This window comes from Gossypium hirsutum, chromosome A01, assembly GCF_007990345.1.
Source record: "Gossypium hirsutum isolate 1008001.06 chromosome A01, Gossypium_hirsutum_v2.1, whole genome shotgun sequence".
Lineage (NCBI taxonomy): Eukaryota > Viridiplantae > Streptophyta > Magnoliopsida > Malvales > Malvaceae > Gossypium > Gossypium hirsutum.
The window spans coordinates 12,759,608-12,818,459 of NC_053424.1; the positions used below are offsets into that span (position 1 = coordinate 12,759,608).

Genomic DNA, 58,852 nt, shown 5'->3' on the forward strand with positions numbered 1-58,852 from the left:
CTCTTTCTTTTCTTCCTGACTCATCATGTTGACAAAATATGCTTCCCATAGAATTCCCGGATACTGCCAAGTACAATATCAGCGGCTTATCTGGACTAGGTGGCATTATTGCTGGTATTGGACATGTAATGTTTAACCTTGTCAAAAGTTTTCTGGCACTCCTCATCCCATACACCAGGATTGTGTTTCTGAAGGAGACGGAATATGGGATCACATTTCTCCTTTAGTTCTGAAATGAAACGAGCGATGTAATTTAACCTTCCTAAGAAACCTCGAACTTCTTTTTAGGTACGTGGCAGAGGTAGCTCCTGTATAGTCTTGACTTTATCCAGGTCGATCTCAATCCCCTTTTCACTGACCACGAATCCTAATAATTTTTCCGATTTATCCCCAAACGTACATTTTGTTGGATTGAACTTTAGCTGAAATTTTATCAACCTTAAGAACAATTTCCTTAAGACTTGCACATGCTTCTTTTGGATTTTGCAATCATGTTGTCGACATAAACTTCAATTTCTTTGCGCATTGTGTTATGAAACAAGGTTACCATGGCTCTTTGATACGTTGCTCCCATATTTTTCAGTCCAAATGGCATAACGTTATAGTAAAATGTTCCCCACATGGTCACAAATGTGGTTTTCTCCATGTCTTCAAGCTGTATGTTTACCTGGTTGTATCTCGAGAAACCATCCATGAAGGAAAACAGTAAGTAACCTACCGTGTTGTCCACTAATGTTTCAATATGCGGCAACGGGAAATTATCTTTCAGGATGGCTTTGTTTAAATCTCTGTAGTCCAAAAACATTCGTACTTTCCCATCTTTTTTTAGGACGGGAACAATATTGGCTACCTATTCTGAGTATTTAACCACTTGTAAGAAACCAGCATCGAATTTCTTTTTAACCTCTTCTTTTATTTTCAGCAAAACATCAGGCCTCATCCTTTGAAGCTTCTATTGAACTGGCTTACACTCCTCTTTTATGGGGAGCCGATGTACCACAATATCAGTACTTATCCTGGGCATGTCTTGATATGACTATGTGAAGACATCCTTGAATTCTTGGTGTAACTCAATGAGATCTCGCTCTGTCTCTACGGCAATGCAAAATCCAATCTTCACCTCTCTTTCATCTCCTAAGCTCACAATTTTCACTACCTCTTTGTAAGGCAGGATTTGTTCCTCATCTTGTTTTACCATCCTCAACAAATCAGGAGATAGGTTACAGTTTCGATAATATTAAAAATCCTGAGAATCCTCCATACTCATATCTTACTCAATAAGAGACTCTGAGTCAAATATCATTGATATATAGAGACCTATTATAGGGATGAAGGAAGATCTAAAAAACAAAAGAATCTAAGAATAATTATCTGTATGGTATGGTTATGAATGAAATGGAATGATTAAAAGAATATTTGCTCGAGATGATACCTAAAAATGCATTTTATTGAAATAAAGATGTTTGGACATAAGCCTATTTTACAAAAGGATTCTTATTGCTCCTAGGTTTAGAGCAATAAGCGTGTTTTGAACATTACTCTAAATTAGCTCTAAAAACTACAGAAATCTCTTCTGCGATCCAATTGTTCAAAACACTTCTAAGTACATAGGGGCAGATGCTTGATAAATTTTCTCCCCCAATTTCTTCTTCGGATATGGCGTTGATGTTCAGATTTCCTAACATTTCTTCTGCAGTTTCTTTTCTTGACATCTTTCATTTAGAGTGACTAGTTCCTCTTGACACGAAAGTTCTGGATATATAGGGAAAAGCTATCGGTTCCCATTTGACTTCTTCCCCACTTAATCGCATTCTTCTCTTTTCTTGCTTCTTTTTCAACTCTTTCTTCCTTTGCTTCACATCTTCCTTATATCCCAAGCCAAAGTAATCTCGTTTGTCCATCAGAATTGGTACCTCGACTCTCCCTTGGAGGTATTTCCCGAGTCCCCTTCCAGGCAAGGCACCTTTTTCCAACCGTCAGTTGTAGGCCTATCCTCGTAGTTTTGGATATTTTGTGTAACACTGCTAACCCGTATTCATCGTTGGAACAAGGTTTCAGATCATTACCAAAACTTTCAAAACATTTGACAAATAATTTATGTAAATTACTATTCATTTATCGAGATAATTCAAAATTTCCTTTAGTTGAACCAATACGAGCATTAGAATCGAATCGAGACTTAATCGGGAACTTTAAGAATTTTTCGTAAAATTACAAAAATTTTCCAAGGTGCAGGGCTCACACGCCTATGTGGTCCAAGGGACACGCCCTTGCTAGAAACCGTGTTCAACCCTGTGTAACTCTCTGACTTGTGCACACGGCTATGCCACACGCCCGTGTTCTAGGACGTGTAGCACACACAGCTGAGACACATGCCCGTGTGTTAAATTCTGAGCATTCTGTTTCTCAAAATTTAGGTGCAGGGGACACACGGCCTAACTACATGCCCATGTTACCGTGTGTCACACACGGTCTAGTCACACGCTGGTGTGGACAAAACGAAGCCATTTCTAGCTTCATTTCTCACCCAAAATTTCACCCAACGCCTGCACTTGAGACACACAACCAATACCAACCATTCCAAGCATTCAAATTTAACAAACTTCATCATTCAATAAGGTACATCATTACATGTATACATGTTTAAAATCTTACATTGGATTAACTAGGCATTAACATCAGTTAATCACATGTACTTAACATAACACATATGAATATATATATCATAATAACCTACTTAATCATACCAAAATAAGCCATTCCTAGCCATTCCAATGGCTAGGTTACAAAACATCATTATCAAGCTACTAATGGTCAAGTTGTACTATACATGCCATTGTACTAAAATGATTTTACTAAGTATACCCAAAATGACTAGTTGATAGTGTGATGATGCTCTAGTGATCTCCAACCTTCGTGAGCTTCCGAGCACTATAAAACAAGGGAAAAATAAATGGAGTAAGCATTGCATGCTTAGTAAGTTCATATAACGGAAACTAAACTTACCAATCCTATTTATTAAATCTAAGCATACAATATCATGTTTTCCATCTATTTGGCTAAATTTTCTAAACACATACATTCAATCAAACATGTTAGTCACCAAAAATCTTCATATTAATTAAGTAAACATAGATGAGTTCATCATACAATAGTCCTTCAAGTCATTATCATTTCATTTCATAATTTTCATGCCATGTCAAGAGTTTTGTGTTCGTCGAATCATTAAAATTCCGATGGATACTCAAGTAGTACATTTGAGGTGTACAATTCCATAATCCCTCAATTTTTATTCAAGAGTACCCATTAGGACACTTAATCAAGGAACACACTCTCGAGCCACATATCGTACAACAGGATTACCAATCCAGGCTAAATCCTTTATATAACGAATGCTCAAAGAGTTCAATTAGGGTTACCAATCTAGTCAAAACCCTAATCATAACATATACTCGAGAGGTATTATATCAGGATTACCCGTCCGGGCTAAATCCTTTCTATAACAATGTCAATAGGGTTACTCGTCCGAGCTAAATCCCATCCGTAACAAATGCAAGACCTTATTCGTTTCGGGAAAGCGCATATATTCATTGGAATTCAATATTCAATCGAAACTTAACCCATTTTCACCATATCAAGCATCTATTAAATTTCTCATTATAGCACTCAAATAATGTACATCAATATAAGTCACATTCCATACAACAAAACATTCAATTAAACATGTTTACATGCCCGATTAAGTTACATGAACTTACCTCGATACTTGTTCGTGTATATAATCTGTTAATCCGAAATCTTTTTTTTTCTTCGGTCTAACCTCAAATTAGTGTTGTCCGGATCTACATAAATGAATTTAACCATCAATTTCACACATTTCATATTTAAATGGACTCAATTTACATCCTAAGCAGAATAACCATTTTATCCCTAACTTTTCCATAAATTTTAATTTCGTCCCTAGGCTTGGAAAATAAAACTTGTGCAATTTACTCCCTATTCCAAGCCTAACCAAAATCCCATTACAAATTTTACAGCACATGTATTCATAAAAATTAAGAATTTTTCATAAATTTCACAAGTTTACATTTTAGTCCCTAAATCATGTTTTCATCAAAAATCACTTTGTAAAAGTTGTTTATCTATCAACAACCTTCCATTTTCTACCATAAATTTCTAATTTTCAGCATATACATCCTTGACCCATTTTTCATACTTTGATAACTTTTCAAATTAATCTCTCAAATAGAGAGATTAAGCTATCCCAATTAAGCCTTGAAAGTTTCCTTTCTCTCTCCTAGGGTTTCCATAGAATTTTAGGTTGAAGATGATAAAAATAAGATGATATTTTCTTTTCATCTTTTAATTAATTAAGCATTTTATAATTTTCAATTTAGTCCTTGCCCGTTTTCTATATTTCCATGGATGAGTTATCAAAAAAAATCCATATACTTTTCTTTAATGTTTATAAGGACCTCTAGTTTTGAATTCCATAGCTATTTGATCCTTATAGCTAATAGAATACAACTTTTGCATTTTATGCGATTTACTCTTTCTCGTAATTAAACACTTAATCGATAAAATTTTCATATCAACATTTTTACACGAAATGCCTATTATAATACGGACCATCTCATAAAATAAAAGTAAATTTATTTCTGAGTCGGATTTGTGGTCCCGAAACCACTGTTCTGATTTCACTGAAAAATGGGTTGTTACATTTTGGGCACTAGTTTTTTGTTTCCTTCAACAATGAATGTTGCATTCATAAATTCAAGCGATCAAAAGAAACATTCTATTGCCTCATCATCCGCTCCTATGTATGGTGCATCACTGGTTACGGATGCAATAATAGCTTCTCCCGCGTTTATTGTAAACAGTGGACCCTCTATCACCAACTTTAGCTTTTGGTGTAGTGACGACGGCACTACAAAGCTGAGTGAATCCAAGGCCTCTCTAATAATCAGTTATAAGAGGGCTTGATATCCATCACCAAGAAGTCTACCTCGTATGTGTTCGGACCAATTAAAAGAGGTATCTCAATCCTTCCAATCCCTCTCATTTCTGTACCATCGAATGCTCTCACTATGTTTTGGCATGTCTTCATATGAGAGCTATCCATAAGATACCTATTCAGTGTGGATAAAGGCAAGACATTCAGTGCTAATCCATTGTCAATTAACACCCCTAGCAATGTATATCCATCGCAGCGGGTGGTGATGTGTAGAGCCTTTTTAGATCGCATGCCCCTTGGCAGTATTTCATCGTCATTAAAAAAGATGAAATTATCAGTACTTATGTTATTAACCAGACAATCTAGCTTGTTTACAGAGATATCATCAGCGACATAAGTTTCATTTAACACTTTTATCAATACAGTATGATGTATCTTTGAGCTTAAGAGTAAAGCTAGCACTGATATGCGAGCTGGTTGTTTGCGTAGCTGTTCTACAACACTATACTTACTATGCTTTAAGAATTTAAAGAGTTCTTTAGCCTCTTTCTCAGCTACCGGCTCATTAACAGGTGATTCAAGTTTGGTTGTCTTTCCTTTCTTTTGTTCAACCATCAAGGCTTTTTCATTTACGGGCTCAGATCTTACATTTGATGGATCATAGCGCCTCCCACTACTCGTGTAAAAACCTACATTCTAGCCCTCTTCTGAAGTGTTAGCCGGGTTTTTTTCTCCCGCGATCGTCGCATTACAGTTATAATTCCATCAAACCCTTTTGTTGTCTTTGTAGGGAAAAGCTACAGCTTTCTGAATTATGACCTTTAGTGCCATTTGTACTCCCACTTCATTACTTCTTGGTCGTGAAATAATCACCACCGGGTGCCTTGTGGACTTTCTCCATTGATTCTTCTTCTGAAGCATAAAAATCTTCTCCTTCTAAACCCTTGACATTCTCATAAAATTCAATTTCCTTATTATCTATCAGATTTTGCACCAAGGCCCTGAACTCAATGCACTCTTGGATCTCACATTCTTCATCATGGAACTCACAGTAGTTCCTCACTTCTCTGAGTCTCTCCTCTAAATCTTGCACGATTAATCCTCCCTCTACCATCTTTTTTCAAACCCATCTTAGTGGGGTTTTTATTTCCATCATATCAATCTTGGTTCTCTTACCTCCACTCTTAATTATCTCGTTTACCCCTTAATCTGAATGACTGGGTAACGGATTTCCTGCCACATTAGGTCCCTATGGGTTATCAAACCTTACAATTCCCATCTTAATGTACCTTTCAATTAATTTTTTTAAATGCGGTGTAGTTCTCAATTGAGTGCCTCACTATCCCCGCATAGTACTCGCATTGAGCATTCTCGTCATACCATTTGGAAACGGAAGTTGCATGGGTTTTAAGTTGAATGGAGATACCACATATGCATTGAAAAAACTCAGATATAGCTCCCTATATATCATCGAGATAGGCGTGAATTGGAGTCTTTCTGTGTTTGGCCTTGGGTTGGATTCTTGCATTAGGGGCCCCTGATGGTTGGTAGTTACGGCTCTTGGCTGGCTTACAGTGATCGATTTGGAATACCCTTTATTATATTAGCTCGCGTTATTCACTCTGTTTCTTCTTCCTTAGGGCTGATCTTTTGGCGTTTTCCCCTACATCTATCTTCCCACTTCTCACTGCATTTTCAATCATTTTACCGGACATTACTATATCTAAGAAGCTCTTGGCAGCGCTTCCTAACATATGGTTAATGAACGGGGCTTTTAGAGTATTGATGAGTTGTTTCTTTCTCTAAAAGAGGTGGCTGGACTTGCGTTGCCAACTCTCTCTATCTTTGGGCATACTGCCTGAAGCTTTCACTTTGTTTTTTTTCCTTATTCTACAGTGTAATTCTATCAGGTGTCATATCTGTTACATGGATGTATTGCTTTAGGAAAGCTTATGTCAAGTCTTTCCATGAGCTGATTTTCGCACGGCTCAACTGGTTGTACCACTTAGCAGCTGACCCAATTAGACTATCCTGGAAGCAATGGATTAATAATTGGTCATTATTGACGTATCCCGTCATCCTTCGACAGAACATTGTGATATGAGCTGCAGGACAACTAGTCCCATTATACTTTTCAAACTTTGGAGTCTTGAATTTTGGTGGGAGTACTAGATCTGGGACCAAACTCAAATCTTTAGCATCAATCTCGCAATGGTAATCAGCATTTTCCATTGCTCTAAATTTTTCTTCCAACCACCTGCACCGATCTTCTAGTTGTTTTGGCAGTTCTACCTTTACTTTATCCATTTTTGTCATATCGACTAAATCCGGAACAATCAGGTTGGTTGGGTTATCCCTTGGATTGGAACCCGGACCTGTTGGGTAGCTTATCAGTGCTGAGGTACCAGCTTGATACTGTTGGAGTCTGATGGTGACGGGTACCCTTCGTGGGTACGCATCCGGTTGGGCCTGGGCATTTATCAGGGTAAAACTTAGGGGATAGGCAGAGTCTTCATTGTCATCCCCTGAGTTGACCACAGTGCTCTTTCCTTTTTCAATTCCTCCAGCCAGTAACTGCGTCAATTGGCTTAACATACTTCTTTGAGATCCCTGTATTTGATCTCTCATGTCCTGTTGTACTTTCGCTAACTGTTCTTGCAGTTGTGTTTGCAACTGATCTTGCATGTCTTTTTGAATTTGTTCTAGCCTTTCTAATATTTGATCCATTGCTTTGGTTTTGCCACGAGTACTGTAACGATGTTCAGTTGGTAGATTCTTGTTGATTTCTAGAGTAACTGTCATAATTTTGATTAATTAGGGTCTTTTTATGAAACCTAATACATATGATGAAATATAATGTAGATGAATGCATGATAAACAGTAAATTATACATATTTTTACCCCATGTTAATGCATTTTATAGATGATTTCTCATTAGAATTGGTGAATTCGATGCTCCTAATGCTTTAATTTCATTTTTGTACTCAGGAGAGCACCAAGAGTCAAAAGGAGCCAAAAACGAGCCAAAAAGGGACAAAACAGACCAAATCGAGCAGATGACAAGGCTTAAGCCTTGCCATACGGGCAGCTCACACGCCCGTGTCTTTCGAGGGTGTTGACCAAAGCTTTCACGATTCACACGGCCTGGCCATTGACCCACACGGCCGTGTGCAATTTAACGGATCGAACACGGCCTGGCAATCATGTCACACGATCGTGTCACATGGGCGTGTCCCTATTGAGCCCAAGTTAAGTCCAATTCGGAAAAGGCCACTTTGGAGGGTTTCTAGGCATTCCAAAGCCTATAAATACGTACTAGAAGAGGAGAAAATGAGAGACGGAGAAGGGGGGAAAGAATTACCCCAAGGAAGCCGATTGATCCATCTCAGAAGCCGGATTCATTATCAAGACTGAAGATCTCTCCTTAATTTCCCTTCAGGAGTTTTTGGTTTTCTTTATGTTTTGTATTCTGTATTCTTCTGAGATGTTTTCTTATTTAGTTATGAACTAAATCCCCTAAATACCTAAGGGGAATGAAACCTAAGACGAATCTTGTTATTATTTTCTGAATCATATGATAAATATTTAACTTTTTCTTAATTATGTGTTCTTAATTCTTGTTTTGATATCCCAGGATACTGATTCAAGGCACGCTCTTATTCAGAGGAGGAATAGACCCTGTCTAAGAGTTCATTTGCCATAATTAAGCGGAGTTGATTGCGCGCCTAGAAATAGGGTGACAAGATTTTGCCGGATTAGGGTGAAACCTAATAAGAGGATCCATATATCGAGTTAATGCAACCCTAGAGCGTTAATTAGAGAAAAGTTTGGTGTAGAGTAGCATCAATGTTGTCAAATCATTGAAAACACTGCTGCTCGAATCGGGTGAGGCGCTCAGAGATGTCAGCATATGAAGCTACCACATGAACTGGACGAGAGGGTGATGGTGGCTGAGTCGGTGGGTCCTCGTGCTATGAGGGACATCATCTATAGATCCTTATTTATTATTTTATGTTTTAAATTTTTATTGAAAGTATTTTTTATTTTTATTAGATTTTAGAAAGTTTATTTTTATTTTATTATTAATTTCGGTTATTTCTTTTTAAGTAATTATTCTTCCTAATATCCTCTAAAAAGTTTCTGATTTTATCACAGTTATATAAAGCTTTTAAGCTCATCATCACATGGGAACTAAAACTCTATCGGAAAAGGTTCTCCACGACTGCTATGTCCTACTCAACCACGACCATAGCCACCACTAGATATAATATTCTTTTGGCGCAGGACTTATGGCCTAATGAACCTCTACGACTGTCAGAGTAACCTCATCTATTCTCAAACCAATCACTCTCCAAAACTCTAAGTTCGAGGAATTCATCATACAGGAAGTTTCACTTCTCTCCCTATCTTATTTTTATTATCTAACATCTATCTTCGTACATTGAGGGCAATAACATCTATCTTTGTACATTGACGGCAATGTACATATTAAGTGTGGGGGTATTTATTTCACTATCAGAAAAAAATCCCTGAATAGTCACCTTGTTCTCATGAAAAACTCTCATATCATATTTAGGATAAATTTTAATTGATTTATGATTTTGATTGATATATCTTGAATTAAAACATAGGGATTTGTGCATTGGTTATTCAAACTTTAAGACATTAGAGAATCAAGCATGATAAGTTAATTTTTAAGAAATTAAAATTATAGGCTGTTTCCCCAAGTCTAGGTATTACTTTGAATTAGAATTCACGAGTCTAAACATCAAAAAGCCATAATTTTTGTGAGATTTTTGAGCCTTTTGAGCATCTATTCATCCTTTTATGCTCACTTTTATTATTGCTTTGAGTACGTCAGTATTGAACTCTTATTCTAGAACTTGCTTGATTATGCATGTGGAGACCACACCATTTGATTTGATATGTCAAAATGATTAAGGCACTTAGGATTAACCCACTCATGCCATGAAAAGCCTACCTCCACGATTAACCCCTAGTAAACCCCCTTAAGCCTAACAAGCCATTCCTTGTATTACCCTTAATATTAACCATTAACCTATTATTATTGAAATCCGCCAAATTAATTTGATCCCTATTTTTGTCGAGATCTGAGTTGGAAAAGTTGCTTAGCTATGTTTTTCTTCTTTATTTAACTTGTTCTTTAAAAAAAAACTATGTATACATATTAGTAATTCCATATTCTGAGAAGAAGCTCTGTTGTACGCAAGTGAAGGTTAACTCTTTTTCTAGTTAGGAAATTTTTCAATTCAATATCGATTCTAACCCTTTCTTTCAGCTTGTGACCACACCCCCTAACCAAGCCTCATTGCAACCTCTAAAAACCTTTTGATTGATGTATCATCTTAAATTATAATGGTGGAGATTTGATTTTCATGCAAGCTTATGGTAATGACTTTTCATTATTGACTATTGAGTGCTTCATTTATTATCCTTAAACACCCCGAGTGATTTGAGTAAATCTTTAGTGAGGATGTGAAACTCTGTGATATTCTGAATTAAATGTAATCACTTAAATGGGAGGAGACAGCCACGTTTGCATGAATAAAATACTCAACTTGGAATGTATGAACCTTTCATGTTCTTTTAATTAAATTCTCAATGTACGATTACCTATGGATTAATTTGAGATATTATTGATAGAAATTATAAGTTGAGAAGGATTTATTCTGACTATGAGTTGAGAATTTTGCTTGAGGTCAAGCAAATGCTTAAGTGTGGGGGTATTTGATAAACCATAAATTATACATATTTTTACCCCATGTTTAATGCATTTTATAGATGATTTCTCATTATAATTGGTGAATTTGATGCTCCTAATGCTTTAATTTCATGTTGTGTACTCAGGAGAGCACCAAGAGTCAAAACGAGTCAAAACTGAGCTAAAAAGGGACAAAACGGACCAAATCGAAAAGATGACATAGCTTAAACCTTGCCACACGGGTAGCTCACACGCCCGTGTCTTTTGAGGGTGTCAACCAAGGTTTTCATGATTCACACGGCCTGGCCATTGACCCACACGACCGTGTGCAATTTAACGGATCGAACACGGTCTGGCAATCTCGTCACACGGTCTTGTCACACGGGCGTGTCCCTATTGAGCCCAAGTTAAGTCCAATTCGAAAATGGCCGCTTTGGAGGGTTTCTAGGCATTCCAAAGCCTATAAATACTACTAGAAGAGGAGAAAATAAGAGACGGAGAAGGGGGTAAGGAATTACCCCAATGAAGTCGATTGATCCATCTCAGAAGCCGGATTTATCATCAAGACTAAAGATCTCTCCTCAATTTCCCTTCAGGAGTTTTGGGTTTTCTTTATGTTTTGTATTATGTATTCTTCTGAGATGTTTTCTTATTTAGTTATGAACTAAATCCCCTAAATACCTAAGGGGAATGAAACCTAAGACAAATCTTGTTATTATTTTTTGAATCGTATGATAAATATTTAACTTGTTCTTAATTATGTGTTCTTAATTCTTGTTTTGATATCCCAGGATACTGATTCAAGACACGCTCTTATTCAGAGGAGGAATAGACCCTATTTAAGAGTACATTTGCCATAATTAAGCGGAGTTGATTGCGCGCCTAGAAATAGGGTGACAAGATTTTGCCAGATTAAGGTGAAACCTAATAAGGGGATCCATAGATCAAGTTAATGCAACACTAGAGCGTTAATTAGAAAAAAGTCTCGATTATTCAATCTAGGGATTAGACGTTATTAGTCTTGAATAGGGATAATAACATAATTTAGGGATCTCTACGAAACAAGTTGAATGAATAAATTATCCGATTTGGAGTCAGAATAACAAGTAAAGTCTAGGTGGATTTTTTCTTAGGTATTGTCTCAAGTCAATCGATTTTTTAAAAAGCAATTCCCCAATTCTTTTCTCTGTGCGTTCTTAGTTTAAATAATTAGTTAATTAAAACAAAACCCCTTTATTCTTAGGCTAGATAATAAAAAGATAGTTAATACTAGTACTTTTGGTTCCCTTAGGTCTGATATCCCGGTCTTGCCGTTACTATACTATTGTTCGATAGGTACGCTTTCCTTTTCGTCGTGATAATAGTTAGTCTAGGTCTGATCTTCATTATAAATATTTATTACTTGTTACGAATCACGCGATCAATGCAAAAAGAGACATTGATTCTGATTCAATTCTATTAGAACAACTTTACTAGAAAACAAATTTCTTTACATAAAATGAATTACATATATGACTTTGCCCTAATACTCAAAACCTTAACTTTCTTAAGAAGCCAAGCTAATTCTCGGCCCCGGTCTAATTTTGATTCGTATATTCAACTCAAAAGGTTGGCTTGAACTGCTAGGGTTTGCAAATGATCGGCCATCTCTTGTATTTGAGTCACGGCTTCACCCATGATGGGATCTCTATCCCTAACCTGACTTTGAGAATGGTGGAGTTTCTATTTCCAGTGTTCATTATTTACTTTAATAAACTCAACTCGAAGTTCATAATTTTACAATGCGGTCTCGAGCTCTCCTATCTTTCCCATCAGTTCCTCGATTTTACTAAAGCTTGCTTTCAACTTAATTACAGAGTTGCAACTACGATATTGGGGCAGCGACCTCTTTAATTATGCTACCTGAGCTCTTAATCCTGCCTTTTCATTTCGGCTTTCCAATAGGTTTCTTTCTAGAGCATTTTTTCAAACTTGACCATCTTGGAATTTTTTTCCCATTGATCGGCTCTACTCTTTTCTTCTTTGATTTCTTGTCACCATTGTTTTGATTTTTTTTCCAACCTGACAGTCCTCATCGACAAGTGCAACTTCTTATAATTCGTTTTTACACTGTCCAAGTCTTTCTCAGCCTTATTCTTACCTTTTCTCAATTTATTGGCCTCTAGCTTTTGGACATCGGCGTCTAATCCTAGTTGCATCTTTTCCTTCTCCAATTGTTCTATCTTCTTTTCTAGCTCCAAATTCCTCTTTTTAAAATCTTGCTTGATGATCTCTAGCTCAGATGAGATCACTTGTAGGTGTTCTTCCATCGGTTGAGTGTTTTCTTGACTTGGCACAAGGATGTTGTCATTGACTCTCTTATTCCTCCACCAATCATATTCAGGGGTTATCAAGGGACTTGCAGTAAATCTTTTCATTCTGTGGGTTTAATTCCAAGCGTTCGATATTTCACGAACCTTTTTCTTGTAGTTATCACCCTTGTGTGCAAACTCACACTGAGTCAATTCTTGTGTTATCGGTATGAACTACCTCGATCAATATTGTATCAATATGAGTAGAGGTTCATATCCAATAGCTCCCCATATCCCAAGTAGAGGAACCCAGTCAAATTCCCCACATCGATACAAAATCTCATCAAGGATTATCTAAGTTGACGTCTTCGTTTTAGAGATTCTACAGAATCGCCATCCATTTTTCTTCTGAAATATTGTCTTGCCTTAGTGTAGCCACTAATTCTTTTAATGGAGAGTAGTTCTCGGAGAATACTTGATAAGAAACTTTTTCTGCCTTCCAAAAGTGGCTATGAAACCATGCTAATAAGAGTTGCGCACACCCAATGAAACTTCATTCACCTGCTCTTTGATATGCACTCAAAGATCTAAAGGTTTCAGCCAAGATTGCCGGTACAGGTGTGACCCTTTTGTCAAGCCGGTCAAATAAATTTGAAACTACTTTATCTAAGTGCCCTAGTGCTTTGAAGAAGATTACTAACTCGTAGATACTCAAGGCGAAGACATCGACCATTTTCTTTGTGTCTAGATGTGCCAAAATCAAATCTCGCAAACTTCTCCAATGGATATATTTACTATATCATTTTTGCTTGATCTGGGCCGTGACCCATTGATCACTCATCCCTGTGATACTCATTAGCTTCTTTAAGAAAGTTGAGACATTGACGACTCTAGAGTGAATTTTGTCGGCTTAAATCCTCGGGCATCAAAGTAAAGTTGCACACTCCTCCACAGTAGGTATCAAATCTACCTTTCCAAAGGTGAAGCAGCAATATGCGAGATTCCAATACTGGGCAAGTGCTCGAAACAAATACTTATCCACCTTAACATCGAGTAAATAAGGCGGATCACGATAATTACAGTAAACTACCTGCTTGATCTCATCATCCCATTGGTTCCATATCTCTTTCAACTCTTGAAGATTATTCTAAGTCACATTGATGCGAATGAAATCTCACAATTCTGAGACATACTCTTTTGTCAGACTATCACATTTCTCTAGTTGCATTTTCTCGGACCATATTCGGACAACCACATTATCTTCCACTTTATCAAGAAATCTATTTTCCATGGCAAGCTCTCTATTTAGTAACTGAACGTGAATCAATGCCTTTTTTATGATGAAAATGTCATGCAATCACAGTTAAAATAAAGCAAGTCAATACATTTCATACCAAGCTAAAATTCAAAGCAAACAAGAAATAATAAATAGAGAACCTATTCGGGTGACGACTAGGGTTCGATGTAGTTCTACCTAGGGTAGGCTTTTAGGGCTCATTATATGTGGTTCGGTTCTAAAGTAAGGGTACCTGAACCGATAGATTCCTCAATCCTCACCCATTATAGGCTCATACGAGCCGAGTTCAGTTCAAGGAAATACATTTCCCTATAGCTATAGGGAGATGAAAATCTCACGAAGACATAGGTACGAATGTATCCCGAAAGCGATCCACTATCCTATATAGAGGTGAAAACCTCACGAAGGAATAGTTTCTCACTCCACTTAAAAGGGTATAATTGACTGGTTATGTAATGCAATATGCGAAAATATATCCAAAAACTCGAACCAATAAAGCAAACATATCAAAATGATGAAGACCATAAAAATGAAATACAATGAAAGGATCGTAAATTTAAACCAAATTATCAATTTTTGACAAAAAGATAAGAAGTAATCAACTTGTGGCTTGACTCTCTTATTTTGTCCCCGGCGGAGTCGCCAAACTGTCGAAACCTTTTTTTTTTGGAAATCATTTTTTTAGTTGAAAAAAAAATGAAAATGAAAATAAAAATGGGAGTCGCCACCAATCATTTTTATGAGGTGTGATCGGGTCACCTCATAATTTGATCGTTTTAATAAACAGTTTTGATTTACTAAAACAACAATTTTGGTCTAAAAAATTCAGGAAAATGGGTTCGGGAGTCGGTTACGTACGAGGAAGGACTAGCACCTTCGTAATGCCCAAAATTGGTACCTAATTGATTAATTAATGTCTTAGTGTCGAAAGTTGAAAACTTGGGAAGAGTTTAAAATATGATCCCTCTTTGTATTAATGTTAATTTTACTAAAAAAAATTCATGAATAAATCGAAACGAATATTAAAGACCCTCTAGTCTCAAGATAACAAAATGTCACATCCCGTAAGTTAGGACGCGACACCTTGAGTCATTGAGAATAAGCTTGTCTTTTATTTTTTATTTAAATCTCATGTATTTTAATTTTAAAAGGATATTCGGTCATTTAGGTTCAACGAGAAAAATCGAAACCCCGTAAGTTAGGGTACGACTTCTAGAATCTCAAAATACGGAACATTGCCTTATTTTGAATTTTTTTTGAATAATAACAAGTGTAATATTTAAAAGATATGTATTTCTCTTATTCAAGGTATATTATAAAACGATCTATTATGGATAAATATGTTTAAACACGATTTTTGGCGTGATTTTAACGAAATGAGATAAAATGGTGATGTAGAAAATGGAACGATGATATACGAATGAAATGTCGCGTCAATAAATGACAATAATATAAATTACTAATAGAACATTTCATAATGCACATAATATATACTATTTTAATACTAATATGAACAATCAAAGAAAAAAATAAATAATAAATTAAATAATAATAATGATAAAATATGCACATGAAATGACAATACCATTTTTAAATATAATAAAGACAAATAAATAAATAAATACATAAATGAATATTGAGGAAAATAGTTTATAAAATATTGAAAATAAAGGACCAAATTAAAATGTAAATGAAATTTGGAGTGCAATTTGTAATAAGGTACATAAATATATAATAATGGATGGCAAAACAAAATAAACAAATAGATACCCGAAAAAAAAAATAAGAGAACTGTTTTAAATAATAATAATAATAATAATAGGCTAACAAGTAAATACATAGGGAATTAAAATGAATAAAGGACCCAATTGTCACTCAAATCAAATTAACAGGATAAATTAAGATAAAATAAATAAATGGCGGACTAAAATGAAAAGTGCGAAAACTAGCGAGGACTAAATGGGCAAATAACCCGATCCTTCGGACATACGTCCCTTCTCCAGGAGATCAGCGAACCAAGGACCAAATTGAAACGCATAGAAAGCATGTGGTAAAATTTCTAAAAATTAAAAGAAAAGGATTTGGACCCAATTGTAAACCATTCGAAAAGTGAAAGGACTAGGGTTGAAATTATACCCTAGTCCAAAAACACGCGAACATTGAGGCTTTGGGTGGAGTCAGATGCGGGTTGGCCAAAATGACGCCGTTTGGGCCTATTGTAGCCAGCCCTAAACGACGTCATTTAATGGGGCCTATAAAAGCTAATTTAAAAAAAATCATTCTCTTCCCATTTAAAAAAAAAAAGCTGAGAAACTCTCTCAGTTTCTCTCAAAACCCCCTAGGCTGCTGTCCACGGTGGTCGAAAAATAATTAAAAAATTTCTTTTTTAGCTCTTCGTCTTCCCGAACCTAGATTTGGGAGAATATTCCCCAAAAGTCCCTCAAAAATAAAAAAGAAAACCCAAAACTCTTGGTTTTTTGGGTTTCAAAAACCCTAAAAAAATCACCAAATCCTCCATCCGCGGTAGTGAAGTACAAACGTCCGATGAGTTTTTTAAAATCTCTCTCTTTTCCTTTTTGTACTTTTATAAAATGAAAATAAAATGAGTATTAAAATCGCCTTTCTTGAAGTTTTTGTTTTTTGTTTTTATTGCTTTTCAGTGTATTTTTTCTTTTTAAAAAAATGAATAACAGATAAAAAAAAGAAGCAAAATCACCTTTGAAATTTTATTTTCTGTTTTTTGATTCTCTAGTGCGTGTAAAAAAAATACATGGTCTGTTATGGCATCTTTTATAGCCGAAGTTACAAGATTCCTTTTGTTTTTTGGCTTTTGTTTGCTACTGCTCTTTTGTTTTTTTCTTTGTTTTTCTCTACTTCCTTGTGTGTTTGTTCTTTTTTGCAAGTGACAGTGGCAGAAGGCGAGGTCAACAGTGGTTGTAGAAGGGCGTCAGAGGCACGACTGCCGACGTGGCACGATGAGCAGCGCTAAAGGACCTTTAGGGTTTCAAGGTTTCTAAATTAGTTTAGGTTATGGGCTTTAGACTTTGGGTTAGGGCTTTTTTGTTTTGAGCTGTTTAGGCTTGATATTTTTTTTAAATGGATCCTTTTTAATTTGGACTTTAAAATCCTTATTTTATTATTTGGTTTATTTTTATCTGGGCCGAATAAAATTGGCCCATTACACTAACATTATTAGATTATTCTATAAAGAGTTACTGCAAAAATTCTTTGTAGAAATTGAGTTTCTTGTTATTCATTGCTCAGTGCTTAGTAGACTATTCTCGTCAATGCAAAATGCAAATAGTCATTGGCTTTATTGTATCCTCGAGCTTAATTTGATTGAAACTTTTTTGCACACTGAAGATAGGTGGGGGCGAATATAACTTTAAAGATAGTGGTTTGATACACGCCTTTGAGCCTTGTCTTATTTTTTTTTTTGTTCGTTCGAGATTTTTCTTATCGGAGATTTGTACTAACAATAGATTATAATAAAATATGTAGTATTACATAATATTATAATATTTAATTATTAATGCATATATATAAACTATTAATATATTATATATGATATGATATAATATAGCATTATATAATATAGTAAGAGGATTAATTTTCAAATGTACGGAGAGAATAGTTATTTAGAACATATTTCAACCAATATAATAATAAACAACAATATATAATAATTAATATATTATACATTACTTTTATACTATGTGATATAATATTATATAATGTAATAATATATCTTAAAACTATTAATACATATATATGACTACTAATTGGTCCAAAATCAAAACTGAATTTACCATCTGATTTACTTGAATTAGCTCAATGTGATTGATTAAGTCGGTTTTAACAACTAACTATAATAGATGATATACTATTATTATATTATAGATTATACTTAAAGATATAGTATCAATAGTTATTTGTAATTTGCTATATTATAATACATGTCTATAAATAGTAATATATAAATTATTATTAAAAAAATTAACATTTTAATAAAATATTATTTTTATCAAATTAGATTTTGAATTGGGTTTTAACTTTTATAAATTGTATTTGAGTATTGAGTTTAATTTCATTTCATTTTGTACTTGAGATTTGCGGTATAAATAATTTATTTTTTTCTTTGGATAATAATAAATATATTGTTTGAGTTTGGGCTTAGTATAATATATTTAAGTTTTAGAATAAATATTTTAGAATATAAGTATTAAGTTTATAAATTTAATAAAAAAAGTTATCCAATTAATCAATATAATATTTCTTTTTTGTATAATTAAGGTTTCCTCTACGTCCATTTTACGGTCCATAAAGATTAACCCTTTCGAAGATATGTGGTTGTACCTTCCAAAAATATAGCTTCCAAGATTCAAACTTTGCAATGTGTCTTACCACTTCATACAACATTTGTTGGTGTCAATATAATATAATAATAAATAATAAAAGATATCTTAGTCAAATCAAATACGTATCATATAATAATAAATTTTACATCCAATTAACAATTTAATTATTTTATATAAAAGAATTCTATTATATATATATATATTATGTTTTTTAAGGCAAATATGAATTGAGTTGTTATCATATAAAAACAAAATGAATTATTAAATTTAAATTTAAAATATTTATAATTTTTAGGTTTCATCAGTTTTTTTTTTTTAAACTCGGATCAGGTTCTAAGATTTAAATTCTTTTGAGTTGGAAATTTTTGTAAGTTTAAATTTTTTTTAGATTAGTAAAATTTAAAATAGTGAGTAGAGTATAAATGAAATAATAACATCATCATCGTCATGTAATCATAAAGCATCATAGCGAAACATGCTGTCATTATTTAGGTGTTTAGAAAATCTATTGTTAGAAAGTCTTACACGTTGTTATGCTGGCTTACAGACAATTTACTTGTTAAACTTTACAACTATAATTAACTTCTTCCTTGTATTAAGGTTCTGACTTGACTTTTCATTTCTTTTTTTAATTTCTCTACTTATCCAATTTATAATAATATCAATAATAAACCCAAATTCTGTCATGCTTTTGTGTTAATGATGTCATTACACTTTTGAACCTATGACTAAAAAGTCCAAAAACAATATGTATAATGATTTTCCTTGTCCTCCAGCTTTACAAAAAAATTCATTTTAGCCCTTCATTCAATTTTCTCCCTTTAAACTTACGTTCTTTTGTCAAATCACCCAAAAATAGATGAAAAATTTAACATTTGTTAATTTTGCTAACGTGACATATATGTGGATGGCTATACGGATAACATATTATCATTTAATTAATTTTTTTAAATTTTTAAAATTTTTTAAAATTTTAATAATTCTAATTTTTTTTTGAATTTTTTAAATTTAACGATTGTATCCATATCAAAAAAGTTAAAAATATTAACTTTTAAATCTATTTTTTAAATGATTTAATAATAAACAAATAAAATTAAAAAGATAAAAAGATAAAAAAATTAGATAAAAATTAAAATAATATTTTTATAAAATTAGAGAATATTCTGCCAAAATAAAAATCCCACCTTCCAAACTGTAAGCTCCACAAAGTACCAAAATCCTATTGGACCCTCTCCCACCACGTCCATGGTTCACCACTATGAGAACAATTATCATTAAATATCAACTTAAATTTCATGGTTCATCATGATCATACAACTATTTTAGCATTTAATTTGAATTTTTTGGGGGTAGGGCAGTGAAATCTAAAATAACCCAAAAAGAAATATATATTTTTTTCGTTTTATCTAATAAAATCAACTAAAATTATACAACTTAATTTTGGTCCCAAAAAATTATAAATAAAAAATTATTAAAATGATGAAATTATAATTTAATTCTTATAAAATCATAAAACTTAATTTCAGTCCCGAAAAAAATTTTCTAACTTTATCATTGGGAATCAAACCCTTAACCACATAATTAATAGATAAGATAAGAAACCACCACACAACACTTTATAATTAAAATAAATATTTCATATATAAATTAAATTCTCATTTGAAACAAGAAAATATTAAGCATAAATTAAAAGAGAACAATAAGAATATAACAATTTAATCAAATTGTAATAGTTGATTTTTTTTAAAAAATATTTTTTTATAATTCCCATTAATAATTAATCTTTATTTACAAGCCCAACAATACATCTTTTATTAACAATTCTTTCCTTCTAGAAAGTATATAATATAATTCCCATTAATTATATACATTTTTTTTAAAAAAAAGGCACAATCAATCATTTTCTTATTTTTCCAAAATAATTAATTTTTAAAATTTATTGCATATGTTATAGCTGGCTGTTATAAAAAAGGTACGTTGGTTATTAAAGATGATTCAAAGTTCTCACAAAAAAGAGAAAAAAAAAATTATTTAGAGTTTTGCCAGTTAAATTTTTTCTAGAGGAAGCAGTATATCTTCAAGTGTGATTAAATTTTAAGTTATAAAAAAAGGTATAATAGTACTTTTAAATCTCAATGTTTTAATTTTTTTTCAATTTGGTCTTTACTTTTTAAAAGTACATAAACAATTAAAAAAATATTTTTTTTTGTATTCTCAATAAATAACTATTTAAAATAAAAATAAAAATAATATGAAAAATATAAAATTTTCCAAAAATTCAAAAAATATGTTATTTGCTCCATAAATATTTAAGCTATAGTATAATCTCACTTAAAGATGTATTGTAAATAAAATATGATTTGGTGCTAATTAAAATTATTTAAAATGATGTTTTAAAATTTTAATTTTAAAGAGTTTTTGATTTTTAAAACATTATTTTATAATTTTTATGTACTATAAATATTGAATTCTAAAAGAATTATTTTATTTTATAACAACCACGTAATTAAAATTAACAGATATATTTCATTGTATTATGATTCAAAACAGAGACATAAAGTGATTTGTGGTATGGACGCGTGGGAGAAAATTTTCACAATATATATACCACAAATTAGAATCTAAATATTTTTATGCTGTGTGGGACTTAATTTCGATCATCAATTTTAGTAATAAGGAATCAAAATTTACATAAAACATATTCTTTGCTTTAGAATTTCCTTTTTCTTGGGTCCAAAAAGAGTGAACAAAAAAACATTATTCCAAGTTGCCTCATTTGAATTTTTGATGGACTTCCATGTTGAATATTGATGTGATTAGCTAGATATTTTGGCTACCCAACCTTCCAAATTCTATAACAAAAATTATTTAAGTTGATACAACAATTTTAAGTTTATTTAATAATAAGGTATTTGTGTGTTTTTTTTTTAATTTTCATTTTACTATATGTATTTAAAGATCATTATTGTCTTGTTCAATAATATTATTTTCAAAAACTCAACACTTATTTATTGGTATTGTAATTTTGTTTAAGCTTAATTATAAATTTGGCCATTAACATTTGCATGTTTTGTCAAAATGACCTTAATTGTATTTTTAGCTTTTTTTTGCCATCAATTTTTGTTTTTTTTTTTCAATTTGCTTTTTTTAACAGATTTAATGAATAAATCCAAGGTTTCAAATTTTCTTTTCTTTCAAAAGGTTTCAATTTTTCATATGTTTGTCTACTGAGAATATTTTCTACTAAGTTAATTTTTTTTAAATAATTATGTTTATTTTATTTAAATTTATTTTTTTAATTTAATGTATTATTTATTTTATTATTTTCTACATATACTTATCTTATTGGGTTATTTAAGTAATAAATTACATCTCATTAAAAGTATTTCACATATAAAATTTCACATCATCCTCATTAATTTTTTTTAATGGTGCTTTCATTAAATCTGTTAGAAAAAAGTAGATTGAAAAAAGAACAAAGATCAATGACAAAAGAAAAACTCAAAATAACGTTAGTAGCTAAATTTATCAGTTTATAATAAAACATAAATGCTTTTATTGTAGGAATCAAAATTGGTTGTCTTTCATTATATGCAAAGATGCGATAAGATTGTTTTTTATAGTAAAATAAACCTACAACTATTCTAGTGAAAAATTCACACATAGAATTTATAATAATGACAAACTTTTCATTTATTTAATTTTTTTAAAAATTAAAATATATTTGAAGAAAACATTTGCCATAATTCCACCCTATTGGTGCAATTTTTAGTTTGATACAGAGCAAAAGAAATTTATGTTTGCAAGCTGGGTACATCTTCATGGTTGGCAACAACATTATCAGACTAAAAGATCAAAAATGAATAAAGAAAAGGGGAATTTATAATGGGCATACATCTTTCCAAAGGTCTGATTTTTTATTATTATTTTATATAATGCAATAAATTCCTAGCATGACAGAGTCTTATTTATGTAGAGTATTTTTTTTAAAAAAAAAAAGAACACCTTATTCTCTTCTGGATTGATGAGAAATATGATCATAAAACCTATAATCCAATTCACATACCAAAGCTTGTTTTGGAAGGAAAAAGAAAAGCAATTCATTGTACCGAAAAATATCAACCTAATAAATGATTCAACTCGTTTAAGGGTTTTGATATTTGAAAAAGATAAAAATTGGGTCCAACTTATTCCCTTTTCCGCAGGGGAATAAGGCAAAGAACAGCCACTCCCCTAAAATACCACCACATGTTGACTTGGGCGGTAATAGACAAAATGTAATGTTTATTTCATTTCATTTAATTTTAAAATTTTAAAATATAAAATAACAAATGAATATGGAAAGGAATATCCTCCTATCATATTTGTGGACCAATCATCATATTCGTGCTTTAAAACTTTCAAATTGTCCACCAAAATCTATGCCCTCTCCCCTACCTCCTTATTATTCATAGATAGTGGACCCTTTAGAGTCCACTTACGATAATCATTGGTCCAAGTCATACCATCAAATGGACCCCTATTCGACACGTGTCAATCATCTAATGGATGTGATCAAAATGGCATCATCCCACTTCATGGCCACGCTGTGCTGACGTTTTTCATTCAAAAAAAAAAAAAAAACCCCAGTTCCCCTTAAGCTCAAGGAAAGTTCCATGGCCCATGTGGGTCTTATTTGGCCTCCAACACTTCCCCTTTGACCTTCCAAAATATTTTAGTATTAACAAACTTGATTTCACTATCAAAGTTTCCCTTTATATATTCATTCGAATTCTTCACCTTTTCCTTCACAAACTTGTAACTAAGCCAAAACAAGCTTTCAAAACTCTTAGCTGGAAACAAACAGACAACAAAAAAGAAAGGAAAATGCCTGAGAAAGAGGGTTCATGTGTTGGTTTGAATGAGCCAAGATTGGTGGTGAGGAAGTTTTTGGCTAGGCCCCAACCTGAAGGAGTTGGTGCAGTAGTGAGAAGAAGCATAGGCCGGTAAGCAATGAAGGAAATTTTTTTCCATTAAAATGAATGAAAATTTGATGAATTTGAGATGTTTAGATTAAAAGGTATCTTTTGTTTTTTTGCAGGTTTGAGTTGAGATACTTTGATCCTTTCCTTGTTTTGGATGAATTCTCAGGTTAGTCTCTCTGTTTTTTCATAGAAGTGTAATTTCCTCTGCTATATATATATGTGTGTGTGTATGTATTTGTATAGGTACATATTAAAAGGTTTTGGTTTTGAATATTGCAGTAACAGCACCTGCTGGATTTCCTGATCATCCACACAGAGGTTTGATTCTTCTCCTTCTATTTGAATTTTTTTTCTCTCAAGAATATGGACTCTGTTTTTTATCCTTATATCCTCTGTTTTTCTGTTAACAGGATTTGAGACAGTGACCTACATGTTACAGGTACAGAATTTATATTTTCTTTTTAATCAAGAACTTGGGTATAAAGCGATTGCTTTATTTGTTTGTATATGTCAAATTTGGATAGATTAGACATATTTAATAAGGTTTACAACTTGTATAAAAACTTACCTTAAAGAGGCATTACAAATGGTTGATATATATATATATATAATAGGGGGCAGTTAAGCATGAAGACTTTGATGGGCATAGAGGGACCATTGGAGCTGGTGATCTACAATGGATGACTGCTGGGAGAGGCATTGTGCACTCAGAGATGCCTGCAGCACAAGGAACCCAAAAGGGTCTACAGTTATGGATCAATCTCTCGTCCAAATATAAGATGTAAGTTTCAAGTTTGATTCACTCAACTTAGGGCTTTGATGTCAAAGAGGTATTGAATTCAGCATCATAGCTTTGCTAATGGTGGATATGGTCAGGCTTTTTGAAATGTTTGAGCCCCATTTTTGAAAAAAAAGAAAAGAAAAGAATCTTTAATCATGAAAAATGGCTTAATGCTTGTTCCACTACCTTTACACATGCTGTCAAAAAGTCCTCTGGTTTAATCTTTATGTTCATTTATTTATTTATTTTATAGGATTGAGCCAAGTTATCAAGAAATATCAAGTAAGGACATTGCAGAAGCTACAAAAGATGGGATCAAAGTTAGAGTTATAGCTGGTGAGGCTTTAGGAACTGAGTCAGCAGTTTATACCAGAACCCCAACAATGTACTTGGACTTCACTCTCGAACCGGGAGCTCACCTTCAACAGCCGATACCGGAATCGTGGAACGCCTTTGTTTATGTCTTGGAAGGTGAGGGTATCTTTGGCCGGTTGAAATCGTCCCCGGTGAACGCGCACCATCTGCTGCTATTAGGATCCGGGGATGGGTTAGAGGCATGGAACAAGTCCTCTAAATTGCTGAGGTTTATTTTAGTAGGAGGTGAACCATTGTGTGAACCTTTGGTGCAATTTGGACCTTTTGTGATGAACACTCAAGAAGAGATCGACCGGACGATCGACGATTTCGAGAATTACACGAACGGGTTCGAGAAAGCAAGGCACTGGAGATCTGAATCTGGTCTTACCCTGGATTTCTGATTCTTGTTTTTTATTTTGTCTCAAGAACCAATTGGTTCATTTTGGCAAAGAGTATGGGGGAATTAAACAAAAAAGAATTATTGATATCTTAATTATCTAAATATGTACATTATAGATTATGCTTAGTCAAGGAAGTTTCAATAATTTACTCAAATTGAAGCACTTATTTTATCATCCTACATCCAGTGTGGCCTTGGCATTTTCCAACATCTCTTATCATACACTGCCATTTCCTTTGCGAAATAAAAAATCCAGAAGCCTTAGCTGTTAGTCGAGGTGTTAATGATTCCAATTCGCCTATATCAACCTTCTTTATCCTTCAACTTTATCTTGCTTAACTTTACTTCTATTTTAAATCAAGTTTCTTAAAGTTAACCCATATTTCTTTTATTTTTATTTTAAAATTAAGATTTAATAATTTAATATATGTTTCTTTTCCCTTTTATTACAATTTTAGATATAGACAATAATATCTTATTTTAAATGTTAGCATTATTATATTATATATTTTATTTTGGGAGGATTTACTTACATGAGATAAAAATTAAAGTAATTTTATACACTCCCGTAATTATTTAATTATTAATATTTTAATCATTCAACTGTTATATTTTATGACCTATTTATATAAATCATGCATGTCAAATTTAATGTAAATTTAAAACTTTAATGTAGATCAATTCAAAGTATTACATGAATGACAAGTACAATATTAATATATCCAACGGTTGGATCATTAAAATACTAATAATATCAATAGTTACGAAAGTGTGTAAAAATCTCTCCCTTAGATTTTTTATGTTACATAAATAGAGAACGAGCCAATTAGATTTCAGTCTTGAATTTTGAAACCTAAATGTGATTTATATTTTAAATGAATATAATTTTTTTTATTTAATCTCATTTATTGAGCCTAATATTTTCTTCTAAAATTTTAAAATAAAACAACCTTTTTTTTTCTCCAAGCCATTTGTTTCTTATATTTTGTTTTGCTTAGCAACGGTACTAGTCTCCGGACTAGTTATTACCCGCCTTTTTCTTCTCCCATCAACCCTTTATTTCTTTCTTCTTCTCATTCACTACACGTCTTCTCTCTTTTCAATTTGTAAATCTATTTTGTGAGTATATTTGTTGTCTTTCACAAGTTGTGATGGATAGATGACGGTACTTGTTATTCACTAAAACTCCATCGACCACCAGTAGTTTTTCTTGGAAAGTGGGTGGCTCTTCATCAACGTCTTAATTTATTTTTTTCGAGTATTTTAGAATAATAAATGATTTCACATGTCGATTTGGACCCGTGTTGTCTTAAGTTTTATATTTTTTTATTTTTTGTTTATTTTTCCATTGTTTAATAAGTCTTTAATTTTAGAAGTTTTTGTTTGCTCTTATAGCACGTTTTTTAGTCTTGTTTATAGATGTAATCTTAGTTTTACAATTGATGTTAGAGATGATTTTATTATCATCCTCTCTAGTTTGGTAAATGCTTAATTCTTTTGTCGATTTTTGCTCGTCGCTTTGGATCATCCGGGGCTGATTTTCTTATCGTATTAAGTGCTTACAATCACTCCAGATACGTCATGCTTGAGTTGTTACTAAGCCAATTGCTAACGCGTCATAATATTTTATTGATATTGAGACTAAAAGTTTTTGTTATATTAATAAAGATTGTCCTTCATCATCTTCACCATCTATAACGAGTATCTAATATTTTTTTTCTCTTAATTATATAATTTCATTCATCGAATAAATTTACCTTTAAAAAAATAAAATAAAACAACCTTGTTTCCTTATAAATTAGAATTAATAGTCGGCAGTCAAACAAGGGCAGCTTTGATTATCAGGAGCTTCGCCCATAATATAAAAAAAAGTAGTGACTTTTTTTTAACACATTCAAACTTCACATTAATATATATATATTCTGCTTTTAGTTTAAAAAACAAAATAAAATGAAAACGTTTATAATGTGATAACTAATAACAGATAAAAAACAGCCCCTGCAACAATTGCTGCCCAGCTATTAAAAAATACTTAGAAATTAAATATAGCAGTTAGGTTCAAACTGCTGTTCATTAAAATTGCTAATTATCTTTAGAAGCTTAGTTTATAGTTTATAAACCATAGGCACTAGCCAGACTTAGGCCAAACTATAGTTAATTCAAGGCTATTTCTCATTTCCTTTATTTTTAGTTTTAAATATTTCGACAACTCAATAAGTACAACTTTAAGAAGAATAAACACAACTTTTTCTTTCTTTGTGTTGAGGACCATGTACCCTTATTTGGATTTTTGTTTTCCGCTTTCTACAGGTTTTGATTAAGAAAAGTTGGATTTATTTGAATATGGTATATTTAACAAAATTAAAAGTATTGGTCTATTAAGTGTTAAGATTTTTAATTAGATTTTTTGACACAATTAGATAAACATGAAAATCTTATTATTAAAATGTTATTTTTTAGAAACAAGTATCATATTTATTCAAGAGAAGACAGATTTATGAAGACTTTTGTTTGAGGATAATTAATAAGATAATTTCAGCTGTTAAATAGAAATTTAAATCCTATTAAAATATTGTTGATTGGCCACTTGAAGAGGTCTATATAAATAGGTTATTTTGTGCCATATATAAAGAGCAGTTTTAGAGACAACTTTGGTGTATTCTTGTGGTTATTTGATTATATTCCTTTACATATTTATGGAGTATTGGGACTACAATTACTTAATTTTTTTTTACTTAAATTAATAGATAATTTAGATAATTATTGAATAAAATTTGAATATAATAAATAACTACATAAATAAAGATAAAAGTTAAAGAAGAATACAAGTGTATCTTGTGGGGAAAATGATCCAAATATAAATAAAATTACCCATCTTAAATTTTTTGTTTAAAATTTTGGTTTTCACATTAAACATTGACAATAATAACAGAAGATACCGAAACATGTCAGATAAAAAACACAAAACTCTTGCAAAGCAAAGAAATCTGTTTTATTGTCAAACGAAAGTCATCGAAACTCAATCCCTTAATTTCTCAGACATGAACAAGAAACACGCAACTCTTTTCAAGATTCTCTTAGCTCTCTTTGCTTTAAATTCCATCACACTTTACCTTTACTTCTCCTCCAGCCACCACCACAACGACAACCGCCGGGACACCACCGCTGAGGGTTTCCCCGCTATAATCCCACACCGTGGGCCTCATCTCTCAAAGCCCTGGCCGATCATCCCATCCTATCTCCCTTGGTCTTTGACCTCAAACGTACCTTCGAAGTCATGTGAAGCTTATTTTGGGAATGGGTTCACAAAGTCAGCCGATGTTTTGCCGGCAAAAGCCGCCGTGAGATCCGGGTCAAGCTGGTTCAGGTGCCATTACTCGGGGACTTTAAGGAGTTCGATTTGTGAAGGTGGGAAGATAAGGATGGATCCCGGTAAGATTAAGATGTCGAGAGGAGGTGAAAAGCTGGAGGATGTTATTGGTAGAACTGAAGATGAAGAGATGCCTGAGTTTGAAGATGGAGCTTTTGAGGTCGAAGCTGAAGTAAGAGGATCCAGGTCAAAGACCAAGAAGCTTGTCGGGGAGGAGTTTTTGAACGAGTTCTTGCCTGTTGGGAATGTTATGAAACATACTATGAGGGAATTGGTGAGGTCAATTGTTGTTGTGGGTGAAACTGATTTCACTTGTCAAGAGGTTAGATTCCCTTTGATTTCTGTTCTTCGATCTTGATGAAATTAATATTTCTGGCTGTTAATGGAGGCTCTCAAAGTAAACTAATGTTTGGTGCACATATGGAATATGACTTAATGCAAGTCTGTATGTCAAAACACATGTTTAGGCTATTCTGTTTGTGCCTGTTCCAAGGGGAAAATTAGCTTGTCTTGTCTGGTTTTAGTATTTTTAACTATTATATGTTTTCCTTTGTTCTAATGTCTGGGGATTTTTAGATTAATTGGCAGCATTTCAATGCCACTGGTTGCGAGTTTACCGGCAAATACATGAACTGAATTTTGCAACTTTGGTTTGAAATAAGTTGGTTAGGAAGTAGAAATTTGATTTAATTTGTAAGTAGACACTAGTTCGGTTTGCAGAGTAGTTGATTTGTTCATTAGCTACTAATCCGATTGCTGGTTCTTGGTTTTGTTTCTCTTTGGATTCTGATTTGGGAAGCTTTGATTTCAGTGGGTAGAGGAGCCTATACTTCTAATAACAAGATTCGAGTATGCAAACCTTTTCCACACCGTGACAGATTGGTACAGCGCTTATGTGTCTTCTAGGGTTACCGGCTTGCCGAACCGGCCGCATTTGGTCTTTGTGGATGGTCATTGTGAGGTTCGGTTTCTATTAATGTCATATTTCTTCAACTTCGAATACTATCATTCTTTCGATACCATGTTATCGGCTTCTTTTAATGTCATATTATCCTTTCTTGTCTGAATGGAATGGAGGAGTGGTTATAGATAGGAATAGGGAGGAATGTTCGGTTAGTGAATAATGAACCATGTATAGTAACCTATCTTACAGGAGGTGAGATAGTCATAGTCCACCTGAATTCCCAATAAAAGGATGAATCCCAAGATACGAATACAATTCATATACATAAACTGTAACCTATACTCACTGTTTAGTTTCTCAACACTCGACTACGAGGAATTTTCTGTTTGCTATGATTGTAGAGTTTCTATTACATGATAGCCACTGCCCTGCTTTGATACTCCTTGTGTAGAGCTTTTCCTTTAAGTTGTCCCCCGAGGGTGTAGCATGACATCTGCGATCATCGTTTTCATTATGCTTGCAACAAGAAGTCACATTTTATGGATATTTTGAACATCTGTTTAGTTTAACTATTTGTGTCTATTAAAGGCTTTATTATCCTACAATGGCTGATCTTTTTTTTTTTTTTTTCCTTTTCTTGGCTGAATATTTGTAGACACAATTAGAAGAAACATGGAAAGCATTGTTTTCAAGCCTTAGATATGCGAAAAACTTTAGTGGTCCGGTCTGTTTCCGCCATGCTGTTTTATCACCATTAGGATACGAGACTGCATTGTTTAAAGGGCTTAGCGAAGACATAGATTGTCAAGGTGCTTCTGCACATGATCTATGGCAAAGCCCCGATGACAAAAAAACTGCTCGGTTATCTGAGTTTGGAGAAATGATCAGAGACGCTTTTGGATTTCCTGTAAACAGACATCATTCTGATAAGGCAGTCTCGGGTCATTATAACATCCTCTTTGTCCGTCGAGAAGATTATTTAGCCCATCCACGCCATCGAGGTAAAGTTGAATCAAGACTAAGCAATGAACAAGAAGTGTTTGATTCACTACAGAAATGGGCATCTGATCATCAGGAATGCAAAGTAAACCTTGTCAACGGGTTATTTGCGCACATGTCCATGAAGGAACAGGTCAGAGCCATTCAGGATGCTTCGGTTATTATCGGTGCTCACGGTGCTGGTCTAACACATATAGTGTCTGCAACACCAAACACCGTGATTCTCGAAATTATTAGCAGCTTTTTCAGACGGCCTCACTTTCAATTGATCGCCCAATGGAAAGGATTGGAATATCATGCCATTAACCTTGACGGATCGTATGCCAATCCAGGAGTTGTCATCGATCGGCTTAACAAGATAATGAGGAGTCTCGGGTGCTAAGAAATTATTATTTTTTCCAGATTTTATTTCCAATCCGGCACTTAGGGAAGAAACTTAGAAGAGATTGTTTTCCTTTCAACAGACTGTTTTCATAGCCAAGTTAACTGAAAGGAATGTTCTATAGGAACAGCAGAAAGGAGACGGTGAAACCATTCCGGTTGGTGATTGATTTCGGCATTGTTCATTTGTTGGTAGATGGAAAATTTTTGGGTCTGATAGGTCATCTTTGAAATGTAAGATTACAGGTTCAATTTTCGATTCATTTAGTTTGAGACAATTCCTGGACACATTATTTGTTTTCTATCATCTTAATCTGTGAATGAAATGGGATATTTAAGATTATTGTATTATAACACTCCTGATGTATCTTGCAATGAACTCAGGATGAAATTCTGAATTTCTTAGCTAAGATCTTATACGTAGCATATTATGTTGCTGGGAATCGTATATGGGTGTTGCGAATACGTCTCTAGATGTTCAACTCGACAATTGAATTAAACTCGACACTCGAGATATGTCACAAAAAGATCCAAAAAGAGGATACTTGAGAAGCCTCCCCTAAAAGTACCACAAAATCTCTTTGTATTAGACTTTAATTTATTTATTAAAAAAATAGATAAATTAATCCTTGTACCTTAGATAAATAAATAAAACAGCTTCTTCATCAAAATTTGATGTTTATATATAAGATATGATAACGAGTTTAATCCTCAACCTATACATATTTATTCTATTATTTTATTAGAAGCAAATTAAAAAAAAATTGAAACTAATAAAACTAAAGGGTCAAAAAGATCTTAATAACAAATTTAAAAAAAATTTAAATTAAGCCTTTTAAAATTTAAAAGTTTTTAAAAAATCATAAAAATTATAAACAAGATTTATAAAAAATTATTATTGGGTCGGTATTGTTATTTTTTAATAAAATTTTATATAAAATTTTTGTAATTTTTTCTTATAAATTGCGTTTATAATTTGTATGGTTTTTTAAATAATTTTTAAAATTTAAAAGGGTTTAATTGAATTTTTAAAATTTTTTATTAAGATCTTTTTGGGGCAAAATTAGGCTAATATGCCACTTTAAAAAAAGTATTTAAGGTTTTTCGTTGTTTTGTTTGAAATTTCAGTAAATAGGTTGATTTTGGGACAAGTGACAAATATTTTTTGTAGGAAGCGTTTTTAGATGGCATGGTAGGAGGAGGAAACTTGGGTGACATGAAAAGAGAGAGAGAGGATGAAAGCGAGCTTAAAAAAAATTAACAACTAGATTGAATTCTGAAAAGTCGAGAATCTTGGGATAAAGTTTTCTGAAAACCCAAGAATCTTGGGATAAAATTTACATTCCATCTTTTCCGTGGCAGATGGAATGCTATCTTAAAAACTTTTCAGAAAAAAAATATTTCTTGTTAGAAGTGTTTTTTTGACTTGTCATGTCTGATATTTTCTAACATTTTCAAATTTATTTCATATTTGGTGATAGAGTTTCTTATAAAATGAAGATTGATATGAGGAGGATTTTGTAGTTAAATTTTGAGCAGAAGATTTGAATGTTAAGGAGAAGATTGTTAATGTTCAAAATCTGAAGTTCAAAAATCGACTCAACAAAGTAAATTAATTCAAGTAAGTAACTTTGGTGTCGTTGTTTGAATTTGGTTAACGAGTATTTATTTTTATGTATAATGTTTTTGTTTTAATTTTATATTGAACATGTGAAACAAGTTTTTTTTTGGTAAAGATGAGTAGACGAATTAGAGCAATTATTTATTACAATGGTCAAATTTGTGACACTAAAATTGAGATTATTTTTGTATCAGCCCAACCTACAGAATTGGCTTTCAAACGAAGCATCAAATTAAACGAGCTTCTGTCAAGAATTAGAAGGAAAGTCTTAACTTCAAGCCGAAAGAGAATTTAGATCTTGAAATATAAATATCTAACATCAATGAACCCTCATTAATATAATAGATTTGAGCTCAAAGGCAACATGGATGTCAAGTTAATGCTTTATTTGCATTGCTCAATTGGAAATGATATATTAGAGTTATATGCCCAATTTTTCGATTTAGAGGAAGGTGATCCAAGTTTGACAACAGTTCCAGTTAATTTGTTTCGGGAACAGGAAGTAGAAAGTCCAACCACACAGTTGTGTGGTGGTTTCACAGTGTTGTTAAAAAGCTCGTATTAGGGAATGCCAAAATCATCGATGGGAAGACATTTCTCGGTTTCAACCATCGATTTCAAGTTTGGCGTATAGTCAAGGTTAGTTGGTAACCCAAACATAGAGACCTCTACACGATGTTCTATGAGAGCTTTTGACTTCATCTTCGGAACATTGATGATCTATGCTGGAAGCACTTATGCGAGTATGCCATCAAGTTACACAGGTGGACAATTCGTAAGTAATGTTGGTTTTAACCCAGGGTTGATGAGAACGGATGATGTTCTCCCTACAACTTGTACCGGCAAAGGGACATCCAATCTTGGACATGAAACTGCAACTGGGTTGATAACGAAGAGGATGTTGAAATAGATAATGATCCAATCTAGGAGTCCAGGCTGGTTCAAAAATTGCATTATTTTCTAAATCAGAGACCATAGCTACTAAACCAGAAGGGAATGATTCTGATAGTGATGGTTCAAACAAATCTGGAGGAACCCAATCAGATTTTACGACGTATGAACCTCCACCCTACATATTGTCAACATTGATGCTAAAAATGGGTTAGGATTTTTAGAACTTCCTCATAGAAGACTGAGTCATGTGAGTTCTACAAATTTGACAATTTACAAGTTGGAATGGAGTTTTCCTCCAAAGATGTTGCTACAATGAAGCTGTATAACATGGAGCCACCTTAAATGTACCAGATTTTGAAATTTATTTGGCATTAGAAGACTCTCGATCAACCTCAGTATGAATGCTCGAATGAATTGTTGTCTTTCAACCGCATTAGAAGAGTTTTTGAGATGTGAGAAATTATCTTCTAACCGTTTCATATCTATTCGTTGACTACTAAACTTGTCTGACACATTACTAATAGTTGGTGGCAAATGGTGCCCCAATCAGCGGCATGCATTACCCTAAAACGATGGACACATCAACGATAGACTGAGTTGTAATGTCTCATCCTCGAGTGTAATTGTACACTTATAGCACGAAAGATGAAATATGTATGTCTCGGGTTTCCATCTTTCCAACAAAGCATTGATAAGTGCAGGCTCCAATTTAGCCTCGCTAAGCATAACATGACACATTTAAGAACCCCATATCTTCCAAATATTATTCAATAACATGCGTTACTCTAATAGTTAAATTGTGTATATATGTTTTGATAATTCAATGTCCATCCTGATTAATATAAACATAAAAAATAAATTTATATATTAACAACTTAATAATGATATTAATTAAAATAAAAACATAATAATATTTTCTTACCATTTGTAATTAGACATTGAAAATGTGTTTGTGATCTAAACAAATTAAAGGTATTGACATTTTTTAAAATTTTTAAGATGATGAAAATTGAATAAAACCTAAGAAATTACAAACGATTATGTTAGAAAATTGAGAGATTAGGATAGAAAATTAAAAGTAAAAGAATTGAGAGTGAGTTGAGAGAATAGATGAATAAAGACTAAATGAAAAAAAATTGAAAGTATAGAGGGTATATATAGGAAAAAATTTTAATTGTTGGGGAATTTTTTTCAATACCTATTGGTTGCAATGGTTAGAAAATCAAGGGCGATCCAATGGTTAACATATATACATTTTTTGCATTTTTTGTTTTTGATTTAAATAAATCGTGTTGGGTGCCACATGGTAAAAGTCACGCCCTATAAGCACGCTTTTGCCATGACATCCACATCTTGCCAAAAAGGCTTATTTCACTAAATTAAAAAAAATCTAAAACCCTAAATAATTTTTTAAACTGACATATATGTTTAATTTTCCCAACTTTTTAATCTTTTCTAATGGGTCAAATTGAATAAATGTATAAAAATTAAAAATTAAATTTATTATCATATATTGTATATAAACACCAAATCAAATATTCAACTGTACAAATTTAACAAAAAAAAAAAAAACTGTTTGCTCCCTCATTTAACATTCAAAAGCTAATTTGCTCAATTTTTCAATAGATAGACTAAATGCAATGCAAGGTATAATAAGGCGATTTAGGTACTTTTGCCGAAATGCAGCTTATCCATTTCTTCATCAATTTCGTACCATCATGATTATATGTAAATATTTATCCACTCCATGTCTGCAACTTTTGACTTCCTTGTTTGAATTATGTCGAGTTAAGAGCTAATCAATCTTTAACCATCAACTAAATTCATCCTATATGATAATACAAAATCCCAAAACAGGCTGCCATTTATATTAAGTTAAATCTCAACTAAATTCCAAGTGCAAAAAAAAAATGCAGCTCAAGGTATATGATAATACTGTTGAATTACGACACAACTTCACTACTTGAAAATTCATACTAAATGTGTAACCACTATCACAATCTCAAAATCTACTGAAAATGATGAAAGAAAGGTTAAAAAAGGGACATTTGGTCTGAAATATGATATCTCAAGTAACAAAACTTTAGGCAGCTCCCTTTCCCTTCCTTCTCTGGATCTTCTTCATGTAGAACTCTAGTTCTTTGCCTTCCAAGATATACCTGTAAAACCCATTTCACACGTTAGAATAAGTGGTATACTAGTGTTATTGTCACTTGTCCTGTCCTACTTATCCTCCAAAAGATTAGTGAAAGGAATTTATCAGCTGTCTATAAATGATTCCTTTAACGAAGCAATTGTGCATTACAATGGTAAAAGTCATGAGGTTACATACCCGTCAGCACGGCCGCACTGACCAGGCCGTGAAGAGATACAAGCCAGTAAACGACCACTACTGAATTGATCCTCAATATGTGGGTCAAGCTTGCGGTTCTGCTGACGCTTTTCCAACTTCCTTAAGACATGGTTGCTCTTCTTTGCCTCCTCAGCAACAGTTTCACCTTCCTATATACAATATGAAGCCAAAAATTGTAAGATCCGATGCCCTCAGATTATAGTCAAGTGAACTTTGTAACTGACACCGATATTAAACAAAGACACAGCAAAATAACTAACACTTCCAAAAACAATTAACTCAACAACAAAGATACTAATCTATTATTGAAGCAATAACATCCAGTTGAAAAAGAATATTTAAAAAAATTCCTCCTACCTCTCCTTCTTTCTTGGTAGCTGCTGCAGGTGTTTTCTTCTTGCGACCAAGGTCGACACCATAGTGCTGGAGATACCATTGCTTGAATGGAGCAGCATCAACTTGAACAATAGCACTCTTCACCAAAGTTTGAGTACGAACAAGCTCATTGTTAGATGCATTGTAGACCACATCCAATATTCTGGTTTTACGAGTCACAGCCTCACTTCCCCAGGAGTAGTTTCCAGTGTCGAGCCTCAGAGCGCGCCACTTCACATTTCCACCACGAACCCTAATCCTCCTGACTGTCTTGTTGCTTGACAACTTTGTGTTTGCTGGTTGCCTTCCAAGCTCATACCTTATAAAAATTAAACCATCAATAAGGTAGGATAAACTAAGATTGAAAACCAAGTCAAACAACCCCATAGTATAATAGATGAAGTGGATTACAACTCTAGCCTCCAATAGCATAGTTTACGGTAATGAAATGGTGAGCAACTTAAATAATTTAATCAAAGAAAATAAACCCCGATAAAGCTCAATAAAATTGCTCCAAAATCCTCATCTGACAATAAAATGAAGCTAAATCTAAAACGAAAGGCCTAAAATGGAATATCAGTTCAAGTAAATTTCAAGAACAAAAATTTATTTTTTTTCAATAATCCTAAATCAACTTTCTAAGCAACCAACCAGATCAAAAAATGATAAAGAAAAGGTCATCAAAGGATAAATAAGAAACAGGAAAAAGAAGGGTTTGCAGATACTTTCTCTTCTTCCTCCAAGCCTTCTTTTTGCCACCAGTGGCACGCCTCTTGTGCATCGAATCACGAGAAATACCTATCAGAAAATTTTAAATTGAACACCAGTAAGCAAGAAAATCAAGCAGAAAACTACATTATTTAGAAGATATTAATGAAGAAAAATCGTATGAATTTGAGAAATACCCATTTTGGCTGAAAGCTCAAGCCTTTTCGCAGGGGGAACAGAGGGCGGGGGTTGGAGCAAATCTGTGAAGAAAAAAAGGCTAGGATTCAGAAGCAGTGATAGGCGGAAGTTAGAGCCCGCATATACACAAAAACCCTAGTTTTTGTTTAATTACCATAATGTCCTAATTTGGGTTGGGTTTTTGTTAGGTAAAAAGTAATCATGGGTAAACTAGATTAATGCTTTCTTGGCCCAATTAAATGTTTGCGTTCATGATTTTATCCCTTAGAAAGCCCAACCATTATTGGATGTTATATTTGAAATTTGGTAAAATAAATGTCGTGAGTTTAAAATAAGGTTTATTTTATTTTAATCATTTTATTTTTTTTAAAATTTAGTTACTTTATAAATAAAATAATTATTTAAACTAATTAATCCCATTAAATTATATATTATTCATTAACAAATTATTGATGTAACATATTAATCTATTAAATAATTACAACATGATGATTTTTTTTATTGATTTTTCCAAACTCCAACAATCCTTCTCTATTCTTCTATTTTTCTTTCTCAATTTATATTTATACAAACTTTAAACTTATGTAAATTAAGAATGAGTTTGGATGGATAGTAGGATGCACTGTAGTGTTATATATTTAGTTTATTTTTTGTTTCATGCTATAGTATTTTATCTCACTGTTACTGCTATTTTTATGCTAATTACAACTAAATACACCTCCAATCCAAATTCACTCTAAAACTATTAACCAGGTAGTTAAGAGATCCAACAGAGTTAGCATATTGTTTAAAATTTGTTCCATCAGTTATAAGAATCAATTAAAATTGTTGAAAAGGTTGGATAGTCTGCTCGGCTCAATCAAACCCGAATTTAATTTAAATAATAAAAAATATATTTTTAATATGTTATTAATTTTTGAATAGTAAAATGAATTTTTAAAGGGTTGAATTATCCAAAAACGAGCCTAAACTTGAACAATATTTAAAAAATGGGACCTCAATCCAACTCCAGCCACCAACACCTAATCTGAAATATATAATATCCCTAGAAACACTGTAATCTCTAATCTTGAAGGACGCAACCAACCAGCCACTTGTGACTTGCCTTCCTTCCATGGTTCATACTGGTACATGACTTTGTTGCCAGACATAACAGAAAGAGCAAAGTAGGAAAAAGAAGGCCAAGTAAGATAATACCATGGATATCATCATTTGATTGCAAAACTCCCCCACATGGTTACACTGATTCTTCTCCATATCTACCGATATACCACACCGCCGCGCATCCAGATGTCACCAAGCCCATAATCACCTGCAATCAATGTAGTGATGAAAGCCATGTTCAAAAGCAACAATTCGCTTACCAGATAGAAGTAATACTTCAGATCTGATCCCGAGAAGGCGCATTGAAAGTAAAACCTGTAACATATCCACAAAGAAAATGGAGATTTAATAAAATTAATGAAGGAATGAAACCCAAAAATAGTGGGTGTTTGTTTACCTCATAGCGGACTGCCTCACAAACACATCAGATAGAGATAGAAGAAGAGGGAAGGATTGTTAGAGTTTGGAAGAGTCTAACAAAAAAATTTCACGTGTCGGTCTTTCAAATGAGCTAATTAAATTAAAAATAAAATAAAAGTGACTAAAATAGGATAAATCGTATTTTAGAGTGACTTGCGTGTAATTTAACCTTAGTTGTATAAACATTTTGTTTCTATCGGATTGGAAACAAAACAACTAAAGCTCCCAACTTTGCTCAACAATGGAAGCAACAACCGAAGCAATTTGGGATAAATTATTCCTTCTCTCTCCAAAGCTCCCTTACAACTTGCAAATTTTAAGATAACAATTTGATTCCTTCCATTCCCTTTTCTGTTGTTATAACTCATAACCCACTTCCTTGAATCCATCAGTGTATGCAAAAACCTAGTCTTGGATACATTTGGAGGGTATTTTGATGGGGTTTGCGCTGTTGGGTTCATTGGGTTCTTATGTTTCTGTGAGAGATTCTCATCACTGGAATGTCAGGTTTCAGTCTTTCACTTTGAAAGAGAGGTTTGTTGTTGGCTTCAACTTGGCTAAAAATTTCAGGGCTTATAAAAAATTTGGAAGAGTTTCACTTTGCAAGAGTGAATTTGTGGACTCTGAAGAAAGAACAAGCCCCGATGAGGTAATCCTAATCTTCACCTCTCAAACTTTTCAATCTCCTTTGGGATTCACTTTTATTCTTACTAAAAACTTAATTTTTGTCTTGATTTATGACTCATGTTATAGCCTGGAGAATGCTGATTATATTGGATAGCCATGGATTTTGATCCTAAGTGTTGCTTTATAGAATTAGACTTGATTTTATGTTATTAAAGTAAAATCTCTGAGCAAATACCTATGTTGGTTATATTTTTGGCTTTTTTGAACATGCTCTACTGATAATTTGAGTGTGCAATGCACCAAAGTAATGGGAATTGTCTTGGAGATACAAAGTTGAATTGCTGCCATTTTTTCATGGATGTTTAATTTCAATTTAGTTTATGGATGCCATCTCCTTGTGCTGGTACAATATAATTTGGGGATATTATTTTGATAGGTTTTGTGTAAAGTGAGAAGCTTATTTGCTATGTTCTTTTCTCGTTTGAAAGGTTAGGAAAGAGATGGAGCAATGCTATGAACTCATACACAGACTTGGGAGGGGAGTTGTGTACTTGGGTTCTTCAAGGATGGGACCTGGCCATCCACATTACTCACCAACACTGGAACTGGCTAGGGAGGCAAGTTAATTTATAGAGCTTTTCTCTCTTTAAATGCATTTAGCAAAAGTCTGTACACTTTGGACTGATTTCCCCTAGTGGCTTGTTTTGATTCTTTTCATGAGACTAGTTTTTACTGCATGGCAGATAGCTAACCTTTTGGACTGTACCACATGGACTGGGGCTGGTCCTGGCCTCATGGATGCTGCTATTAAGGGTGCTCAGGAAGCAGGAAAGGCGGTTGGTGGGTTTAAGATAGGTAAGGAAGCTGGAGAATGGACGACCTCGAAATTTCATCCATACCTGCCCTCAGAAACTTATCTTACTTGCAGGTGAAATTTAGTGTTTCTAAAGGCTCACAGACACCATTCTAAATCTATGCATCTGAACAATCATCGAAATAAATGCAGGTTTTTCTCTGCTAGAAAGCATGGGTTGGTTGATGCTGTGGTCAGGAGTTCGAGCTCTGATAAGACAGCAGTAGTTGCTCTCCCAGGTGGTGTTGGTACTCTTGATGAGATGTTTGAGATACTGGCATTGATTCAGCTTGAAAGGATTGGATCAGAGCTTCCGGTTCCCTTCATTGTAATGAACTATGACTCATTCTATGCGAAGCTCTTAGATTTTCTTGATGATTGTGAGGATTGGGGTACCGTCTCTAAGGGAGAGGTTTCGTCTTTGTGGAAGATCTGTAACACTAATTCTGATGCTTTAGCGTACTTGGCAGAGTTTTATGATCTGCCATTTTCAGTGAACAAATGCATGGAACAGAAGCAAGAAGCGCACGTAAACCAGTCCCTTAAGATGTTTTGAAGCGGATGGATATAGGTATTGTGTGCTGCCATTCATTGTGAGATTCGGAAAATTGAAGTTTTGAGAATCTGGAGCAAATAGAATACTAACTTGAACGAGTTTCACGAGTAAGCAAGATACGAATTCCTTGGATATGTATGAACTAATCTTACATTGATTTGTGAATCTGTCCATGGTTTTTCAGAATTCTACAATGAATTATGAGAATCAATGGAAAAATAAGAGGTAGTTGGCTGATTTTATGCATATATGGTTCCATTTCCAATCAAGATGATCTCATGATATGATCATGATGTAAAATATTTATCAAGCTAATAAACAAAGCATCAAATGTTCAAAGGGAAAAAAACAGACAAAGATCAAATGTCTAAATAACCTAACAGCTACATATGAATGTCCATTGCATAAAAAACTAGGACAAGTTATTGTTTACTAAAATCCTTAAGGTTTCCAACAAAAGAACATTAGGTCAAATAACTAATGTCTTTCACATTATGGTGCACCACTCGGGGTCACCATTACGAAAGCTGTCAGGTTGCGGTGGCGGCTGCTGGAAGTACTCAGCCTGTGGCTCATAGACAGGTTGATTCTGATTATAATGCAAGTAATGTGGGTAGTTTTCATATATGGGGTGCCAGTTTCTTTGCTGAAGAGGAGGATAGCCATAATAATACTCTGGTTTTACATAGGGATTATATCCATAGCCACCATAGTACCGGTAATCATAACAATGTCTCGAAGGAATATTCGTCTCTCCAAATTGGGATCTCACCCGAGAGAAATCTGCGTATAACCCTACTTCCGCGAGTGTCTTCATCAATTGTCTAGGGTTTATTCTTCCTGTTATTTGGACAATTCCCTTTTCTCCATCTATTTTATAAGTGATACCTAAAGAAAACAAACCAGAACAGAAAGTAAGCATGATAAAGGGACTTGTTCCTCAAGAAATTAACAATGTAGCAGAGAAATAGAAAATGAAGAACCATCAATGCTGTCCAAGACTCTGACAAGCATCACACGCCATCCAAGGAACCGGGTATCGACTCTTAGAACACAGTTCTGATCAGAAAAAACAGAACCCACAAAACACAAACATTAGTGAGTATTTGAAGAGAAATGTGCAAATCTATTGAGAGAAATTAGGATCACAAAGTTTTGGAGCAAACCATGTCTTCAGCTGGGTAATCCATAACTGAGAATGTTCTTCGTTTGGCTAAAAAAGCTAATGACAGAGTTCTTGACAGGCAATGGAAAACAAAGATATATGAAATGAGCCAAAAGGATGGATAAATTTAAGAATGTGGATTAATAATGTTAAGAAAATTAAGTAGCCTAATTAAATGTAGCAAAAGATATCAAGGAGGGATTTGGGAGAAATTTACTCCATTATTTGATAAACAAGATTTTACATCAAATCAAACCTGTTATTGCTTAATCCCATTATATAATATAATTATGTTTTTTGGCATAATCTCAGAATCATTAAAATAAATAATTAGATATCTTGCCATTTAACATATACTTGATTTTGTGGGTGTTTTTTGAATAAATTTAAGAATGTGAATTAATAATGTTAACAAAATTAAGTAGCCTAATTAAATTTAGCAAAGGATATCAAGGAGGAATTTTGGAGAAATTTACTCCTTTATTTGATGATCAAGATTTTATATCAATATTTTAGAAATCAAACATTTAACCCCACAGCATAATACAAATATGTATTTTAGCATTTAAAATCTTGGAATCATTGCAACAAGTAATTGGATACCTTACCATTTAACATACACGTAATTTTGTGGGTTTTTTTTTTATAAGTAATTGGATACCTTACCATTTAACATACAAATGATTTTGTGGGTGTTTTTTTTTTTGATAAATTTAAGAATGTGGATTAATAATGTTAAGAAAATTAAGTAGCATAATTAAATGTAGCAAAGGATATCAAGGAGGGATTTTTGGAGAAATTTACTCTATTATTTGATAAAAAAGATTTTAGGTCAAAATATTAGAAATCAAACTAGTTATTGCTTAATCCCACGATATAATACAATTATGCTTTTTGGCATCTAAAATTTCAGAATCATTGCAATAAATAATTGGATACCTTGCCATTTAACTTTGTTGACTTGATATCGTGGCAGTCTATGTGTACTTAATCAAAGTAAATAGAAGAGAACAAAAATGATCTTTTCTTTTTTATTTTTTTTTTAAATTAGAGGGCGAAATAAATTTTTAGGAGTATAATTTTTTTTCGGATAGCCACAGCCTTGTTAAAGTCTTCTTCTTTTTTTTTTTCCCCTTGTAAAGATTGTGAAAAGATCACTGTTAAGCTATGCAAGTTTTGAATAAAAATTGAAATTCAAAATTTTGCTAATGGGCTGACTTGTTTTACATATATATATATGTATGTACATATAGTAACTTAATTTGCAGAGCAAATAATCATTAACACAAAGAAAACTAAACTAATTTTCTGAACGATTTATTTATTCATAAGATCAAGGGGGAAAAAGGACATTTGAAAAACATTAGATAACTGATAATTGTTTTAGCTGCTTACAAACATAAAACTATGTAAGCAGCCTTAGAACAAAACAAAACCATAAAAAAGAAAATACTATGTTTTCCTCCATTAAAAATGGGAGAAAAACTTCAACACTAACTACTTAAAGAACAAACCAAAGATTATATTACATCAAACAGCAAAAAGAATTTTTGGGTTTGGAGCCAAGAGCTAGATTGCTGCTGTTCTCATCCTTAGCCACAGATTGTTTACATGGATCATGTTCACATCCATAATATAACCAGCAAAGTCGAGCTCCGTTTGCTTCAGCTTTTGCTAGCAACTTCAACTGTAACACAGGGCTTATTTTTCCAGAAATATAAGCCTGCCTTGTAAATGCGTTGATGGTGAATGTTACACCTAATAAAAATTACAAATACCCCAAAATTAATTCAGCATAAAAAGGAAAATAAGAAATTAAATGAAACACACACCTTGCATTGGCTTGAATAAAAGACGCATTGTTTTGTGCCAACCAGGAATATCAGTATCCACTAGCAACACAACACACATCTGTAGGAATATACTTTCAGTGAAGCAAGAAAGTGAAATTATTAAGAAATTTATAGTTTAGTTACCATTGTGGGTTCTGATGTGTGTTTTGGAAGACTGATCCCATAGTTGATTTGATGAGTAAAAGCATGTGTTTTGGCTTTTGCTAGCAACTTTAGAAGAAGCTCTTTGTCAATTTCCCCAGAAACATATGCAAACTTTGTTTGTGTATCAATGGAGTACGATACATCTGATAAAAATAATTAACACCCCCAAATAATAAAAATCAAATCTTAATTAATTAATACTGAAAGAAGAAAAAAGAGACAAAGAACCTTGAATAGACTTGTAAAGTTTTGTCATTGCCAAGTGCCATCCTGGAATATCAGTATCCAATTGCAAAATACAAGTCTACAACAAAACTGTGAGCCATTGTTAATTAATATGTTTAACAGGATCAATAAAGAAGTAAATGATGATTACCATGCCGATTGGTTGTTCAGCCATTGATAGAATAGAAGACGGAAAAAGGTAGATAAGTTTTTATGTCAAATAAGTTTGCTAAAATTTAATTGTTTGGAGAGGTAAGAATTTTTGTTTTTGTTTGTTTCTGTTTCCTTTTATTTGATGATATTAATAAAAATGGATGGAGAACTTAGAAATGAAGAAGGATTTGGAAAGTTCTTCACAACTTGATTTTCGGGATTTTCCTATATTACATCATTTTGATCAGAATCTGCCTTTGATTGCATATGTTTAATTGAAAGTTCAATTAGTTCTCTTGGATGTCTCTTCAACTATTCAATGGCTGTCTAATATTTACCAACATTATTTCAAAAAAAAATTATTTAACAACATTATTTAATGAATCGAGGTATGCAAGCAGTTCGATGTTTAATACTTACAAACATTTGATGAATCGAAGGAAGTTCTCAAAGTTCAAATCTTGTGAATGGACAAAAACAATGCCCAGAGAATTTTATTTCCCATTTAAATGTCCGAACTAGCTCGACTATTGTGAACGGATCCCAAAGGGTTTTAGACCAATAAAAATGATTGCTTAATATTTTTGGGTATAGTTTCTCAAACATCGAACGGTGAATAAAATTTTTAGACCTAAGAGAACCACAGTATAGTTTTGTATAATTAGATAATAGAATTATTATAAGAAAATATACAAATGCATATATTGTCAAGTACTACTTTTTCATCGTGTATATATGTGTGTATAGGGGTTATTCAACATTTATTTTACAATGTTAAGCTTATAAAATTATGCATTATATCAAAAATTTTCTTTGAAGTAGGAAAGAACCTGCTACAAACACAAAGCTTGATCTATAATCTACTTAAGCAAGTGGATCAACCCTTCACTGGAACCTAAAAGATAAGTCATCCAAGTTTTTCAGGAGTTTGGAGAGACATTGATCTTCAATCAAATATTCTTTATTTTGATCCAAAATCAGGCATTAGAAATGGAAATGCAACATAGGACAAAAAACAATTTCCCATTTCCTAGCTCTCAGATAATTTTGATTCTACATTCTTACATTGTAACTCCCAACACTCGCAACAATCAACAATCTACATATAACAGACGATTAACACTGATGAATGGCCCCTTCCCATCAGTTACCAGTAGAAAACTTGCCTTCATTTGGTTTACTTAAGGACCTGCAGAAAGAAGAAAAAGCTCCTTTCAGCTCATCTGGAATAGGGAGTGAAAGAGGGAGCGCTATAGGATGAGGCCCCTCATAGTGCCCGCTCTTGTTTCTCACAGAAAATGAATGTGCCAATGCTGGCTGCTGCTTGTTAAGCCCTTCAACGATAAATGAGAATGCCCCAAATGTGAGACAGCTCTGTATAAGTGCCTGGGGTGCACCTGCATAATCATTTCAAGTTAAAATAAGGCTCAAAGTGAGAACTGTATTTTACAGCAATTAATTGAACCTTAAGATTCTTATACCTGGGAAACTTAGAGCAAGCCCAGTGCAACATCCAGCTACCCCAGCATTAATAACTGCAGAGAAAGATAACGTTACCGTATATCAACACATCAAGCACAAAAAACAGGCAGTATTTACACTTATTTTCACAAGGTATACCATCATCTTTTCCCCGCAACCTCTTCAAGAAGCAAACGACCAAACTGTGTACACCCGACAAAACTGCAAATGTCTATAGAAGGAAAAATATAAGAGAAGTTACAGATTTGTTCAGTCAAATGGGGAAAAGCTACAAGTTAATCACTTAATTCTCATAACCTTGGCATAAGATCCAGCCTCCACAAAGGATCCTTTAAAACCCTTCTTTTTAATCAATCCCGAACCTGAAACAAATGCAGAGAGACAAATGAGAAACAAGAGAATGTTATTTAAGAAACCCAAAAGGTTAAGGCCTAACCTTGAAGTGCCATAGAAAGAATAAAAATCAAGGCATTGAACATACACTTCATGCAACCTAAAACCTGATAGAGAGAAGGGGATCCTAATTCCCAAATATCAAAAGCCCCATCTCTTAAAGGTAACATTCAAGCTTAAAGAATTCCAAGTCATCAATACCATTATCCATTCAACTATTGCTATTATTCCATAATGCAAATTGTTCTACTAATTTTCAAGTTTCAACTCATATTATAATATAGCAAAGAATCCCGGTAACACCAGACTAACAATTAAAACCAAGAAATTCAAATAAAAACTTCCAAAAGTCTCTTCTTTACCGAAATTAACACAAGAAAAACCCACAAAAAAGAGAGAGAGAGAGAGAGAAATTTATGAAAGATAGAAGATAATACCGTAGCCGAAGATGGAGCCCATGAAGGCACCAGCGGTGGAGTCTCCTGCGAATTGGAGGAGGCATACGGCAGGTGAATTAGAATTGGAATTGAGAGGATTGGGGATTATAGCTTTTGACGAATTAGGATCAGAGTTTGTTTCAATATCTTCAGAGGAAGAGCTTGAAGAATCCAAATCAGCCATTTTTTTTCCTGCAAAATGAAGGATTTTTTTTTTATCACTTTGAATCCGTGCTTGCAGCTATTCCCGGATACCTAGTTTTACTTATCTGCATACGACGTCGTTTACCTCCTAGAATCCTTGAATTTATGAAACTTTACAGGCAATGAGTAAATTTAGGGCATAAATCAAATTAGAACTCGACGTCATTGAGAACAAAAACAGAAAGAAAGAAAAGTGAAATAAATTTTTTTAATATTTTTAACCGTAATTATTTATCAGTATAAATAAAAGAATTAGTGTATTTTAGTTCACCAAATTTAAGATTACTAGTACTAATTTTATATTTTATAATCACATTTATCATGTTTGGACTAAAAAAAAATTTGCCTTATGATATTAACCATAGTACTAAGGTTTGATCATATAAAAGTAATTTCAATATCATAATCGAAATAATATTGTTTATTGAATCTTAAGTCGATTAGTATCGGTATTATTGTTAGTATAAAAGGGTGTAAGTTTTATTGCACTAAGACATATTTATTCTCATATTTAAAAGTTGGAGAAGGAATATAAGTAGCTGTAGACATTATATAAAAAATAATATATTGATTTATATGAGTTAAAACTCTTGTCAGATACTTATTTGACATGAAATTTCAAAAAGAATTAATTAAAATTTCCAGGATAAATATTTCATAAGTTTAGAAGATTAGCATTTTGTCTATTATGTAATTTTTTTTTAAAATGTTATTATCTTTATTCAATTCTTATTTCCATCTATAAGATCTTCCCCAATCCTTAAAATGAAAGAAAACGTATCACTAAAATCTTCATCATTTTAATTGCTACAATAATAATAGGCCAACTAAACTAAAGTTCAATCGATTTTTATTACATTTTATATAAAATATTATTTTCATAACAATTTTATCCTTCCTTGTTAATTTGTCTTTTTTTTTCCTTAAACCATAACAAATAACATATTTTAATAAGAAAAAATACTTTTCTCTTATCTCTCAATGGAACAACAAGATTTTACATTCTAACAAAATAAAATAATATGACATACTTAATAATATGCTAAACAATCTTTCATTTGGATAATTTTATTATCAGAAATGGCATAAAACTCAACTACAAATTTTAGTCCTCTTTATTTTATGGTTATAATAAATATAATTATATAGATAGATAAATAAGGATTAGTGTAAAATCAAGTCTGTCATCCCAAATAGAAATCATGTTTAGCAATGAAAATCAAAATCTTTCACTAAATTAAACTAGAACTTTTAGTTGGGTCATCAGCCTAGTCCATGAAAGCTGTGCTCACAATTATAAATTAGAAGCCCATTTGAAGCATCAATATTCAATCCCACATTCAACATAGGATTCCCAATCCAAAATGTTAACAAGTATCCATCATCATTCACCATTACCCTCTGTTGTCTGACAACTACCAGTCAACAAACCAATATAAAAGCTCTACTCAATATCATAATTCTACAGTCAGGGCAGGGCCCTATGGATCTGACTTCTCTTCTCTTGGAATCTCTCCAATTCAATGCCATCATCTTTCAAAGTAATAAAACCTAAAGTTTTAGGGTGTCATAAATGTTTTGAGACCTATGGGGACCCTTTGTCAGCATTTATGGACTTTCTCTTGTATGATGGGTATCAAGATAAATTTTAAAACTTTTGAATGTGAAAATTAAAATGACTTGAATTAGATTTTTAACTTTGGGGAGTGTTAAAAATGGAAAATTTTAATTAACAAAAAATCATATTAAATTATTGATCTTAATTTAAAATTATACCATTTAACAAAGAAACTAGCAAATCACACAGGATTAGTCAGAACCCACAAGAATGTTTCATGTCTCTCAAATGTTAGCAATAAAGATAAGTTTTATTTCCAATCATATACCCAAATGGTCACTTTTCTCCATCTCAATGAATGTAAGAGTTTCCTTCAAAGGGTTTTACAAATGAATTAAGCTTGTTGTCAGGTCATATTGCTTGCATAGCATTACAGCCTTTTGGATATTGCCCAATGTTGTTCCAATAGGGTCGGAAGCGTGTAAATTATTGTACTAAAAAATCACACAAAGTTCAATTCCCAGGGAAGAGAGGTGGATCACATGGATCTCTTAAATACCAAGTCTTTCCTTAGACAGAATATCCCTTCTATAGTAATTTAATAGCACAATTAAATACTACTATTATACCCTCAAATATTGAAAGAAAAATAGGACAAGAAAGAACACAAGAGATTTAACGAGGTTCGGTAAATTATACCTACGTCCTCGGGCACTAACACCAGATGATAACTTTACTATCTCCAAAGTATTACAAACAAATAGAATTCCTTAAGAATTCTCAAATGGGAGAAGAGAGAAAACTAAGAGAGAAAGATTGGTTGGGATGAATTGAAATGAGAAATGAGAAGGCCTATTTATAGTTGAGGTTTAAGGACCAAACAATAAATAGCCCATTATCTCAAGGACCAAAAAAAAATTATCCCATGCCACTTTTTCAAAGTCAACTTTAGGGTGCTAAACTTGCACCACTTTGTATTGTTTGCCATTAATGTTGTCTCCCATTAATGTTAACAATCTCCACCTTGAAGATTTGATTAGGATAATCACATCTTCACACACTTCCTTCAACTCCCCAAATTCGATAAAGCTATCTTTTGTAGTGCCTACAAATGCACTCTCGAGCGCCATACACCTGAAGGTGCTCAAATTCTCAGGATGTTAATCAAGTTCAAACAATGATTAAACTTGATTGTTGTTACCACCTTGGTCATCATATCTGCGGGATTATCTGCTGTCGGAATCTTCTGAAGTAGAATTTTTCCTTTTTCAAAGACTTCCCGCACAAAGTGATATCTTACGTCGATATGCTTGGTTCTTGAATGATAGACTTGATTTTTCGCTAAATGAATAACGCTCTGACTGTCACAATATAAACTTATGTGACTTTGAACAACTCCTAAGTCTTTCAACAATCCATTAAGCCAAATAGCCTCCTTAACAGCTTCTGTAACTGCCATATATTCTGCCTCTGTAGTAGACACAGCTACTGTAGACTGTAAGGTAGACTTCCAACTCACTGGGGCTTTCGCAAGAGTAAACAGATACCCCGTAGTTGAACGACGTTTATCTAAATCACCATCAAAGTCGGAATCAACATATCCAACTACAAACTGACCAAGTGCTTCATCCTGTTCAAAAATTAAACCAACATCTACGGTTTTTCGAAGATACCGTAGAATCCATTTCACAGCTTGCCAATGTCCTTTTCCAGGATCATGCATATACCTGCTCACAACTCCAACAGCTTGTGAAATGTCAGGCCTCGTACACACCATCGCATACATCAAACTCCCAACTGCATTAGCATATGGGACTTTCGCCATATATTCTCTTTCTTCTTCAGTTTTCGGAGATAATTGAGCACTAAGTTTCAAATGAGAAGCAAGTGGGATACTTACATGTTTTGTGTTTTCATTTACACCAAAACATTGTAATACCTTTTTCAGATATTGCTTCTGATTTAAACAGAGCTTGCCTCTCGGTCTATCTCTACTTATCTCCATGCCGAGAATCTTCTTGGCCTCACCTAGATCTTTCATCTCGAACTCTTGATTCAACTGAGCCTTCAGCTTATCTATCTCATTTTGGCTCTTCGAAGCGATTAACATATCATCAACATACAATAGTAGATAAATGAAAGATCCGTCATGCAGCTTCTGCAAATATACACAATTGTCATATTTGCTTCTTGTGTACTTCTGCCTTCTCATAAAGCTATCAAATCGCTTGTACCACTGCCTCGGGGATTGCTTCAATCCATATAGCGATTTGTTCAGCTTACAAACCCAATTTCTACCACCAGCATCTGTGTATCCTTCGGGCTGAGTCATATAGATCTCCTCTTTTAACTCACCATGCAAGAAAGCTGTCTTAACATCAAGTTGAGCTAGCTCCAAATTCAACTGTGCTACCAAGGCCAACAAAATTCTAATGGAGGAATGCTTCACAACAGGGGAAAATACATCATTGTAGTCAATTCCCTCCTTCTGAGCGTAGCCTTTAGCTACCAATCTTGCCTTGTAGCGAATATCCTTCTTGCTAGGAGATCCATCTTTCTTTGCGAATACCCACTTGCATCCGATTGCCCTTTTACCTTTCGGTAATTGCGCCAACTCCCAAGTATTGTTCTTCCGGAGAGACTGCATTTCTTCATCCATGGCGCTTTTCCATTTATCACTTTCTAAGCTTTGCATTGCTTCTTGATAAGTAATAGGAATATCATCAACAACGGGAAGGGCGTAGGCCACCATATCAGTAAATCGAGCAGGTTTACGAATTTCTCTCCGTGGCCTTGCAACTGCAACTGGTTCTGGTGTACTTAGTGGTTCTTGGGTCAGAACCTCTTCAACCTCTAATTCCTCCATTGTGGCTGGAGAATTAGACTTATTAACTGGGCAAATCCTCATCTGCTCAAACTCCACCTGTTTTGGAGTACACTCCACCTGCTGTGGAGTATTGCTCGTCTGAATATCTTTATCTGCTACCTTTTTCAATGTGGCAGATTCATCAAAGGTAACATCTCTGCTACAGATCATTTTCTTTGTGCTTAAGCACCAAAGACGAAATCCCTTCACTCCAGAAGTGATTCCCATAAAGAGAGCTTTCTTTGCCCTCGGATCTAACTTTGACTCCTTCACATGGTAATATGCAGTGGTTCCAAACACATGTAAGGAATCATAATCTGTAGCCGGTTTTCCAGACCATACCTCCATAGGAGTTTTTCTTTCTAATGCAGATGATGGCAAACGATTAACAAGATGGCCAGCGTATGTCACAGCCTCAGCCCAAAATTGCTTGCCCAACCCAGCATTGGACAACATACATCGAACTTTCTCCAGCAATGTTCGATTCATACGCTCTGCCACTCCATTCTGTTGTGGTGTATCCCTAACTGTGAAGTGTCGAACAATACCATACTCTTGGCACATATCGAAGAACGGATCACTTTTATATTCCCCTCCATTGTCCGTCCTAAGCCGCTTGATTTTCTTACCAGTCTGGTTTTCGATCATAGTTTTCCATTTAAGAAAAACTCCAAGCACTTCATCTTTAGTTTTCATGGTATACACCCAAACTCTTCTGGAAAAGTCATCAACAAAAGTAACAAAGTAGTGTTTTCCTCCCAACGAAGGTGTTTTGGAAGGCCCCCACACATCTGAGTGAATATATTCCAAAATACCTTTTGTATTATGGATAGCAGTGCCGAATTTCACTCTCTTTTGCTTTCCCAGAACACAGTGCTCACAAAATTTTAATTTGCAAGCCTTTGCACCTTTCAACAATCCTTGCTTTGCCAGAATTTGCAATGATTTTTCGCTGGCATGTCCCAACTTCATATGCCACAACTGCATTGAGTCCAAGTCTTTGTTACCGGAAGCTGCAGCGACTGCTCCAATAACTGTACTACCTTGGTAGTAATACAAGTTATTTTTCCTGATGCCCTTCAATATCACAAGTGCGCCATATGTCACTTTCAAAACACCATCTCTCATAGTAACAACTGAACCATTGGATTCCAAGGCTCCCAATGAGATGAGATTTTTCTTCAAACTGGGCACGTACCGAACATCAGTCAGAACTCTGGTTGATCCATCTTTATTCTTTAATTGGATTGAACCTATCCCAATAGTTTTACAGGCATTGTCATTGCCCATATAAACAACTCCTCCATTTAGTTCTACTAAATCAGAGAACCACTCCCGGTTAGGGGACATATGATAGGTACAACCCGAATCCAATATCCACTCATCTGAATGGAACGACGATGATGATGCAACCAGTGATAGTTCAGAGTCACTAGTATCATGCTTAGCAACACAAGCATCTACAGCAGCTTTTCCCTTATTCTTCAGCTTTGGACAATTTTTCTTCCAGTGGCCTTTCTCATGACAAAAAGCACATTCATCTTTCCCGAGTCTGGACTTTGACTTTGATCTCCCCTTTTGAGTTTTCTTCCGAATGTATGAACGACCTCGGACTACTAAAGCTTCTGTATCTCTGATTGAGTTTTTCTGTTTGTCCTTCTTTCTCTGTTCATAACTGTATAAGGCCGCACAGACTTCGCTCAGAGATATATCACTCCTGCCATAAAGTAGAGTAGTTTCTAGGAACTCAAACTCCTCAGGAAGTGACCCCAACATCATCAAAGCCAAATCTTCATCTTTGAATGTCTCATCCATATTCAGCAAATCAGTGACTAACTGATTAAATTTGGTGATGTGATCATTCATTGTGGTACTTGGGACGTATGTGAAGCGAAACAGTCTTTTCTTCAAGTGGAGCTTATTTTGACTGTTTTTCTTCAAAAAATTTTCTTCAAGTGCCACCCACAACTTATTTGCAGAAGTCTCCTTTGAAAAAGCATACCTCTGCTCTCGAGAAAGGCATGATCGAATTGTGCCACATGCCAACCGATTGATCGCCTTCCAATCTTTCTCCTGTACATATCTGGTTTCTCTTCATCAATGGCAATGTCTAGACCCTGCTGAAAAAGGGCATCTAGAACCTCACTTTGCCACATACCAAAATGGCCCGTGCCATCAAAGATCTCCACGGCCAATCTTGCATTTGCAATTGTCAGTCTTGTCCACATGGACGATGTTGAAGCTCCTACACCGACCGTTTTCTCCATAATCTTTCAATATACCTAAGGAAATCTTTTCTGATGTGGAAGATCAGTTTAAACTGCAACCACAGAGCATACTACGATTAACCTTCGGCTCTGATACCACTTATTGTTCCAATAGGGTCGGAAGCGTGTAAATTATTGTACTAAAAAATCACACAAAGTTCAATTCCCAGGGAAGAGAGGTGGATCACATGGATCTCTTAAATACCAAGTCTTTCCTTAGACAGAATATCCCTTCTATAGTAATTTAATAGCACAATTAAATACTACTATTATACCCTCAAATATTGAAAAAAAAATAGGACAAGAAAGAACACAAGAGATTTAACGAGGTTCGGTAAATTATACCTACGTCCTCGGGCACTAACACCAGATGATAACTTTACTATCTCCAAAGTATTACAAACAAATAGAATTCCTTAAGAATTCTCAAATGGGAGAAGAGAGAAAACTAAGAGAGAAAGATTGGTTGGGATGAATTGAAATGAGAAATGAGAAGGCCTATTTATAGTTGAGGTTTAAGGACCAAACAATAAATAGCCCATTATCTCAAGGACCAAAAAAAAATTATCCCATGCCACTTTTTCAAAGTCAACTTTAGGGTGCTAAACTTGCACCACTTTGTATTGTTTGCCATTAATGTTGTCTCCCATTAATGTTAACACCCAAAAGCTCAGCTTCCACTTGCACTGGCTTCAACAGTTTGATGGTATTTCATATATCAAACCTTTTAATGTCAGTGGGAAACTGATTGAAATGATTTTAGTTGTGGGACAAATGAAATTTCACATTCAAGTTTGTTGTAGTTTACAAATTTATTAAAAGTTTACCTAAACTTGCTTCAGTTTATTCATAGGGTGATGGTTGTTTTTTTTCCTGGTCTCCCCTTTAATTTCTTCCTTGTTGTAAGGTACAAGTTAATTCCTATTTTCAGCTTCCATATCTTTTAGGTCCCAAAGCAATTATGAACAAAATATTTTCACCCAAATTGAGAAGAAATCAAACTTCACTCTCTTATCAAGGATCAGTTAATTTGCAGGTAGGGTTGAACTCAGTTCACATGAAAATATTGAGAGTCAATTAGAGAGGTTTAAGTAATTTGAAAGAGAAATAAAAGATTCTTTGATCAATTAGCAGAAAGTTGGATTATAATGGTGTCTTGGAGTGATCCAATTAGTAGAGAGAGTTTATATAGACTAATGCCAGATGTGTAGCTCTATGTGAGTCCAATGCGACTTGAGAGACATATGTTGATGAAGGATAAATACAATGGTCATGTAATGTTTGGAAAAATGTTTCTATAGGTGATGTGGCTTTCTTGCTACAAATAGGATGAGCTTCTCCTGTTTATCATCTTCTCTTATCAAAATAGATGTAGCTTGAGTGTGTGTTTGCTTAGGCACTTAAACTTATCTAATCATTAATTAAAAATAAAACTGAAAATGTCACACGACATGAAACTCAAAATTGTCAAGGTGAATGATAATGTGATTAAGTAGTCGAGTGCATATGCATATTATAATTTGAAAGCTCAAAACATTTCATTGCCTAACAATAGTTTATTGTTAGTGACAAAGGATTATATATAATATGCAGAAAAAGCACCCAGAATGTTCTAAATTTTGTCTAATTTGTACTTTTCTTTTTGCCCCATATTTAATTGGAAAACTATGGGGTGCATGTGTGTTTGACAAGGCACAAGGTTATAAAAGTCAAAGACAAGGGCTTAATTGAACTACAGCAAGAAAAAATAAGTCATGTAACAGTAATTGAAAGGGCCAAAAGGGGGTGGGGGTAGCAATTGTCAAATTAAACCAAGTCTTTTTTTAAGTTATCTTGTGATATAGTTTCAAGAAGAGTCAAGCTTTGCTGACAATCCAGTAAAGGAAATTTATATTAAATTGGTGAGAATATTAAAACAATGACCAATGTTCTAGGCATCCCCAAGTGAAAAGTCTCAAAGATTGACAATATTTTGTGTTTTCTTTGATGCCTTGAAAAAGGATCAAACAACAAAACAAAATGTTTGAGCCTGTGGGTATAAAATATAGTTAATAGATTTTCATGATATTGGTTTTAATAAGACCCCACCACCCCACCACCAAAAAGGTTCTTCAACACCTAAATATTGCTCATGCTAATGGGCTAATAAGGGCTAATAAAGGGTTTTTTTTTTATAGAATGTTTTGTAGTCTGTGCTAATGGGAATATATCAATAAATGTATAAATGTAGCTAATTAAAAAAAGAAAAGAAAAAAGGTGAAATTTTTTAATATAGGGAAATTATACTCAAATTGTTGTCATATTATCTCTATCCCCTTAAAAAAGCCAAAAGAAAAGAGAGAGAGAGAGAAAGCTCCATTTCTATCCCTGTCATGGGAGACTTTTTTTTTCTTTTTAGGTAAATTACATTTAAGGTGACCAAAATATTAGTAAATTTATATTTTAGTCATTCGACTTTAAAAAGTTATAAAATGATCATTAAATTATTTGAAAGTTTTTTATTTAAGTCATTGGACTATGAAAATGTTGTTGTATAACATTCTCTGTTCACACTGCCTATACCAATTGAAAGCTACTATTCCCTTCTATTCTATAGTTTAGTTTTTTATTTTTTATGAAACAACTTTGAATGTCATGAACTTGTGAACAAAAATCCAAACAACTTTTTTCACTAATCTCAAACATTGATTATCAAATTGACTTGGATCTAAGGTATGTTTGTCTACTTGTCGATAGGTACTAATCCACTATATCGATCATTGAATCGTCGCTTGAAGCTCGCTAGCTAGGTTTAAAAAAAAACTTAACAATCCAGTGACTTAAATAAAAGTTTTCAAATAGTTTAGCTACTTAAATGAAAATTTTAGAATAGTTTAGTGACAATTTTATAACTTTTTGAAGTTGACTGACTAAAATGTACACTTACTAATAACTTAATAACTTTAGGTGTAGTTTACTCTTTTTTTAGCCCATTAATTACAAAAAAGGTAAAAGAAAAATAGGGTGTTTGGTTAGAGGGTTTAGTAGGACATGTTATCGAAAATTCTAATATTTTCTTATTTAGATTTACATTTTCTTTCAAAGGGATAGTTGAGTATCATTAAATATATTATTACTTTTTAAGTCATTTGGATTCAATTTTTTTTTAAATGAAAAGAAAAGAAATTTCCCTACCATATTAAATTTTCCTTTTGATCTTTTACCATTTTAAGTTTCCAAATAGGGATTTTTAGTTTTAATAATAATAAAAGATTTAGGAAATTTCATATTAATAAGGGTCATCAATAACAATTTTTAGTTAATGCTAATGATGCGACTATTATTCTGATTCCTAAGACGTAGAAGCCTTCTTCTATGAAGTACCTTAGACCAATTGTTTTATGTAATATGGTGTATAAGTTAGTGGCAAAAGTGTTGGCAAATCGAATGAAGCTTATCTTGCCCAATCTTATTTTTCAGTCACAATCTGCTTTTGTACCGAGGCGACTTATAATGGATAATGTGATGGTTGTGTTTGAGCTTATTCATCATATGAAGAATAAAAGTCGAGGCTCTATGAGAGAAGTGGCATTGAAAATTGATATAAGCAAATCTTATGACAAGGTGGACTGGTCTTTGTTTTTTTTTAAGATTTATTATGGAGAGCATGGACTTTCATCCTCGTTAGGTGAATTGGATTATGTTCTATATTTCTTTGGTCAATTATGTTGTTTCTTTTAATGGCAGTGAGCTTAGGCCTGCCATTCCTCATAAAGGTTTTCGTCAAGAGGATTCGCCTTCTCTGTATTTGTTTATCTTATGTACTGAAGGCCCTAGTTATTTGTTACGTAAGGCTGAGTTGAGTAGGGCTTTGCATGGAGTTTCTATCTGTTGAGGTAACCCGATGATCTTCCATTTGCTTTTTATTGATGATGGTTTTCTTTTCTTTTAGGCTAGTGAGCTCTGCTAAAGTGGTGAAAAATGTCTTAGGCTTAGTTTAGCATTGCTTCTCAAAAGTACTTATGGGACAAAAAGCTTTTGGCTAAAAAAGTGCTTTTGCAAAGTATTTTTTGTCCTAAAAACACTTTTAAAAATCTCAAAAAAACTTGTTTAGCCATGCTTTTATCATAAAAGTGCTTTTTACCCCAAAAGTGTTTCTTAGAAGCAATGTTAAACTAGCTCTTAATTCAATTCGAGGAAGTTTCTGGGCAAGCCATTGATTTCACTAAATCCAGTATCATTTTTTGCTAACACTAAACAACAGGTACCACATACCATTTCCATTGCTTTTGAAGTTGCTACACCACTTAATCATGGAAGGTATTTGGGTCTTCCATCTTTAATTGGTCAAAAAAAAACAGGTTTTTGCTTTTACTAAAGAATGCTTGACTAAGCGTATTCAGAGTTGGAAGAACATGTTGGCTTCTAGAGCCGGAAAGGAGGTGGTGATTAAAATTGTAGCTTAAGCTATTCCAATGTAACGACTTGGTTTTTAGTGATGTTAAAAATAGCAGTTTCGGGACCTCAATTCTGACATGTGAGTCCGTAAATATTAAATATAATATTTACGAGTCAATATTAGTGTTATATTGAATTTTAATCTAATAACTTTACTAATTGGACAGTTAGTTAAAGTACAAGTGGTTCGACCCTAAAGTTAGTGGTTTTGGAAAATGAGATATTGGGACTCATTTTTATAATATTTACGGAGTTTTTATATAGTTGAATTGAATACTAATCTAAAAATTTTAGTGGTTGGATGGTTAATTAGAATATAAAGACTAAATTGTAAAAACTACAAAGTTAATTTTTATTAACTCAATTGACTAAAAGGCTTAAATCATATTTAAACAAGGCTTAAAATGGCAATTTGGCCATTTGCTATGATGGTGGGTAGCTAGTGGCTTTTGATGACATAAAAATTTTATTCTAATTATTATATGTTATTATTAATAAAACAAAAAGCTTCCATCATCTTATTTCTACCTTCTCCACTGAAATTACCAAAGAAAAGAACAAGGGATGCCATTTTGGAGCTTGTAACATTCAGCCATCTCTTATCCTTCGTCAAAAGGGAAAAGGGAATGCGAGAGTCAACGACGAATGAAGCGAGCTTTTGGTTAGGATATATTCAAGATACTGAATTTCGGTTTCAACATCCAGAAAAAATCTCAGACTCAGCAATGTTGGTCTATTTACATTTTTGAATAGTTTGGCATGTACCTACAATCTCGAACTCGATGATCGGCTCGAGTATTCGTATCTAAATTAATTGTAGTTGCACTAGCAACGAATATGACAGACTGTAACTCGAACTCGACAATTGGGTCGAATATGGGGTGTTACATCTGGTGTATAGTATAAGTGTTTTTTTTTGTTTCCTTTCAATTCTCTCGACGGTTTGTAGAAAATGATGAAATCATTTTGATGGGGGTCTAGTGAAGGGTAGAGAAGAGTTCATTGGGCGTCATGAGACAAGCTATGTGTTTTGAAGAAATTTGGTGGGATAGGATTCTGTAATCTATATTGTTTTAATCTGGCGTAGCTTGCTAAGCAAGGATGGAGATTCCTAACTATGCTTGAGTCTCTTTTGTGCAGGATTTTCAAAGCTAAATATTTCTCAACATGTGGGTTTCTTG

General features: G+C 33.4%; 7 protein-coding genes across 9 annotated transcripts; 3 read left to right on the forward strand and 4 right to left on the reverse strand.

Moving 5' to 3' along the window:
- The first annotated feature begins 23,402 nt into the window (after positions 1–23,402).
- On the forward strand, positions 23,403–25,395 carry LOC107916948 (pirin-like protein). The gene is made up of 6 exons (XM_016846326.2): positions 23,403–23,607; positions 23,703–23,752; positions 23,866–23,904; positions 23,997–24,025; positions 24,201–24,367; positions 24,621–25,395. The coding sequence occupies exons 1-6, from the start codon at positions 23,489–23,491 to the stop codon at positions 25,123–25,125; spliced, it is 909 nt and encodes a 302-aa protein (XP_016701815.2). The 5' UTR covers positions 23,403–23,488; the 3' UTR covers positions 25,126–25,395.
- A 2,622-nt stretch (positions 25,396–28,017) lies between these two features.
- On the forward strand, positions 28,018–31,121 carry LOC107917941 (beta-1,2-xylosyltransferase). Of its 2 annotated transcripts, XM_016847372.2 has the most exons (3): positions 28,019–28,816; positions 29,306–29,455; positions 30,054–31,121. In XM_016847372.2, the coding sequence occupies exons 1-3, from the start codon at positions 28,070–28,072 to the stop codon at positions 30,777–30,779; spliced, it is 1,623 nt and encodes a 540-aa protein (XP_016702861.2). In that variant the 5' UTR covers positions 28,019–28,069; the 3' UTR covers positions 30,780–31,121. The 2 variants fall into 2 exon arrangements, with proteins under 2 accessions (XP_016702862.2, XP_016702861.2); XM_016847373.2 differs by lacking the exon at positions 29,306–29,455 and having other exon boundaries at positions 28,018–28,816.
- A 4,008-nt stretch (positions 31,122–35,129) lies between these two features.
- Positions 35,130–38,239, reverse strand: LOC107917832 (40S ribosomal protein S8). The gene is made up of 6 exons (XM_016847176.2): positions 38,125–38,239; positions 36,927–36,989; positions 36,747–36,819; positions 36,004–36,340; positions 35,626–35,795; positions 35,130–35,452 (listed from the first exon to the last, which is right to left on the reverse strand). The coding sequence occupies exons 2-6, from the start codon at positions 36,928–36,930 to the stop codon at positions 35,377–35,379; spliced, it is 660 nt and encodes a 219-aa protein (XP_016702665.1). The 5' UTR covers positions 36,931–36,989; positions 38,125–38,239; the 3' UTR covers positions 35,130–35,376.
- A 435-nt stretch (positions 38,240–38,674) lies between these two features.
- Positions 38,675–40,733, forward strand: LOC107917831 (probable cytokinin riboside 5'-monophosphate phosphoribohydrolase LOGL10). The gene is made up of 4 exons (XM_016847175.2): positions 38,675–39,100; positions 39,567–39,695; positions 39,822–40,006; positions 40,085–40,733. Exons 1-4 carry the CDS (start codon positions 38,888–38,890, stop codon positions 40,485–40,487), a joined length of 930 nt encoding a protein of 309 aa, XP_016702664.1. The 5' UTR covers positions 38,675–38,887; the 3' UTR covers positions 40,488–40,733.
- LOC107917833 (uncharacterized) lies at positions 40,722–41,855 on the reverse strand. Its single transcript, XM_016847177.2, has 3 exons — positions 41,654–41,855; positions 41,471–41,546; positions 40,722–41,375 (listed from the first exon to the last, which is right to left on the reverse strand). The coding sequence occupies exons 1-3, from the start codon at positions 41,675–41,677 to the stop codon at positions 40,975–40,977; spliced, it is 501 nt and encodes a 166-aa protein (XP_016702666.1). The 5' UTR covers positions 41,678–41,855; the 3' UTR covers positions 40,722–40,974.
- A 1,145-nt stretch (positions 41,856–43,000) lies between these two features.
- LOC121206134 (uncharacterized) lies at positions 43,001–44,772 on the reverse strand. Its single transcript, XM_041076437.1, has 4 exons — positions 43,878–44,772; positions 43,629–43,792; positions 43,485–43,563; positions 43,001–43,410 (listed from the first exon to the last, which is right to left on the reverse strand). Exons 1-4 carry the CDS (start codon positions 43,903–43,905, stop codon positions 43,178–43,180), a joined length of 504 nt encoding a protein of 167 aa, XP_040932371.1. The 5' UTR covers positions 43,906–44,772; the 3' UTR covers positions 43,001–43,177.
- Positions 44,773–44,916: 144 nt separating this feature from the next.
- LOC107916561 (chloroplastic import inner membrane translocase subunit TIM22-2) lies at positions 44,917–46,684 on the reverse strand. 2 transcript variants are annotated; one of them, XM_016845835.2, is made up of 6 exons: positions 46,340–46,655; positions 45,807–45,871; positions 45,648–45,720; positions 45,509–45,562; positions 45,321–45,424; positions 44,917–45,216 (listed from the first exon to the last, which is right to left on the reverse strand). In XM_016845835.2, the coding sequence occupies exons 1-6, from the start codon at positions 46,521–46,523 to the stop codon at positions 45,205–45,207; spliced, it is 492 nt and encodes a 163-aa protein (XP_016701324.1). In that variant the 5' UTR covers positions 46,524–46,655; the 3' UTR covers positions 44,917–45,204. The 2 variants fall into 2 exon arrangements, with proteins under 2 accessions (XP_016701324.1, XP_016701323.1); XM_016845834.2 differs by having other exon boundaries at positions 44,917–45,424; positions 46,340–46,684.
- Between the last annotated feature and the right edge of the window lie 12,168 nt (positions 46,685–58,852).

Coding starts and splice junctions, on each gene's coding strand:
- LOC107916948 (XM_016846326.2), top strand. CDS start 23,489: ATGCCTGAGAAAGAGGGTTCATGTGTTGGTTTGAATGAGCCAAGATTG. Junction 23,905..23,996: donor TCCTGATCATCCACACAGAG/GTTTGATTCTTC, acceptor TTCTGTTAACAG/GATTTGAGACAGTGACCTAC. Junction 24,368..24,620: donor CTCTCGTCCAAATATAAGAT/GTAAGTTTCAAG, acceptor TTTATTTTATAG/GATTGAGCCAAGTTATCAAG.
- LOC107917941 (XM_016847372.2), top strand. CDS start 28,070: ATGTCAGATAAAAAACACAAAACTCTTGCAAAGCAAAGAAATCTGTTT. Junction 28,817..29,305: donor CTGATTTCACTTGTCAAGAG/GTTAGATTCCCT, acceptor CTTTGATTTCAG/TGGGTAGAGGAGCCTATACT. Junction 29,456..30,053: donor TTGTGGATGGTCATTGTGAG/GTTCGGTTTCTA, acceptor GAATATTTGTAG/ACACAATTAGAAGAAACATG.
- LOC107917832 (XM_016847176.2), bottom strand. Junction 36,341..36,746: donor GCTTGGAGGAAGAAGAGAAA/GTATCTGCAAAC, acceptor AATTTTTATAAG/GTATGAGCTTGGAAGGCAAC. Junction 35,453..35,625: donor CAGTGCGGCCGTGCTGACGG/GTATGTAACCTC, acceptor TGGGTTTTACAG/GTATATCTTGGAAGGCAAAG.
- LOC107917831 (XM_016847175.2), top strand. CDS start 38,888: ATGGGGTTTGCGCTGTTGGGTTCATTGGGTTCTTATGTTTCTGTGAGA. Junction 39,101..39,566: donor AAAGAACAAGCCCCGATGAG/GTAATCCTAATC, acceptor CTCGTTTGAAAG/GTTAGGAAAGAGATGGAGCA. Junction 39,696..39,821: donor CACTGGAACTGGCTAGGGAG/GCAAGTTAATTT, acceptor ACTGCATGGCAG/ATAGCTAACCTTTTGGACTG.
- LOC107917833 (XM_016847177.2), bottom strand. CDS start 41,677: ATGGATTACCCAGCTGAAGACATG. Junction 41,547..41,653: donor ATTACCCAGCTGAAGACATG/GTTTGCTCCAAA, acceptor TTTTCTGATCAG/AACTGTGTTCTAAGAGTCGA. Junction 41,376..41,470: donor AGTCTTGGACAGCATTGATG/GTTCTTCATTTT, acceptor TGTTTTCTTTAG/GTATCACTTATAAAATAGAT.
- LOC121206134 (XM_041076437.1), bottom strand. CDS start 43,905: ATGACAAAACTTTACAAGTCTATTCAAG. Junction 43,793..43,877: donor ACTTTACAAGTCTATTCAAG/GTTCTTTGTCTC, acceptor TATTTTTATCAG/ATGTATCGTACTCCATTGAT. Junction 43,411..43,484: donor TTTATTCAAGCCAATGCAAG/GTGTGTGTTTCA, acceptor AATTTTTATTAG/GTGTAACATTCACCATCAAC.
- LOC107916561 (XM_016845834.2), bottom strand. CDS start 46,523: ATGGCTGATTTGGATTCTTCAAGCTCTTCCTCTGAAGATATTGAAACA. Junction 45,721..45,806: donor AGGCTGGATCTTATGCCAAG/GTTATGAGAATT, acceptor TTCCTTCTATAG/ACATTTGCAGTTTTGTCGGG. Junction 45,563..45,647: donor GTTGCGGGGAAAAGATGATG/GTATACCTTGTG, acceptor CTTTCTCTGCAG/TTATTAATGCTGGGGTAGCT.